The sequence below is a fragment of the Tamandua tetradactyla genome, chromosome 8, assembly GCF_023851605.1.
Source record: "Tamandua tetradactyla isolate mTamTet1 chromosome 8, mTamTet1.pri, whole genome shotgun sequence".
Taxonomy (NCBI): Eukaryota; Metazoa; Chordata; class Mammalia; order Pilosa; family Myrmecophagidae; genus Tamandua; species Tamandua tetradactyla.
The window spans coordinates 1,769-73,857 of NC_135334.1; the positions used below are offsets into that span (position 1 = coordinate 1,769).

Genomic DNA, 72,089 nt, shown 5'->3' on the forward strand with positions numbered 1-72,089 from the left:
CACTGCCTGAGGCTTAGTTTTAAAAAAGCCTTTCTGAGATTTTGTCTAATTGAAACATAAACTTGAAAACAGCATTCTAAAGCTATTTTAAGTGGCTTGTTTAAATTTGCAACCCTCATTCTAGTTCATTTTCTTTCCTGTTTAACTGAAAAGGAAAACTGTTTAAAACGTTTTTAATTGGGCGGGCCATGGTGGCTCAGCAGGCAAGAACGCTTGCTTGCCATGCCAGAGGACCCAGGTTTGATTCCCGGTGCTTGCCCATATTAAAAAAAAAAAAATTAACTGTTTAACTGCTCAAAATCCTCAAACATTCTCATTCTACACTGTTACTGTAGTAACTTCTACTCTGTACATTTCATCTAATTTTCTCTTCCAATGTGCTCTTTTCCCTCTTAAGCTCAACCACAAACTATTCAAAGATGTCATCTAATACACCATACACTAATTTAATGCTATTCCATATTGAAATTCCACTAAACCCATATGTATTAAAAAGGCTGCAGAAGCATATGCATTACTCTCAATTTCTATGACTTTGAAGGATTTTAACATTTTAAAGTGCCAGTGATTTTAAGTATTTTCAGGTTGAAAAAAGCATATAAGCAAAATAAATGCTTTAGGATCTATTGGGACTGATTTGAAATGTTAGGCTCAGACATGAGAATACAGTAATACATTAGCCGTACTTAAATTAAAAGTTTATTAGCTTTTCTTTTAATATAAACATGAGAAAGAAAACCACTATAGGTTGTAGCATTCTTTTCAAAATACAATTGCAATCAATACTAAAATCTCCAGGCTCCAAACTCCATAAAGCAATGTTTTTTGAGGTGGTAGACTGTAATACTTTATATATGATTATTTATGTCTCTGTTCTTTAAAAATGATGGAACTACAGCACTCAATATGAGACGAAGTGTTACAATACTGAAAGTAGTTCTAATACAGAAGTGCTGTTTTTAGGCAAAATTCCTACATGTACATTTGATAAGGCAGGAGAAAAAAGAGATTTCACAAAGTTGACAATGATAATTAAAAAAAAATATTTCAAATGTAGGTGACACTGTTATCATCAATCTCTTAAAATTACTTATTCCCTACTCTTTAAAGCTGAAATCAGGGTTCCTATGGAGTGTATAAGTTTCCTCTTTAAACTCCAGGACTTCATATAAGATGACTACAGATAGCTTAATGTACCTGTTTCCTAATTATCCACCACTAACAGGGTCCAGTTTCTTTCTTTTTTTGGGGGGGGGTGTCCAATTTCTTTTATTACACGTGAATTTCATTGCTCTTCATAATCTCCTTTTACCAAATCTAGAGAAAAGAAACTTAGGTGATTAAAACAGATGAACAGTGCACAGCCTTGCAAAGGACTATTTTAAAAATAGGAAAGCCCTTCTATGGAGATTACAGGTGTTTCAAAGTCTTGATGCAAATTTAGCTTTGATACTAGTAGAAGTATAAGTGCTACAAAACTTACAAAACATCATTTGAAAGTTTACTTAAATTTGTTTTAAACTTACGTAGTTTTGTAAATTTTAATTTTTTGTTTCAATGTCTGCCATCTTCAAGAAGTCCTGAAACAAAAAATTAAAATTGAAAACGTACTCAGAATTCAAAAAACTGTCTTGTGAATTTTGAGTATTAAGCTTTTAATTTTAATTTTTTGTTTCAATGCCTGCCATCTTCAAGAAGTCCTGAAACAAAAAATTAAAATTGAAAACGTACTCAGAATTCACAAAACTGTCTTGTGAATTTTGAGTATTAAGCTTTCAATTTTAATTTTTTGTTTCAATGCCTGCCATCTTCAAGAAGTCCTGAAACAAAAAATTAAAATTGAAAACGTACTCAGAATTCACAAAACTAAGTGTTTTGTGAATTTTGAGTATTAAGCTTTTAATTTTAATTTTTTGTTTCAATGTCTGCCATCTTCAAGAAGTCCTGAAACAAAAAATTAAAATTGAAAACGTAGTTAGAATTCACAAAACTAAGTATAAAAGAAACGAAAACTTTCAAATGTTGTTTTTTAAAGGTTTGTTTGCATTTATACTTATGCTGCAGTGCCTGGGGCGCCCAAAACGCACTTTATAAAAGCTTACAACTGCATCAAGACTTTCAGATACTTTGTATCTCATTATGTGCTTGTTATCATTGGATCACCATGTTGGTTGGAATTATTAACTAGATTTGAACAAATAAGAGGAAATTATCTTAACTAGATTTGAACAAATAAGAGGAAATTATCTTAACTAGATTTTACCAAATAAGAAGAAATTATCTTAACTAGATTTTAACAAATAAGAGGAAATTTTCAGAAAATGAGATGCAAGCACCATTACAGTTCACAAGAAATGAAGTGTGGACATAGCAGATGTAGATAATCAATAACTGATACTTTCTCTGTTGATAACCCAACACTACTTATTAGTAATAAGTAGTGCTTCCAAGGAATTTCAGTACATGCTATCCAGCAGCTTTTTTGTTTAAGTTGACTGCCAATGACTAGCAGCTTCAGTGATACAGTAGGGAGGATGAACCTTTTAGCACCTAACAATGCTAGTCTCTGCTGCTAAGTGGTTTTATAGTTGTTAAGAGTCCCATGTTTTAATAGTAATACTGCATTAATTTTAAAGGCATATGCAACAATATCGGGGTGGGTGGTTGGGGCAGGAAAAATAGGAAAAACATAAAAATATATGGTTAGTGTCTTTAAAATTTAAGTTATTAATTAAAAAAACCACACACTGTTCACAGCTACTGCCTAGACAGTAAGCAAACATCTGTGTGTGAGTTGGGAGCTTTCACTTTGGAGTGGTTTTCATAACTCTGTTTACATTAAAAAGGACAGAAGAGTGTTACATTGACAAGGTCGCGTTCTTTCCCATAGAGTGTAATCTTCGCTGTCCACAAGTCTCTTGAATTTGAATTTGATGTCTTTTCCTTAGATGAAAATATTAACTTTGTTGGTTTTTGAGCAGGAGTGGTGACGTTTCTCCAGTCTTTGTAGATGAGGGGTTTTATGATGTTATAACCCCTCATTTCTCTCTTTAAGAGAGGATGGCATTAGAGCGCTGAATAACGATGAAATCATCAGCGCTGAAAGACCGTCTCAGAGCAGCTCTATATAAATATGTGTACTTGTCTTCACATAATCTGGAAATGACCTAGGAAAAAGTCAATCAAATAGAATATAGGTACAAGAATCAAAAAATGCATTTAAAAAAGGTTCCAATCTTAAAAGGAATCACCAATGATGAGCCACATATGGAGAGTCTGTTAGAGTTCATACATAATTACTGCTACTTTGGCTATCTGAGATCTACATGTTAGGTTCTGAGAAAGCTACTTCCTGCCAATTCACTAAGAGACAGAGTAATACAGATTGAGGGCTATGATTAGATTGGCAGAGCAAACAGAAACTTACTCTACTGGAGAGGTCTAAGACTGAAGCACCAAAAGATGTTATTTCACTTGCACTTTAATTACGGTAGAAAAATGTATCACTCTAAAGTACCTTCCAAGGTACCACAGAAAGTGTGAATTTTAAGAATGTGTTCATTTCAGTTATAATTTTGCTGTATTCACACCAAAAATCATAAGCCATAATATTGCCGTGTCCTCGGTAAATTACCATTTCCATTAAACCCATGCACTCTGTACATCTAGTATTTGAAACACTTACATGTTATACCTTCTAAATATAGGTCACTCTGCTTAGCCACTAATGCTGTCGAATAAACTCATGAGATTAAACTGCTATATGTATAGTAAACACTGACATGAATTTACAAACTGAGATAAAGGCAGTCAAGAGTAATAAGTAAATTACATATGTAAGTATAATCAGGGAAACAATCCTATGGGTTATGTAGAAGGGTAGAGGTTCAAAAGGAAAACTATTAAAAACATTAAATTTCATTAGAAATATTCTGAGTTACGGTAAGAAGAGATAATAATATCTATCATTTTTGAAATGTGGATCCTTGTATAAACCATAAAAGACACAGGAAATATGACTCCAAAGGGTTAAGAAGATCCACAATGTGTTAATTTAAAAACTTCCTATTTTCCTAATCACTTCTTAATATTATTGATTTAGTGTCAGATGTAGGCTTTGGTGGCTGAGTGAGAACCCAGCTTAGTGACTTCACCACCTTACCTCTAGATTTTGCGCTCTTTCTTTGCTAAGAGGAGCAAACAGAAAATTCCTATCGTTGTCACCGGCTAAGGAACGAAGGTCAAAGTAGTATTTGGCATAAACACTGGCAGGAACATCAATGTCAAACTGTAGTAGCTCCAAACAATGACTTCCTATCTCAATCCTAGGGGAGGAAGGATATAACAAAATAACAAGACAATTTTTAGACAATTGGACTAGCTTCAAAAATATCATTGAGCTACTAGGATAGCTCTAAATTCTGTTTTGAAACAAATGAAGGCTACCCAGCTGGAGTAACACACTCATGTTCAAACAAGGTACAGCTATTTGTGGTCCTTTCTGCATCCCAGCACTTTGAGTTTGGGACGTAGGGGAAAAGGTTACGGCCCTCTTATGCTCTCGTGCTGCTGACTCGGGGGCTCATTCTTCAGAGTTCCATTAGTGCGGCTGTACGATTCATACTCTACACTCACTCACAAGGCCCACTATAGTGATCAGATGAAAGGAATGATGTATGCTGTTCATTAACTCTGAAGAACTTGCACACATTTCCACCGGGCTGATAACAGGAAGGGGCTTATTGAAGTAGAGAAGCGCCAACAAAAGGAGTGGGCACATCACCACGGCAACAAATGAATCCATCCAGAGGTACCGATTATCTCTGAGGAGGTAAAAACTCTTGAGGCAACAAGGATTCATCTCAAATAAATACATAAATAAACAAACAAGCTGTATTCGATGGGGAAGGGGCTCCCCTCCCCTTGCCCCACTGCAAGGGGCTATGTCAAAGGGCATAATGCAAGTCTCTGCCCACCTTAATTTCACTAAGTTGAGAAACTGTCACTATGGCAGGACAGAATATTCTATTTTTAAATTCTGGAAGGCAGAAAGATCAAAGATGTTTTGACTAGACTAAACCCATTTTACAACAGGCCCTTTGGCAAAGCACTGGATGTAAAAACTTAGTATTTCTCCTGTGTTGGGAGGGAAACCCCAAGATGCTGAGCATGCACCAGCCCTCTGCAGAGCATGACACAAACACATATGCAGTCACCGTTTAGTAAGTGGGAAAGGAAAATTCGAGGAGCAGTCCTTTGCCAAGTGTTCAAGTAAATGAAATCAGAGTACATCTTACCTTCACAGTAATCACATTAGGGAGTGTCTAAAAAAGTGTCTAAAAATGATAAATACCTAAAAAAGCATGCTAGAAGCTTTATTTCTGGCTTTTAATATGTTTTAATATTTTATCCACTGGATAGGTCAACAAATGCTCGATGTTCTACGGTATGGAGAGCAGTGAGAATAAGAGCGGAGATGTTGTTTCTCATTTGAACTTAAAACCCAACTGAACCTACCACCAAGATTAATCTGTTCATACGTCCGTAAGTCTATAGAAATGTAAATCAGACTTTGCTTTGATAATCAGCTAATCAGGACTCAATTTACTACAGAAATAAATGCACTTCACTATGCCTGTTATAGTTTCTCCACTAATAAATTTTAATTGTGCAGAAATACAGTACTTCAAAGGATTAACATGTCTATTAATAGAGGCTTAGTCATTGAAGGAAAGCATTATTCCTACAGAATATGCATCTTCTGGTTTTTGTTTTGTTTTGTTTTTTAAATGGCTAGATGGCTGAACAGCAAACCATTTATAGGCACAGCCAACTTTCTGACTAGAAGCTGTTCAATTTAACTTCTTTTGAAGGGAGATATATTCTAAGAAAGCATATAGATGGAAAGTTTTAACAAAAGTCTGATAGAACTGGTTTTAAAACTTTTCAGTTTTAAAATAGACTCAATAGTAGTCAACAGCAGAGGGACAAAATAAATGTATACGAAATACCTTGTTTTAACGCTTTCCACTTTCTGAAGATCATGAACAAAAGCAGCCTGTTACAAATAGAGCTGCTTCCTGGTGTTTCTTATCATACACAAAAAGCATTGTTTAAGACTAGTCTTGTAGCTAGATTCTGCCACTACTCACTGGGACAATCTACATGTTTCCCTGCACACTCTCTGATACTGTAACAAGAGCCAGAGGCCCAGCCAGCTTAGTTTCAGGTTTTTAGAAAGTATCAGCCGCCATCATGGCAGGGTTAGTGCTCCTGTTTATAAATTTTCCTTCCTTTGAGGGACCAATTTGAAGATTGATAACAGCAGTGACCAAAGTCAAAGTAGCTCCCGCAACTTCCAAAAAGTACTTCCGCTCATTTCAAGTCCATGGTGGAGACGTCCTTTGTCACCCCACCCTTTGCTAAGATGGCCAGCAATATAACCATGACCATTTAGTTTACACTATTATCGAAGTGGTCCTTTTCACAAAACCCCATTCTAACAGCAATCAACATTTGCTGGCTCCCCTTCAGAAGTATCCTCACTTCAGTTTCAAATATGTATAGTTTGGTAATTCTGAATAACATTGAGTGAGGTCACTAAAACACACCCTTGGCCTTTTCTGCCAGGATTTTAATCTCCCTATGCTGCTCATTCTAATCAAGAGGTGCTCTCATTTCCCTAAATGCCACCCACAAGGAGCGTTTTCCCCATCAAGTAGGCATGCTGAGAGTCTGCTGGAAACACCTCTGACTCATCCTGCCTACTACCTTCCAGGTCCTTCCCAGTGGCAGGCTGGCCAGGTTGGCCAGGCTGGAAGCCCTCATTAGGTTTGGTTTCCTGTCCCATGTCAGCGTGCGTGCGGTCTTTGAGTAGCCACATTACTAACCAAGGCACCTCACGCTCTCAGGCTCAAGACCTCACAAAGTGCTGTTACGAATGGCTGAGTACCCCAAGAATCTCTTCAACATGAGCACTGGTTTCTCAGACTGCCTGAGAAAGGAGTTTCCAGTTTCCACAAGACCTACTTATTAACACATGAAACACTCCCAATAGGGAAGGAGACAGGAAAACATGAGTTCTGAAGCTTTTACATTTGGCTAATTTTGTTCCACACCAAGGAGTGCCCATCTTATATCATGGTTTCTGCAACAACAGATCCTCAGATAAAGAAAAAGGGGGGTGGGGGAAGACAGCAAAACCAAATATAAAATGTGTGACTCAGATTAAAGCTGTAACTTCAATAGTCCAGGGGCCACCTAATTCCTTGACAGTAGTCAAACACTTACTTCAAACGCCAGGGGTGTACCTCTTAAAACTGGACTGGGACTGGTAGAAAGCTTTAAAAATGCTGTAAAGATATTTACTGTGCTATGCTGTAAGCTTTATCTATCAGAAACCACCAGAAAAAAAACTTATCAAAAGCATATTATTACACTAACACATCAGTAACTACCAATTAATGATGTAAAATATGAATTTGGACCACAGCTGGAGAAAAAGAAGTACATAGTTTTATGCCTATTTCAGGTCTCTGCACGTTACCTTTAAAAATATTTCTTAAAATGTAAACTTTATGGGAGCAAATGAGGTATTGGAAAATGGTTAGAAAATTCACCCAAACCTTATGAACTCACATGTCCTCAACTGTAAGGCCCTGGAGGATCTCGCAGTCCACCTTCCATGCAGCCTGATTGTCCCAAACCTTGGAGGCAATGAGAATGGCCCCCAAAACAATTCTTCTCCAGGTAGTGGGACAAAGGTCGATCTCAGCATAAGTTAAAAGCCTTTCTAAGTAAACCTGCAAAAGTAGAGCACTGGTCTTTGATTTTAGTTCAGTTTAAGTGCCATGACAAGAACTATTATGAATGGTAGATGTTTGGACTAAGAAATGCCTTTTATTCTTCCCTTCTATAGAGACTGCTCAGTCCACCTGAGCAAGAGGCCAGATCACAATTAAGGCAGCTCCCTCTGCTGACCACTCTGCCCATGTAAATTTCCAGCCCAATTCTGGTCATGGGAATGACTGGACATTTCAGCAAATGTCATCCTGAAGCACACTGTATTATCTTCAAACTCAGAAAGGGCAGCATGTCCCAGCCCAGGGTGGGGAGCCTGCCTGTGCAATGTGCCACACCTGGCTGGTAGTTAACTGGTGATTTCACAGGTAGGTAATGTTTGAATATGTAAAGCCTAAGTGGTGATCCTGAGTATGTTTTTATCTTCTTCTGCTCACAGGAACAGTTTTGTGCACTAGCTTGCAGAAAAGAACTGGTGACCGAGAGCCTCCCAGTGGCTGCTGTGCAGCACAGCACGACAGGCAGCCGTGCGCATGTGCGCGCTTGAGGCCAGTCTGGACAGCTGGGAGAGTCCTGCACTCAGTGCCTTTACAAGAATACACAATCAATTCCCATCGATTTACAAAGCAGCACAGAGCCACCAGTCTCTTTCCTTCTGGGACTCTAAAACCTGACAGTTTGTGAGATGATTCAGACATCCTTTTACATGTAGGGAATATTCATCAAACATTGTATGTTCTTAGATTCTGCTTCCATTCTCCCAAAAACTTGAAGCTCTCTAAGAACCCTTCTCACAGAATTCAACTTTCTACCTTATAGGAGTTAAGCAGAAGCATCTCAACAAAACTGGCAATCCTTCAAGCTCCTGTCACCTTAACTGGCATGTTTGCTATGTACTGATACTCCCTTATACCATTTGCCACCACCCCCCCCTGCAGTGAGCAGTGGAAGAGATTTATTTTTTCCTACTGAAGACTCAGTCTTTTGTCAATGTACTTGATCCTATCCATGCCCACTTCTGCAGAAAAATGTTCCCCAAATGATCACATCTCCTCACAAAGAATTTCTCCTCTGCCAAAGAATTTTCTCAGGATGAACCTATTTCTCATCCCAACCCTCAGAATGCATCCTTTCATTCTGTTCACGGTGTCATGCCCCGATGCAGTTCTCCTCTCCCATCCTCACCTCAACTCACTGCAGTCCGCACCCCGCTGCTGTCTTCAAGCTTTTCTCACCATGGCCAGTGGCGCCCTCGCACGTACACACCAGAGCTTTTCACCCAACTCCGCATTCCCCACGTCTTCCCGAGTAACACCAATGACACTAACACTCACCTAGCTGCCATGACTTAACGTGACTCATCCCACTCCAATCTGACAGCAATTCCTATCAATTCTACCTTCATCAAGAAGCTGACCACTCAACGAGGGACAGAAATCCCAGAATGAGCTGAGACTCAGCATCAAGGGGTTGAGAAAACCTTCTCAACCAAAAGGGGGAAGAGTGAAATGAGACAAAGTGTCAGTGGCTGAGAGATTCCAAACAGAGTCAAGAGGTTCTCCTGGAGGTTATTCTTATGCATTAAGTAGATATCACCCTGTTATTCAAGATGTAGTGGAGAGGCTGGGGGGAGCTACCTGGAAATGTGGAGCTGTGTTCCAGTAGCCATGTCTCTTGAAGATGATTGAATAATGATATAGCTTTCACAATATGACTGTGGAATTATGAAAACCTTGTGTCTGATGCTCCTTTTATCTGCCATGTCAACAGACCAGTAGAACATATGGAATAAAAATAAATAATAGGGGGAACAAATGTTGAATTTAGTTTGAAATGCTAGTGATCAATGAAAGGGAGGGGGGTAAGGGGTATGGTATGTATAAATTTTTTTGTTTTCATTTTCTTTCTTTTTCTGAATAGATGCAAATGTTTCAAGAAACGATCATGATGATGAATATGCAACTATGTGATGATATTGTGAATTACTTACTGATTATATATGTAGAATGGAATGATCAAAATAGGAATGTCTGCATTTGCTTCGTGTTTTGGGGATTTAAAAAAATTAAATTAAAAAATTAAAATAAAAAAAGCTGACCACTTCCTAGCTCCTTCTATATGTAATGCAGGATCGCCTTTTTCAAAGTGCTACCTCTTTAGAGAGACTCTTTTCTGATCATTCTATCTAAAATTAACTTTTCTAAACACTCCTTATCCCTTAGTCCTGTTTTATCTACTTGTTCTTTATCATTATCTGAAATATCCATCTTTTAAAAAATACTCATTTAAAAAGGAAAACTTGTCTTCTTTACTGGAATATAAGCTCCATAAAGGCAAGAAACTTTGTTCAATCTGTTCCTCTAATTCTAGTGGCAGAGAACAGGTACTCAGTGAGAATTTAAGGAATGAGCAACTTCTCAGCAGCCTTTAGCATTTGACCACAACTTTCTTGAATCTCTCTTAACTCGGTTCCTCTTTTATTACGCTCTCCTGGTTCTTCTACAACTGTAGCCACTCCTCTAAGAACTTGCCCCGAAAATACTGATAGTCCCTGCACATCCACCTTCTGTCCACTTTTCATTCTACACACTTTCTCTGCATCTGAAGAGTTACTCTTAATTCCCTACCATTAACTCTGATTCATGCTCCGGGCCCATACATACAAGTTATTACTAGACATTGCTATTCTGCTACCTCACAGGTACATCAAGCTTAATGGGTTTAAAATGAACTCCCTTCCAAACCCAGATGCTCTCCTACATGAATTACTTTTTTTTTTTTGTTAGGTATGGAAGTACCATTCTTGCCTCTCTCTCTAGCATATGCTAAGCATTCCAAATGGCTTGCTGCTCCATGAAAAGACCTGTGTCTGATCCAAAATCCATAGAGGGCTTTCTATTTAAAATGCCTTGCCTCCTAAATTCTACTTGGAGAGATAAAGGAGTAGGTGAGTACTCTCTCCCTCCAAACCATGCACTTAACTTTCCTCTGTAAGTTTTCTGTAGAAAGAATAAAAAAAACCCAACCACCTCTCACTTAAATAGAATTTATTATTTAAAATGGTAAAATCTTATAACTGACTAGCAAAGCTTGCCCATGAACTACTACTACTGACGCTCCACTCTTGGGTAACTTCATGGAAATGAACAGCGATGGATTAACACCCATCAGGATATACCTACAAACTGCTGGGGGAATATAACCTGGAACTCATCTCAGACCTACACTGAATTCATCTCTGCCTCTGGAGCAGGTGGTTTTGTTACTGTCCCCCACCCTGACTCCATCAGGACACCCACATGCACCCATGTACACGTCTGTATGCACTGCGTGTGCATGTTTCTGGGCGGGGGGGGGATGGGGTGGAAGAGATCAGAAATCTCTCTTGCTGCCTTTAATAGCTATTGTTTCACAGGTTTCTCTTAATAACGTTCTGATAATTTCAGGAGCTTACTTTCATATGACAAACAGGACTGCATCATGGTGTACAAGCAGAAATTTCTAAAGGTGCTTTATGACAAAAGAATTAATTATCTTACCAAAGTCATTATTGCACATTCAGCTGTTAGCTGCACAGCACTGAAAATAGTCTGAACAAATGTGTTAACAAATCTGTATTGAGGATCATGCTTGAAACATTCCTCTGGAATCTTTACTGGCTGAAAGAAGGAAAAATGTACTATAAGTAACCACTGAAGAAAAATCCTTAAGTATTTTTATGATAGCAACCTTCAAACTTATGTCCATGTGCCCTTTAAAATAATTTTGATTGGGGGACATGTCTTTAAATCCTTTAAATATAAACAATGAACAATAAAACCAGTGAATCAATACCCTCCCACCAGTCATTAAAGGAAAATACAGGCACAACTTAGAAAAATTACAGTGTTCCTTTCCACTTTCCTCCCACAGATGAAATTTAAGAAATTTATAAGCTCAGATATCTTATTTATCATCATATCTCACACTCGTTTGCAACAAACGCTGTAAAAACTTGGAACCATAAGGCTCTAAGGCGACAATGTTCAATTCAGGAGCCACATGTGGCTACTTGAGTCCTGGAAATGTGGCTAGTGTGACTGAAGAAATGAATTCTTAATTCTTAGTAATTCTAATTAATCTAAATAGTTGTAAAACTTCTCACATAGATGTCATATATTTGTTAGGTTTACTTTTAAGCATTTTGCTCTTGCTTGATGCTGTTAAAAATAATCTTTTCTGTTGTTTGGGCTCACTGTTCATCCAAACTGCAACTAAGCTCATACCGTATCATATCTCCTATTCAACAACCCATTTATAGAATGATAGAGATACAGTGTGAGGTGGGGAAGAACTTAAAGGAAGGTGATTTTGATCTCAAGCTTCAGTGTTTTTCTTCTAGCAATTAATCGCAAAGCTAATCAGCATGAAATAACATGAGGGAAAGATACAACCTTAATAAAGTTGACACTTACCGTGAGCGGATGTGATCTTTCATCAAAAAAATTCAGGGACCTATCTGCAGTTCTATAAAATAACAATGTGCATTAAAAACATTAAGCCACGAAATGTTAATATCTTAGCTAAAAGTTGAATGAAACGCTTAACCTCCAACAGAGCAGTTTTTAAAATTCTTCTCCTGGATCTTGGCCTCAGAAGTTTCCTTTTTACTCACTACAACCATGTACTATGAAATCTTTTTGACAGTAACTAGCCAACATTTAAACACTTCCCTAAAGTAGCCCAAATTTATTTTCACTCCTTTCACCTCACGTTGGAACACATAAGAAATTTTACAAAGCAGCAGTAGTGGTCAAAATTCTTTATAAATGAGCTCAAAAATGAAATTCAGATTTCCCTGGGATTTTCTCTTTAGTTCTCTATATTGTATTCCTATCATGTATTTCTTCTTGTCCCTGCTAAGTACCTTAAATTTAAAACATCTTTTTATTTTAAAAGAGGCCTATCTTCTCATTTTAAGGTTCACCATGCTAATACATCGTGCTCATGTAAACCAGTGGTTCTCAAAGTGTGGTCGGCAGGCTCATGGGGATTCCCCAAGTACCTTCAGCAAGCCTGTGAGGTCAAAACTATTATCATAATACTAAGGCATTACTTGCTTTTTCACTGTTTGACATTTGCTATCATTATATAAAAGCAAAAATGGGTAAACCTGTCAGTTCCTTAGCATGAATCAAGGCAGTGGTATCCACTGCACCACTGGTCATTCTATTTTTTGCTACCACACACCAGCAATTAAAAAAAAAAAGGCCAGCATCATTTAAGAACGTCTCTGATGAAGCGGCAAAAATTAAACTGTTATTAAATCCTGGCACTTTTAATATTTTGAGTGAACTGATGGAAAATAGATATAAATCTCTTCAGCACACTGGAGTATAGCTGCACTGAGGAAAAGCATCGTTTGACCTGACTGACTTGCAAGTTAAACGAGTTACCTTTTTGTTAAAAACAAAAATGTACATGAGAGCATGTGACAAACTGCGTTCTCTCTAAAATGAACAGAACTAGCCTGTCATTTCAAGAAAAACAACTCAAGAATTTGCTGCCAATGATAAAATTCAAGCTTTCAAGCTAAAAGCCAGTATTTTGGAAAATATGTGTCTTCTACTGTGAGTTTAACAGCTTCTCAATACTTTTTAAATAAGACTGGTGGTGATACTAACAAAGGTGAGTTTTTGGCTGTATAATGAAATATACATCTTCCAAATAATCAATGTATATTATAAGCTCATGTATGGGTAACATATCCATTCAACATACAAGACAGACTATGTTAATGTAAGGCTCACTGATGTGGTTTAAAATTCCACTGAAACTAATTAAAGAAATTATCACTATAGAATTTTGGTGTAGTATCTAAGAATATCCACAATTATCCTAAGGCTTTTAAAATTCACCTTTTTTCAACTACTTAATCTACACAAAGCTGTGTTTTCTTCATATTGTTTCTTCAAAACAACAGAATGCAAATGACTGAAGGCAGAAGTAGATATGAGAATACAGCTGTCTTTTATTAAGGTAAACATTAAAGAGATTTACAAAAAATTTAAATCAATGATGTACTTTTCAGTCACATTTTTTGTTGGGAAAAAAAGACTTTTCAGGGAAAATATTTATGTTTACACAGTGCTTCTCAGCCAGGGGTAATTTTGTCTCCCAAAGGGGGACACTTCTTCATCATTTGGCTATGTCTGGAGACATTTTGGGTTATCATAAGGGGTGAGAGGACAGGCACTACTGGCATTTCATGGACGTTGCTAAAAATCCTAAAGTGCACAGGGCAGCCCCCCACAACAAAATCTTATAGTGCTGAGGATGAGAAATCCTGTGTTAGCATACAATGGACTTAAACTTTTAAACTCTCAATTTTAATTTTTAATGCAGTATATATTAATATAATCCACATAAATAAATGATCATTGGGGTCCCTCAATAATTCAAGAGATAAAAGCATCCCAAGGAGGAAAAAAAACCCAAATGAATCACTTCAATGCTGCAATAATGTTGAATATTTACAGCTTACTCCAATAATAGCCACAGATATTACCTAACACTAAATTTGACACTAAATCATGCAAAATAATTAGCTAAAATAACAAGGCAGGTTTTAAAAGAGCTCACCTGTACTTTATGTGGTAGTATATTTCTAAGGTCACACTGTGGAGGGAAAAAAATATATAATTGTAAAAAAAGATTTTTTTTTAGACCTAAAGACATTAAAAAGTAAGGAGGATGAGGGGTGGTTAGAGATCTTCCCAGTGGTCCTGAAATACTGAACGTATGAGTACCATATGGGTACTTTTCCCCTTATTTTAGTTCTTTGGTGTTTAACAAAAACAGAAGAACCAAAATGCTAGGCTATATTTGGTTACAAGACATGTTTCTGCTGATTATTATAATATATGAATTCTGTTTTCCCTGTCATTTTCCTTTTACCCATGGTACTTTTCATCCCGTGAAGGTGTAGTTATTTGTATGCTTGTTTACATTTAGGCCACAAAATAGTTTTCATTTGTGGCTTTTTAGATGGTAGACTGTGTTTTCAACTGATTTAGCACATTATCCACCTACCTACACCCATTTTCCATTATTTTTATAAAAGTAATTAATGAATGTGATTTATACCAAATCATTTAAACTCACCTTTGTATAATTAGAAAATTTATTAGCAAATATAAGTACTCATAAAATTGATTGGTCTAGCTATCCTGAAATAAAGCAGTGCTAGCAACACAGCATAATACTATGCAACATAATATTCATGGCAAGTGTTCTCAAATTAGTTTAAATGAAATAGTGATGAACAGACACAACTCCTCAGAGTCTTTATATTATTGCATTCCTAAGTTATCCACAACTGTTGAGTACTAGGGAAAAAAGGTGCTCTCTCCAGTAAATGTATGTTTCCATTGGCACTCAGTTTCTAAAATGAAGCTGAAAATAACTGAGGGAAGGCAAATCTGAATTTTAAAGTGCATCCATAGACTATTAGCATGCACAAAAAGCTTCCATTACTTTGAAAATGTTCTTAAGGAGGTTAGACAAATAACATTAGTATCAAAGATGGATACTTCTATAGTGCTTCAAATAGATTTGTCTCAAAGATCATCTTTAAATCACAAAATTTGAAGTTAAATGCTGAAAAGGACCACCAAACCTTACATGCCATTTAATCCAACAACCCATCTATAAAAGATAAGGGAACTAATGCTTAAAGCTAACTTGTCTGAGGTTCCCCTAACAGCCAGAAGCAGTTCTCTTTCTACTGCACTCAAACTAATTAGGCTGTGGTTCTTAAACTTCGCTGTACACTGGAATCACCTGGGAATCTTTAAAAACTGCCTGACTTCCACTTCCAGTCAATTCCGATTTCATTAACTGGCACTGGATGTGACTTGGGCATCAGGGTTTTCGTTTTATTAAAAGCTCCCCAAGTGATTCCAATGTGCAGAAAAGTTGGGGGAACCAGTGAGGTTAGTTAGATTCGAATGACCTGGGGTGTTTCTGTCCATATAATTATGCCTCACATCCTTCCCTAGCTTATCAAAAGCTGTCTGGCTATACAGGATTACTGGGGGTGGGGTGGTGGGGGGCGCAGGCTGAATCCCATGTGTTTGCAGACACATTTTGAAGATTATTGCATACGATTCTAATATGGCTCGCCTATCCCATTGAAAGCACCATGATAACATTTTCAACATCCTTCCTAAGAGCCAATTTTCCCTATTAATTTGCTCATAAAACCTTTACTCCACCAACAGTGAATGTTATGAATGATCATTTTTAAAACTTATTTAAAGCAAATGAAAACTATACTTCCCAAGTAAACTTCTAAAAATTAGACTATTTACACTGGAAAAACACCATGAAACCTATTTGCTTGAGAAAGGTTAATATTTCAGACTACTTTTGAATTGTACACTGAGATATCTGAATTCTCTGAATTCAAAAGAAACTAGAGCTTCTATTCAAAGTACATTCTGGTTTTTAGTCAAGGATTTATTGGTCTTGGCTGAACAAAAACATTCAATGATTACTGGATAATATATACCAAAGCTGAGGGCTTTAGATAGAGGAGTCAAGGTTCAGTTTTTGCTGTTGTATTATTACAAGTGAGAGAGGAAATAATCATAATTATCAACTTGATTTTTTAATTAAAGTTTAAGTCCTTGATAACTAAATTAACAAAAAAGCTGATACATTAGAAACAAAATTAAGTTTATAAGCTAAATGTGTTTTTTAAGGTTGAAAAATAAAATTAGAGGTAAAATGTAGAGGAAAATCTACATTGGTATCTTGAGGAGATAAATATTCCCTGGACAATCCCAATAGTCAGAAAATGTTGCACACATTAAAAAAAAAATAAGCTTGCAAGGTTATTGTGGGATGTTTTGAAAATGCATCTCTGATTGTGGACTCTGAGGTGATCCTAGAAATTAGGGAATAGTTTCTTATCAATATACTATTCAAGTCTCATTAAGCCCAAACCTGAGCATGACTATGTTTCCAAAAAAAAACCCTTCATTAATCTCTGCTATGATTTTCTTGAATATGGATTGATATAGTGTCTTGAACAGATATATATGCATTAAAACCTCAGCTGAACACATTTTACCATAAAGAAATTAAGCTTGAAAATTTATTTTTCTTTTTCTTCTTTTCTGGCATGGGCAGGCACTAGGACTCGAACCCGTGTCTCCAGCATGGCAGGCAAGAACTCTGCCTGCTGAGCCACCAAAAATTTATTCTTATAAGGCTGGTTTGATAATATTCACTCTTTTGGGAAACAAGAAAGGAGAACTGAATTTTCATAGAGAAACACTGCAGGGAAAAAAACGTACAAAGGAGAAATCTGACAAAATTCCATTCAGTTTAAGTGCAGATACAGCATCGTGCCAGTAGGGGACAAGCTGTCCCTTCTTCCAAGAGGAGATTCCAAAGTAGTGCATATTTAAGCCTGTAACTCATACTTATTTTTTCTAGAAACATCCAACTAAAAAGCACCTCCTTCAACAATGTATTAACATAAATGCATCAAATAAGGAGGGGCACCTTGTCTAGGATTCCTTTTTTGGTAACTGACTTCCCAATTTCACCAGGTACTCTAAAAGGAAATTGAAAATTCATTTTTTAGGTCCTTGAAATCAGTATAAAGTTGACATCAGGTTCTTAAACTGATCACTGGAATGGACAATCAATGACTGAAGTTACCAGGTATGGCTTGGAGGCTTTTAGCATACGGGGGTCTGTCACTCAGCCCTTGGCAACCTAGATGTACTCACCATTTTATTGTGGTTCTAAGATTAGGCTGGCTGACTGTGCTGTCATCTAGAAATATTGTTGAGCATGAGCTATACTTTTTAGTAAACTGCCCTGGAGATACCTGAAGGGGAAGGGAAATAGAAGAAAATGTCACAGTAAGTTAAATCTATTAAAGTGTGTTTTCCTTGGTTAAAATATCAAACGATAAAGAGTTAAGGTATTTCTTACCCTCCATAAACGGCCTGAGCGTGATATCATGTGTGGCTATATGGGAAACCCATTGGAAACTCTAGCTTCAACAGATGCTTTCTGATGGATTCTAAAATGATGCCTTTGATATGGTACTTATAATTAAGCCTGGCAAGCATCTATTACAAATTGCCTTTATAACAGCATAAAAAATTTAGAGTAAGATTTCAGTTTTTTTTCCTTAAGTAATGAAACAGAACTGCAAGTTTTCTATTTCTACCATTCATTTACGCAATAAAATGTAATGCCTTAAATAAAATTGACATGAGAACATGTCACCGCAGTGAATGAAAGCCAGAAATAAACATATTAGTTCAGGAGACTTGATGAAACATGCAATGTTTTAAGGTTCAGACGCTGGATGTACCAAGGCTGCTCTGTCACTAACAAGGTAGGGTCCATATGTCTCTGTGGGCCTCAGTTCCTTTATTTGGAGGACATGAGCATTGCTTTAAAATTTTCTCACATCCAAATACTAGGAAACAAAAAACTTGGAATTTAGTTTTAACTTCGTGTTTAAATAAGACTGTTATTACATTACTTAAGTGATAATCCCAGAGAATATTTTCCGCTCATTTGAAATTTTTCATAAATTTATTTTCCTGCCTTGCTCATGTTGCTCTCTGCAATATATTTTCCCTCGTCCTTGTCCTGGCAAGTTTGACACTATCTACCTTCCAAGACACCTTTACCAGCATTTACTTGCCATATATCTATGTTACCACTTGTTATGTAACAGTTGTTTACAGGGTTCCCCCTCGTAACACAATAAGTTTCTCCAGGGAAGAGGACTCTTACTGCCCCTATCTCCATCTGCCAAGCACAGAATCTGGATGAATTAAGGGTTCAACAAGTGTTATAATTCGGAAGGTTAATCTTACTACAGATGCCAGTTAGTGAGAACTTATCTGCAGTGGATTTATGGGAAAGGTGAGAATGAATCTGTTGGGCCATTTAGAGAATTATCTTTAAAACACTTTAGAAGGATCCATTTATTTGTGATGAGTGCAAGAATACAGCAGTAGTCAAATAGTAAAATAGTCTTAACTATGTTAAGACAATTCTCTTCCTTAACAATTATAAGTAAGGCTAATACCAAATCTCAGGAACTATAAAAAATAGAAAGTAACAGCATTCTTTAAAACCACAGAATGACAATGATTTTAATGCTTGCTTTTTACCAATTCAGATAGAGTTGTTAATAAAAAATATTTTTTGCCAGGCTTTCACACTCTCTCATCAGTTTCCCTGACAAGTACATGAAAGGCAGAGCAGGGAAAGATCTGCTTTTTAAAGCACAGAACATGAAAAAATTGCCAGTAGTCAGTATTTGGAAATATCCATATTCCAAATAACCAGTATATATAACACCATTTTCCTTGTTTCTGATGCTTTACTGAAAAGGCACTTAATCTTCATTAACAAAAAGTCTCAGTTGTAATATTTTTGAAAAGTATTACTATTTGGAGGACTAAATTTTCCTTCAAGCCAGAGGTTTCTAAACAATACCTAAACTTCAAAATGTTCCTTAAGCTATTCAGTTAATGTGTAATTTACTTTTTATAACCTCAGAAACTAATATAGCATGAAAAACAAGTATCAATTCTTCAAATACTTTTTACTAAGTGGAAAATATATTTCCTAAGGTCACTAGTATTAGGAGGTAACGTGACCTAACAAAAGTCAATTCTGACCAAAAACCTACATGTAGAAGGATTAAAAAGAATAAGGAGGATATAACACCAAAATATAGACTAGCTAGTAGAGCTTTGGGTGATATCTTCTCCCATTTCCCTCTTATTTTATTTTTTCTATTATGAATGTTTATTGACTTATCTGGAAAATATTAGAGCTAAAACATTTACAGATTTTAATAAGGCATGGTTTCACCACCCTATAGGGCTCATTTAGTTAGTCAGCTTTTTAGGGTCTACTGGCTAGGCCCAGCCAAAGAAATGCTGAACACTTCCCTGTCAGTCCAGGCCTACTTTAAATTTATGCTTAAAGACAAGATTGAAAAATTATCCACTCCAGAGAAATGGCTGTTGATGCCTTTTCTGTTTTTAACCAGACTATTTCGAAATTTCAAGTTGACCAAAAAAGATGGAATGCAGAGACTTTGCTGTTCTCTACACAGCAGGGGATGTACCACTCACTTCTAACTGTTCAAACTTTTCTATGTCAACAGCCTCTGTGAACCAAGGATAAGGCATCTGGATGGCAGAATTCAGGCTGGCAGAATTAAACCTCTGAGCAGAGTCTGGACGTGACTGCCAGTAGGTTACTTCAAAACTTCCCTTCATGGTGTTTGAGAATTTAATAATTATCCTTTAAAGTCTTATTACCACTTATTACCATTGCTGACACAATCTCAATAAACTATACCAGCAAACATAAGGATATAAAAGGTAAATACCTTTGAAAACAAACGTACAAACAGCAAAACACTACTGACAGTTTAGTGTTCACAGGCATTTTGGTTGATCTCATTAGAATAGATGAGGAAAACACAGAATTTATTGTATTTCATTCACTCAATAAAAATGGATGGAATTTTACAATCTTTACAAGAAAGGAAAGGGGGTACCTAGTAGACTTATGGTTACATGGTAAAGACTAAAAAATATCATACCTAGTTGTCTGGCACATCACAACCCAAACTTTACCATCAAAATTTTAAGTATCAGCTGAAATCCTGCCCCCTTCTCACTGTGCTTGCTGTCTCATTTTAACCCATGAAAAAAAAAAAACTGAAGTTCCCATTCCACGCACCCCCCCCTGCCTTTTCTACAAGAAAAGTTTTGGAGAAGTTATTTAAGAATTAATTTTTAATTAACTTAAAATTTCTAACACTTTATCACTTTATACATTAATGAAATGAATCACTGCATCTATACTGCCCATTAATTGGGACAATATGGCAAGGTGTCGGGTTTGAAGAATCTTAGCAGCAAAGTATAATACCAATTATTATTATAACAAAAAAATGATCTGAACATCCTTAAACATATTGAATTAAACTTATATCTACATTTTATATATAGGTCCTAAGTTTGGGTTAAACATGGTAGACTAACAACAAAATTATTTCCTCTCCCTCCTGAAATCTCATTAGAATTAAAGGAATTTTTTTAAGTTACATATTCATAAGACTAAAGATGAGGAGACAGGATAAATGGCAGATCATTCTTTATTATGTTTGAAAAATGAAACGTATATAAAGGAGTGATAACTGACTTGGCAGAGAAGAGGAAGCAGAGCCATGCTGCCTACAGAGTGACTCTTATGGGAAGAAACCAGGCAGTGTCATGCAGGACCCCAGGCAGGCTCAGGGCACTGAGGCACAAGCTCCTTCAGAAGGCAGGGTGAAGCAGGAAACAAAAGACAAGAAAGAGCAGTTGTGCCATCTCATTAGAATCTAGATGCTTATTCTCTAGAGATTAAATGTGAGGTTTTCTGGGCAGAGACACCTATGATAAAACTAAATGCTACAACAAAGGAATGACAGAATATAACAGAACTCTTCAAAATAGGATAAACTAAAGTATTTAATAGAAGGATTAGAGTATAAAGTCAAGGAAAGTTTCAGAATGTAGAGGGAAAAGGCAAAACGAAAAACAGAAGGGAAAAATATTAAGAGGTCTAATACCTGAATAATAGAATGACCGGGGGAGGGGGACGGACATAGAAAATGTCAAATGCCAAAGAAGAGACTGGGATGGGGGAAGGGGTCACAAAACACATTTTTTTTATTAATTAACGGAAAAAAAAAGAAATCAACCCAACATTTAGAAATCATACCATTCTACATATGCAATCAGTAATTCTTAACATCATCACATAGATGCATGATCATCGTTTCTTAGTACATTTGCATCGGTTTAGAAGAACTAGCAACACAACAGAAAAAGATATAAAATGTTAATATAGAGAAAAGAAATAAAAGTAATAATAATAATAAAAACAAACAAACAAACAAACAAAAAACCTATAGCTCAGATGCAGCTTCATTCAGTGTTTTAACATGATTACTTAAAAATTAGGTATTATTGTGCTGTCCATTTTTGAGTTTTTGTATCTAGTCCTGTTGCACAGTCTGTATCCCTTCAGCTCCAATTACCCATTATCTTACCCTGTTTCTACCTCCTGCTGGACTCTGCTACCAATGACATATTCCAAGTTTATTCTCGAATGTCCGTTCACATCAGTGAGACCATACAGTAGTTATCCTTTAGTTTTTTGGCTGGACTCACTCAGCATAATGTTCTCTAGGTCCATCCATGTTATTACATGCTTCATAAATTTATCCTGTCTTAAAGCTGCATAATATTCCATCGTATGTATATACCACAGTTTGTTTAGCCATTCTTCTGTTGATGGACATTTTGGCTGTTTCCATCTCTTTGCAATTGTAAATAATGCTGCTATAAACATTGGTGTGCAAATGTCCGTTTGTGTCTTTGCCCTTAAGTCCTTTGAGTAGATACCCAACAATGGTATTGCTGGGTCGTATGGCAATTCTATATTCAGGTTTTTGAGGAACCGCCAAGCTGCCTTCCACAGTGGTTGCACCATTTGACATTCCCACCAACAGTGGATAAGTGTGCCTCTTTCTCCGCATCCTCTCCAGCACTTGTCATTTTCTGTTTTGTTGATAATGGCCATTCTGGTGGGTGTGAGATGATATCTCATTGTGGTTTTGATTTGCATTTCTCTAATGGCCAGGGACATTGAGCATCTCTTCATGAGCCTTTTGGCCATTTGTATTTCCTCTTCTGGTAGGTGTCTGTTCAAGTCTTTTTCCCATTTTGTAATTGGGTTGGCTGTCTTTTTGTTGTTGAGTTGAACAATCTCTTTATAAATTCTGGGTACTAGACCTTTATCTGATATGTCCTTTCCAAATATTGTCTCCCATTGTGTAGGCTGTCTTTCTACTTTCTTGATGAAGTTCTTTGATGCACAAAAGTGTTTAATTTTGAGGAGCTCCCATTTATTTATTTCCTTCTTCAGTGCTCTTGCTTTAGGTTTAAGGTCCATAAAACCACCTCCAATTGTAAGTTTCAAAGATATCTCCCTACATTTTCCTCTAACTGTTTTATGGTCTTAGACCTAACATTTAGATCTTTGATCCATTTTGAGTTAACTTTTGTCCGGCGCCGTCTCGCTCAGCTTCTGATCCCCGGCCGGCGGAGGGAACAGGAGGGAGAGAGAGACAGACGCAGACAAACCGACTCAAGTGACAGACACGGGTTCGAGACACGCTGCAGTTGTGAGCACAGACCTTTACTGGAGCTAAGCTTGCAAGCTCTGTTACAAATTCCGCGCGGGACAGAATACCCCGCGGGGGAACAACCTCTATGCGGCCGTCAGGTACGGCTCCCTGTGGGTCGTCTCCACCCACCCTGTCCGGGTAACCTCTTATATACTGTGCCCAAACCCAATAGGTTAGTGCCACGTATACAGAGGTGATTGGAAGATAGGGTTGGTGGGCGCGTGCGTCATACGCGGAAACAGGATGCGGGCGCCATCTTTGCTCACTCGATGGGCGGGGGGAACTCTAGAGCAGGCCGCAGCGCGTCCACTAGGCCTGACCCGGGAGGCGGCTCTCCACATCTCCCCCTTTTTTATTTATTTTGACCCAGTGTCTCCATTGATGAGTGTGCTCCCGTGGGCCTGAGTGGCCCACTACATGTTTTGGTGCTTTGGGGAGTCTGGACTAGGCTTGCTAGGCACCAACCAGAATGCCACCTCATATAGAGACCGGAGAGCCCGTGAACCGGAAACCACGTGACTCTCCCTGCAGTGCTTCGCCTCGCAACTGGGTTACGGGAGGAGCAGGAGAGCGGCAACCAGAGTCGGGGGTGCCACTGGTGTCTCTGTGCAATGGCTTAAGTCTAGTCTGGCCAGGACCGCGACTTTGCCTAGAGACCAACTCATGGCTAAAATTATAACTTCTGGTGCCGCCTTTTATACCCGGGACACAGCCATGGGCTTTGCAGCAGACCTTGTTTTCGAGCGCCCCGCCCTGAGTGGCCGGGACGGGTCATACAGTGAGGGGGGAGCTGGTTCGTTGCCAGGAGCATCAGGGGCGAGTGACATAGCCAACATGGTAGTGACACGTAATTGCTGCTGTGTCTGGAGCAAGCGTTCTAACAAACATTTAACAGTGACTAAACCCACTAATAGTCCCACTGCCACGAGGATCCAAGTAGTCAAATTGGGCCAAGAGAACCATGAGGTGACTCAGTTCCACAGACTTTATACAGTCTCGCCCAGTTTGGAAAGGTCGAAGGCAACGGGGGTTAACTTGATCTTCCCAAGCACTTTAAGGTCTGATTCCACCTGTTGGGAGAGCGGGGGGTATTAAAACTGGTCCCCCCTTCTAAACAGTCGAAGGGTGACCGGCGTTTTCGTTGCCATCTCGTCAGTCGCCGCCGTCATCAGCAGAGTTGGAGGCCTGATCTGATGGTTCAGGTTGAAGGCTTGTTGGTTTTTTGGGCAACAGCTCCTTGGCCTCCTCGGGCGATGTCACGGTTCTCACCAGTCTTTCCGGAACCCACACTGGTTGACGTCCTGGCTCCTGGGGAAAAACACAAACAGAGCCTCTGGCCCAGCTGAGCACGGGGTCAGGGCCTTGCCACTGTCCCGACAGGACATCCTTCCATCGGACTAGACCTCTATGTGGAGGACTCGGAGTGGTGTGTTGAAGGGCAGGTGTCATTCCCTGTGAATTTTCATTTAAAAAATTGTACGTAAACAAGGCTATAGACAGTTGAGCCTTTGGGGACAGGCCGTGACCTATTCCCCCTTTCTGTTTCTTTAGTAAGTCTTTGAGAGACCTGTGAGCTCTCTCAATGACTCCTTGTCCTTGAGGGTTGTAAGGGATGCCATGTTTTAATTGTACTTCCATATTATCACAAAATTTTTGGAAGGTTCTACTGGTGTAAGCAGGTCCATTATCTGTCTTTAATATTTTTGGCTTACCCCACGCTGCCCAAGCGGCAAGGCAGTGTGCAATGACTTGGTGGACTTTTTCTCCTGTCTCAGCAGAGGCAAATAATATCTGAGAACATGTGTCTACTGACACATGCAGGTATTTAATTTTACCATACTCTGAATGATGAGTGACATCCATTTGCCAAATGTCTCCTGGGATGAGGCCCTTAGGGTTAACTCCAACCGAAGGGACTGCTCTTTGTTCTGCACAATCCCTGCAGGCTCGGACTATATCTCTAGCCGCTGCACGCGGAATACTAAACTGCTTAGCTAGGGTACCTGCATTGATATGAAATTTGGCATGGAACTCTCGGGCTTGCTGATATGGTGTCAGCGCGGGGAAGACGTGTGGCTGTCGAGTGGCCACATCTACTATGTGATTTCCTTGTGTCATGGGACCAGGCAGGCCTGTATGGGCCCTAATATGAGTTGTGTAAAAGGGATGTTGTCTAGCACGTATTGTCTCTTGAAGCTCGAGAAAGAATGTGCTCACTGTGGAGGAACATTTTATAATGCCCACAGTTTCTAAAATTTGTAGAGAATTTACGACATAAATGGAATCAGAGATAATATTCAGGGGGCCAGGAAACTCTTTCAGGACTGTAATAATGACTTGCAATTCAACCCACTGAGGTTTTTGTGGTTGAAAAAATACTGTTTTGGGAGTGTCCCCTTCCACACAATACGCCCCTGTACCGGAGCTGGAGCCATCCGTGTACACGGTGAGGGCGCTCACTAGTGGCTTAGGCGAAGTTACTTTAGGAAAAATTACTGGGTGTCGAGTAACAAACTGCAAAAGGGGGGCTTTTGGGAATTGATTGTTAATGCATCCCAAAAAGGTGCACCGGAGAACGGCCCATTGATCTATGCACCCGGTAAGTACTTTAATTTGCTGGAGAGAGTAAGGCACCCTGAGGTTTTTGGGTGGTTGGCCAAAATGTTGTATGGCCTTGATCTCGCAATGGAGGGCAGACGGAATTACCTGATGCTGCCACTCGAGGGAGCCCTTGCCTACCATCCACCGGAAGGCGCCGCGTCTCTAGGGGCGCAGCAGTAGGCGCGGGCGGGGCGGAGGGCAGCGGGGGCGAGACCGGGAGCCCCCCCAGATCGATCAGCAGAGGTGCGCCTGCACTCTCGGCCTCGTCACTATCTGACTCTGAGTCAGAGTCGTCTGAACTAGCGCCAGACTCTGGCGGCTTACAAGTGGGCGGCTCACTTTCACAGGAGCCGTCCGCTAAAAGGGTCTTTAAGGGAGCTAACAAAGGTAAACTTCCGGACTGCCCCATGTTTGCAGTCGGCACTGTACTTTAATCACTCGGAGAGCTCTTCCGAGTCCCCGGGGCTACCTGAAAGCCCGCGGGCCTTAACTCTCACGTAATAAGAAGTACTCACCTTCTCGCGGTGATCAGGCGCGGGAAGTCCGCTGCGAGCTCAGGATGCACGTCCTTCTCAGTTCAAGAAGAGACAGTACGGCTCTCCTTGCAGAAGAGGTGTCGAGAGAGGAGGTTCCCCGTACGGGCCACCACTTGTCCGGCGCCGTCTCGCTCAGCTTCTGATCCCCGGCCGGCGGAGGGAACAGGAGGGAGAGAGAGACAGACGCAGACAAACCGACTCAAGTGACAGACACGGGTTCGAGACACGCTGCAGTTGTGAGCACAGACCTTTACTGGAGCTAAGCTTGCAAGCTCTGTTACAAATTCCGCGCGGGACAGAATACCCCGCGGGGGAACAACCTCTATGCGGCCGTCAGGTACGGCTCCCTGTGGGTCGTCTCCACCCACCCTGTCCGGGTAACCTCTTATATACTGTGCCCAAACCCAATAGGTTAGTGCCACGTATACAGAGGTGATTGGAAGATAGGGTTGGTGGGCGCGTGCGTCATACGCGGAAACAGGATGCGGGCGCCATCTTTGCTCACTCGATGGGCGGGGGGAACTCTAGAGCAGGCCGCAGCGCGTCCACTAGGCCTGACCCGGGAGGCGGCTCTCCACAAACTTTTGTATAGGGTGTGAGATATGGGTCTTCTTTCATTCTTTTGCATATGGATATCCAGTTCTCTAGGCACCATTTATTGAAGAGACTGCTCTGTCCCAGGTGAGTTGGCTTGACTGCCTTATCAAAGATCAAATGTCCATAGATGAGAGGGTCTATATCTGAGCACTCTATTCGATTCCATTGGTCGATATATCTATCTTTATGCCAATACCATGCTGTTTTGACCACTGTGGCTTCATAATATGCCTTAAAGTCCGGCAGCACGAGACCTCCAGTTTCGTTTTTTTTCCTCAAGATGTTTTTAGCAATTCGGGGCACCCTGCCCCTCCAGATAAATTTGCTTATTGGTTTTTCTATTTCTGAAAAATAAGTTGTTGGGATTTGATTGGTATTGCATTGAATCTTTTTTTTTTATGGAAATGTTATTGTTCAAATTGTGAATCAGCATAACTTATTCACCATAGGCTTTTCTTCCATGCTTTGATTTCTTTTTTTTTTTTGATTCTTTTAAAAAGTAATTTTATTGGGATAAATTCACATACCATACAATCCATCCAAAGTATGCAATCATTGGTTTACAATAGCATCAGATAGTTGTGCATTCATCACCATGATCATTTTTAGAACATTTGCATTACTCCAGAAAAAGAAGAAAAAGAAAACCCTAACATCCCACACCACTTAACCTACCCCCTTATTGACACTTTTATTGCACTCTACCCAATTTTAACACTTACGATAGAGGTAAGTTAGCTAAGACAGTGTAGTATTGTCCAAGATGAATATATAGATCTGTGGAGCAGAACAAACCATCCAGAAATAAATCCAAAGAAACATGGGCAACTCACTCTTTTTTTGTGTGCTATATACAATCATTATCAAAGATCAGGGCTAAGGATTACTTTAAATAAATTCAGGTATTTCCTTCTGGCTATCCTAAAACACCAGACACTAAAAAAAGTATCTATGTAGTCTGCACCAGTTTTGTATCAAAGTAAATTGGACTCTTCTACAGAATACTCTGTCATTCTCAGAATATTCTGTTCACCTTTTGGCAGGTATTGATTGTTACCTACAGATAGCTACCAGTTACTGAACGTTTACTATGTCCCAGGCTCTGTGCATAGCACTTCACATGTGTCATCTCATTTATATGACCTAATAACTCTGTGAGATAAGTACAGTTACCATCCCCGTTGCAGGAAATTTGAGGCCCAGAGACGTGAGGTCACCTGCCCAATATCTCACAGCAATACATGGGGGAGCTGAGATTCCTTTTGTCCACTCTGCTCTCTTTGATGTGGTTTTTTTTTTATTAACTAAAAAAATTAACAAAACATTTAGAAATCATTCCATTCTACATGTACAATCAGTAATTCTTAATATCATCACATAGTTGCATATTCATCATTTCTTAGTACATTTGCATCGATTTAGAAAAAGAAATAAAAAGACAACAGAATAAGAATTAAAACAATAATAGAGAGAAAAAAAAACCTATACCTCACACGCAGCTTCATTCAATGTTTTAACATAATTGCATTACAATTGGGTAGTATTGTGCTGTCCATTTCTGAGTTTTTATATCCAGTCCTGTTGCACAGTCTGTATCCCTTCAGCTCCAATTACCCCTTCTCTCGCTTTTTTTTTTAATTAATGGAAAAAAAGAAATTAACCCAACATTTAGAAATCATACCATTCTACATATGCAATCAGTAATTCTTAACATCATCACATAGATGCATGATCATTGTTTCTTAGTACATTTGCATCGGTTTAGAAGAATTAGCAACACAACCGAAAAAGATATAGAATGTTAATATAGAGAAAAAAGATAAAAGTAATAATAGTAAGAACAAAACAAAACAAAACAAAAACCTATAGCTCGAATGCAGCTTCATTCAGTGTTTTAACATGATTACTTTACAATTAGGTATTATTGTGCTGTCCATTTTTGAGTTTTTGTATCTAGTCCTGCTGCACAGTCTGTATCCCTTCAGCTCCAATTACCCATTATCTTACCCGGTTTCTACCTCCTGCTGGACTCTGTTACCAATGACATATTCCAAGTTTATTCTCGAGTGTCGATTCACATCATTGGGACCATACAGTATTTGTCTTTTAGTTTTTGGCTAGACTCACTCAGCATAATGTTCTCTAGGCCCATCCATGTTATTACATGCTTCATAAGTTTATCCTGTCTTAAAGCTGCATAATATTACATCGCATGTATATACCACAGTTTGTTTAGCCACTCGTCTGTTGATGGACATTTTGGCTGTTTCCATCTCTTGGCAATTGTAAATAACACGGCTATAAACATCGGTGTGCAAATGTCCGTTTGAGTTTTTGCCCTTAATTCCTTTGAGTAGATTCCGAGCAATGGTATTGCTGGGTCATATGGCAATTCTATATTCAGCTTTTTGAAGAACCGCCAAACTGCCTTCCACAGTGGTTGCACCATTTGACATTCCCACCAACAGTGGATAAGTGTGCCTCTTTCTCCGCATCCTCTCCAGCACTTGTCATTTTCTGTTTTGTTGATAATGGCCATTCTGGTGGGTGTGAGATGATATCTCATTGTGGTTTTGATTTGCATTTCTCTAATGGCCAGGGACATTGAGCATCTCTTCATGTGCCTTTTGGCCATTTGTATTTCCTCTTCTGGTAGGTGTCTGTTCAAGTCTTTTTCCCATTTTGTAATTGGGTTGGCTGTCTTTTTGTTGTTGAGTTGAACAATCTCTTTATAAATTCTGGGTACTAGACCTTTATCTGATATGTCCTTTCCAAATATTGTCTCCCATTGTGTAGGCTGTCTTTCTACTTTCTTGATGAAGTTCTTTGATGCACAAAAGTGTTTAATTTTGAGGAGCTCCCATTTATTTATTTCCTTCTTCAGTGCTCTTGCTTTAGGTTTAAGGTCCATAAAACCACCTCCAATTGTAAGTTTCAAAGATATCTCCCTACATTTTCCTCTAACTGTTTTATGGTCTTAGACCTAATGTTTAGATCTTTGATCCATTTTGAGTTAACTTTTGTATAGGGTGTGAGATATGGGTCTTCTTTCATTCTTTTGCATATGGATATCCAGTTCTCTAGGCACCATTTATTGAAGAGACTGTTCTGTCCCAGGTGAGTTGGCTTGACTGCCTTATCAAAGATCAAATGTCCATAGATGAGAGTGTCTATATCTGAGCACTCTATTTGATTCCATTGGTCGATATATCTATCTTTATGCCAATACCATGCTGTTTTGACCACTGTGGCTTCATAATATGCCTTAAAGTCAGGCAGCGCGAGACCTCCAGCTTCGTTTTTTTTCCTCAAGATGTTTTTAGCAATTCGGGGCACACTGCCCTTCCAGATAAATTTGCTTATTGGTTTTTCTATTTCTGAAAAATAAGTTGTTGGGATTTTGATTGGTATTGCATTGAATCTGTAAATCAATTTAGGTAGGATTGACATCTTAACTATATTTAGTCTTCTAATCCATGAGCACGGTATGCCCTTCCATCTATTTAGGTCTTCTGTGATTTCTTTTAACAGTTTTTTGTAGTTTTCTTTATATATGTTTTTTTGTCTCTTTAGTTAAATTTATTCCTAGGTATTTCATTCTTTTACTTGCAATTGTAAATGGGATTCGTTTCTTGATTTCGCCCTCAGCTTGTTCATTACTAATGTATAGAAATGCTACAGATTTTTGAATGTTGATCTTGTAACCTGCTACTTTGCTGTACTCATTTATTAGCTCTAGTAGTTTTGTTTTGGATTTTTCCAGGTTTTTGACGTATAGTATCATATCGTCTGCAAACAGTGATAGTTTTACTTCTTCCTTTCCAATTTTGATGCCTTGTATTTCTTTTTCTTGTCTAATTGCTCTGGCTAGAACCTCCAACACAATGTTGAATAATAGTGGTGATAGTGGACATCCTTGTCTTGTTCCTGATCTTAGGGGAAAGTTTTCAATTTTTCCCCATTGAGGATGATATTAGCTGTGGGTTTTTCATATATTCCCTCTATCATTTTAAGGAAGTTCCCTTGTATTCCTATCGTTTGAAGTGTTTTCAACAGGAAAGGATGTTGAATCTTGTCAAATGCCTTCTCTGCATCAATTGAGATGATCATGTGATTTTTCTGCTTTGATTTGTTGATGTGGTGTATTACATTAATTGATTTTCTTATGTTGAACCATCCTTGCATACCTGGGATGAATCCTACTTGGTCATGATGTATAATTCTTTTAATGTGTTGCTGGATTCGATTTGCTAGAATTTTGTTGAGGATTTTTGCATCTATATTCATTAGAGAGATTGGTCTGTAGTTTTCTTTTTTTGTAATATCTTTGCCTGGTTTTGGTATGAGGGTGATGTTGGCTTCATAGAATGAATTAGGTAGTTTTCCCTCCACTTCGATTTTTTTTTTTTAAGAGTTTGAGGAGAGTTGGTACTAATTCTTTCTGGAATGTTTGATAGAATTCACATGTGAAGCCATCTGGTCCTGGACTTTTCTTTTTAGGAAGCTTTTGAATGACTAATTCAATTTCTTTACTTGTGATTGGTTTGATGAGGTCATCTATTTCTTCTTGAGTGAAAGTTGGATGTTCATGTCTTTCCAGGAACCCGTCCATTTCATCTAAATTGTTGTATTTATTAGCGTAAAGTTGTTCATATTATCCTGTTATTGCCTCCTTTATTTCTGTGAGGTCAGTAGTTATGTCTCCTCTTCTATTTCTGATCTTATTTATTTGCATCCTCTCTCTTCTTCTTTTTGTCAATCTTGCTAAGGGTCCATCAATCTTATTGATTTTCTCATAGAACCAACTTCTGGCCTTATTGATTTTCTCTATTGTTTTCATGTTTTCAATTTCATTTTTGTCTGCTCTAATCTTTGTTATTTCTTTCCTTTTGCTTGCTTTGGGGTTAGCTTGCTGTTCTTTCTCCAGTTCTTCCAAGTGGACAGTTAATTCCTGCATTTTTGCCTTTTCTTCTTTTCTGATATAGGCATTTAGGGCAATAAAATTCCCTCTTAGCACTGCCTTTGCTGCGTCCCATAAGTTTTGATATCTTGTGTTTTCATTTTCATTTGCCTCGAGGTATTTACTAATTTCTCTTGCAATTTCTTCTTTGACCCAGTCGTTGTTTAGGAGTGTGTTGTTGAGTCTCCACGTATTTGTGAATTTTCTGGCACTCCACCTATTATTGATTTCCAACTTCATTCCTTTATGATCCGAGAAAGTGTTGTGTATGATTTCAATCTTTTTAAATTTGTTAAGACTTGCTTTGTGACCCAGCATATGGTCTATCTTTGAGAATGATCCATGAGCACTTGAGAAAAAGGTGTATCCTGCTGTTGTGGGATGTAATGTCCTATAAATGTCTGTTAAGTCTAGCTCCTTTATAGTAATATTCAGATTCTCTATTTCTTTATTGATCCTCTGTCTAGATGTTCTGTCCATTGATGAGAGTGGTGAATTGAAGTCTCCAACTATTATGGTATATGTGTCTATTTCCCTTTTCAGTGTTTGCAATGTATTCCTCACGTATTTTGGGGCATTCTGGTTCGGTGCATAAATATTTATGATTGTTATGTCTTCTTGTTTAATTGTTCCTTTTATTAGTATATAGTGTCCTTCTTTGTCTCTTTTAACTGTTTTACATTTGAAGTCTAATTTGTTGGATATTAGTATAGCCACTTCTGCTCTTTTCTGGTTGTTATTTGCGTGAAATATCTTTTCCCAACCTTTCACTTTCAACCTATGTTTATCTTTGGGTCTAAGATGTGTTTCCTGTAGACAGCATATAGAAGGATCCTGTTTTTTAATCCATTCTGCCAGTCTATGTCTTTTGATTGGGGAATTCAGTCTATTAACATTTAGTGTTATTACTGTTTGGATAATATTTTCCTCTACCATTTTGCCTTTTGTATTATATATATCATATCTGACTTTCCTTCTTTCTACACTCTTCTCCATACCTCTCTCTTCTGTCTTTTCGTATCTGACTCTAGTGCTCCCTTTAGTATTTCTTGCAGAGCTGGTCTCTTGGTCACAAATTCTCTCAGTGACTTTTTGTCTGAGAATGTTTTAATTTCTCCCTCATTTTTGAAGGACAATTTTGCTTGATATAGGAGTCTTGGTTGGCAGTTTTTCTCTTTTAGTAATTTAAATATATCATCCCACTCTCTTCTAGCTTCCATGGTTTCTGCTGAGAAATCTACACATAGTCTTATTGGGTTTCCCTTGTATGTGATGGATTGTTTTTCTCTTGCTGCTTTCAAGATCCTGTGTTTCTCTTTGACCTCTGACATTCTAACTAGTAAGTGTCTTGGAGAACGCCTATTTGGGTCTAATCTCTTTGGGGTGTGCTGCACTTCTTGGATCTGTAATTTTAGGTCTTTCATAAGAGTTGGGAGACCTACGCGCCCAGAGCTCGTGGAGCACTTGGGTCACATGCATATGATCACACTTTCAACTGCATTAAAGGAGAGTCCTCCATGAAAATGTTACCTCTTCCAAACTGATAAAGAACCTCTGAGTGTGGAATTTGATGAAAGCATCATCATTTTGTTTACCTAGTGCTTATCTTGATGTGAGTGTAAACCCAGAGGAAGACAATTCTCAGCTGAGCTGTTGACTATCCAGCCACTGGTCAATTGTGCCATATTATCTGCCATTTAAAAACAAGGATTACGGACTTCCTGGAAGATGGCGGCTTAGTAAGACGCGCGGATCTTAGTTTCTTCTCCAGGACACCTACTAGGGGAGTAGAAACGATACAGAAAGCGCCCAAAGCCACAACAGAGATAAAAAAGACAGCGTACCCCATCCTGGAACGGCTGGCTGGCTGAGAGAAGCAGCTCGGGTGAGATCGCCGAGGCGCACGGGCCTTACCGGGCGGGGTGGCAAGCGGCCGGAGTTACTCCCTTCCCCCTTCCCGGGCCAGCTGGGAGAATTGGAGAGGCGGTCCCCTGAAACAAAGACGGCTGGCGCCCACACCACGCGCAGCCCCCGGACCAACTGAGAGAATTGGATCGGAAATCCCCAGGCCGCGGAGAACGGTGACGGGTGGGGGAGGCCCCTTCCAAACCTGTGACTCCCGGGGAACGTGCACTCTCTCGGGTGGGCCGCTGCCGCTGGCGCCCTCCCGCCACGCTTGTTGCCCAGGGCCGACTAGGAAATTCGGACGGGCTCTTTCCCTGGCTGCGGCGACCAGCAACCCTCCCTGCGTTCGGACCGAGGGCCGGCTCAAGCCGCTTCGGCTAGCGAACCCCCAGGACAGCGAGAGTTTTCCAAAGTTTAAGGTCCCACAGCACCTTTTACTGGTGGGACCCGCAGACAAACGTGTGCCACGAGCGCCACCTACTGGGCAGGATAAGAAAAACAGAACCCAGAGATTTCACAGAAAAATATTACAACATTGCTGGGTCCAACACCATGAGAAATCTGAATAAATGCCCAGACGCCAGCAGCAGAAGATAACTGTCCACGCGCAAAAGATTGAGAATATGGCTCAGTCAAAGGAACAAACCAATAGCTCAAATGAGACACAAGAGCTGAGACAACTAATGCTGAATATACGAACAGAAATGGAAAACCTCTTCAAAAATGAAATCGATAAATTGAGGGAGGAAATGAAGAGGACATGGGCTGAACATAAAGAAGAAATAGAAAAACTGAAAAAACAAATCGCAGAACTTATGGAAGTGAAGGATAAAGTAGCAAACATAGAAAAAATAATGGATAGCTACAATGATAGATTTAAAGAGACAGAAGATAGAATTAGTGATTTGGAGGATGGAACATCTGAATTCCAAAAAGAAACAGAAACTATAGGGAAAAGAATGGAAAAATTTGAACAGGGTATCAGGGAACTCAAGGACAATATGAACCGCACAAATATACGTGTTGTGGGTATCCCAGAAGGAGAAGAGAAGGGAAAAGGAGGAGAAAAACTAATGGAAGAAATTATCACTGAAAATTTCCCAACTCTTATGAAAGACCTAAAATTACAGATCCAAGAAGTGCAGCGCACCTCTAAAGAGATTAGACCCAAATAGGCGTTCTCCAAGACACTTACTAGTTAGAATGTCAGAGGTCAAAGAGAAAGAGAAGATCTTGAAAGCAGCAAGAGAAAAACAATCCATTACATACAAGGGAAATCCAATAAGACTTTGTGTAGATTTCTCAGCAGAAACCATGGAAGCTAGAAGACAGTGGGATGATATATTTAAAATACTAAAAGAGAAAAACTGCCAACCAAGACTCCTATATCCAGCAAAATTATCCTTCAAAAATGAGGGAGAAATTAAAACATTCTCAGACAAAAAGTCACTGAAAGAATTTGTGACCAAGAGACCAGCTCTGCAAGAAATACTAAAGGGAGCACTAGAGTCAGATACAAAAAGACAGAAGAGAGAGATATGGAAAAGAGTGTAGAAAGAAGGAAAATCAGATATGATGTATATAATACAAAAGGCAAAATGTTAGAGGAAAATATTATCCAAACAGTAATAACACTGAATGTCAATGGACTGAATTCCCCAATCAAAAGACATAGATTGGCAGAATGGATTAAAAAACAGGATCCTTCTATATGCTGTCTACAGGAAACACATCTTAGACCCAAAGATAAACATAGGTTGAAAGTGAAAGGTTGGGAAAAGATATTTCATGCAAATAACAACCAGAAAAGAGCAGAAGTGGCTATACTAATATCCAACAAATTAGACTTCAAATGTAAAACAGTTAAAAGAGACAAAGAAGGACACTATATACTAATAAAAGGAACAATTAAACAAGAAGACATAACAATCATAAATATTTACTCACCGAATCAGAATGCCCCAAAATACGTGAGGAATATACTGCAAACACTGAAAAGGGAAATAGACTCATATACCATAATAGTTGGAGACTTCAACTCACCACTCTCATCAAGGGACAGAACATCTAGACAGAGGATCAACAAAGAAATAGAGAATCTGAATATTACTATAAATGAACTAGACTTAATAGACATTTATAGGACATTACATCCCACAACAGCAGGATACACCTTTTTCTCAAGTGCTCATGGATCATTCTCAAAGATAGACCATATGCTGGGTCACAAAGCAAGTCTTAACAAATTTAAAAAGATTGAAATCTTACACAACACTTTCTCGGACCATAAAGGAATGATGTTGGAAATCAATAATAGGCAGAGTGCCAGAAAATTCACAAATACGTGGAGGCTCAACAACACACTCCTAAACAACGACTGGGTCAAAGAAGAATTGCAAGAGAAATTAGCAAATACCTCGAGGCGAATGAAAATGAAAACACAACATATCAAAACTTATGGGACGCAGCAAAGGCAGTGCTAAGAGGGAAATTTATTGCTCTAAATGCCTATATCAGAAAAGAAGAAAAGGCAAAAATTCAGGAATTAACTATCCATTTGGAAGAACTGGAGAAAGAACAGCAAGCTAACCCCAAAGCAAGCAAAAGGAAAGAAATAACAAAGATTAGAGCACAAATAAATGAAATTGAAAACATGAAAACAATAGAGAAAATCAATAAGGCCAGAAGTTGGTTCTATGAGAAAATCAATAAGATTGATGGACCCTTAGCAAGATTGACAAAAAGAAGAAGAGAGAGGATGCAAATAAATAAGATCAGAAATGGAAGAGGAGACATAACTACTGACCTCACAGAAATAAAGGAGGTAATAACAGGATACTATGAACAGCTTTATGCTAATAAATACAACAATTTAGAGGAAATGGACGGGTTCCTGGAAAGACATGAACAACCAACTTTGACTCAAGAAGACATAGATGACCTCAACAAACCAATCACAAGTAAAGAAATTGAATTAGTCATTCAAAAGCTTCCTAAAAAGAAAAGTCCAGGACCAGATGGCTTCACATGTGAATTCTACCAAACGTTCCAGAAAGAATTAGTACCAATTCTCTTCAAACTCTTCAAAAAAATCGAAGTGGAGGGAAAACTACCTAATTCATTCTATGAAGCCAACATCACCCTCATACCAAAACCAGGCAAAGATATTACAAAAAAAGAAAACTACAGACCAATCTCTCTAATGAATACAGATGCAAAAATCCTCAATAAAATTCTAGCAAATCGTATCCAACAACACATTAAAAGAATTATATATCATGACCAAGTAGGATTCATCCCAGGTATGCAAGAATGGTTCAACATAAGAAAATCAATTAATGTAATACACCATATCAACAAATCAAAGCAGAAAAATCACATGATCATCTCAATTGATGCAGAGAAGGCATTTGACAAGATTCAACATCCTTTCCTGTTGAAAACACTTCAAACGATAGGAATACAAGGGAACTTCCTTAAAATGATAGAGGGAATATATGAAAAACCCACAGCTAATATCATCCTCAATGGGGAAAAATTGAAAACTTTCCCCCTAAGATCAGGAACAAGACAAGGATGTCCACTATCACCACTATTATTCAACATTGTGTTGGAGGTTCTAGCCAGAGCAATTAGACAAGAAAAAGAAATACAAGGCATCAAAATTGGAAAGGAAGAAGTAAAACTATCACTGTTTGCAGACGATATGATACTATACGTCGAAAACCCATAAAAATCCACAACAAAACTACTAGAGCTAATAAATGAGTACAGCAAAGTAGCAGGTTACAAGATCAACATTCAAAAATCTGTAGCATTTCTATACACTAGTAATGAACAAGCTGAGGGGGAAATCAAGAAACGAATCCCATTTACAATTGCAACTAAAAGAATAAAATACCTAGGAATAAATTTAACTAAAGAGACAAAAAACCTATATAAAGAAAACTACAAAAAACTGCTAAAAGAAATCACAGAAGACCTAAATAGATGGAAGGGCATACCGTGTTCATGGATTGGAAGACTAAATATAGTTAAGATGTCAATCCTACCTAAATTGATTTACAGATTCAATGCAATACCAATCAAAATCCCAACAACTTATTTTTCAGAAATAGAAAAACCAATAAGCAAATTTATCTGGAAGGGCAGGGTGCCCCGAATTGCTAAAAACATCTTGAGGAAAAAAAACGAAGCTGGAGGTCTCGCGCTGCCTGACTTTAAGGCATATTATGAAGCCACAGTGGTCAAAACAGCATGGTATTGGCATAAAGATAGATATATCGACCAATGGAATCGAATAGAGTGCTCAGATATAGACCCTCTCATCTATGGACATTTGATCTTTGATAAGGCAGTCAAGCCAACTCACCTGGGACAGAGCAGTCTCTTCAATAAATGGTGCCTAGAGAACTGGATATCCATATGCAAAAGAATGAAAGAAGACCCATCTCTCACACCCTATACAAAAGTTAACTCAAAATGGATCAAAGATCTAAACATTAGGTCTAAGACCATAAAACAGTTAGAGGAAAATGTTGGGAGATATCTTATGGATCTTACAACTGGAGGCGGTTTTATGGACCTTAAACCTAAAGCAAGAGCACTGAAGAAGGAAATAAATAAATGGGAACTCCTCAAAATTAAACACTTTTGTGCATCAAAGAACTTCATCAAGAAAGTAGAAAGACAGTCTTCACAATGGGAGACAATATTTGGAAATGATATATCAGATAAAGGTCTAGTATCCAGAATTTATAAAGAGATTGTTCATCTCAACAACAAAAAGACAGCCAACCCAATTACAAAATGGGAAAAAGACTTGAACAGACACCTCTCAGAAGAGGAAATACGGATGGCCAAGAGGCACATGAAGAGATGCTCAATGTCCCTGGCCATTAGAGAAATGCAAATTAAAACCACAATGAGATATCATCTCACACCCACCAGAATGGCCATTATCAACAAAACAGAAAATGACAAGTGCTGGAGAGGATGCGGAGAAAGAGGCACACTTATCCACTGTTGGTGGGAATGTCAAAGGGTGCAACCACTGTGGAAGGCAGTTTGGCGTTTCCTCAAAAAGCTGAATATAGAATTGCCATACGACCCAGCAATACCATTGCTAGGTATCTACTCAAAGGACTTAAGGGCAAAGACACAAACGGACATTTGCATACCAATGTTTATAGCAGCATTATTTACAATTGCAAAGAGATGGAAACAGCCAAAATCTCCATCAACAGAAGAGTGGCTAAACAAACTGTGGTATATACATACGATGGAATATTATGCAGCTTTAAGACAAGATAAACTTATGAACCATGTAATAACATGGATGGACCTAGAGAATATTATGCTGAGTGAATCCAGCCAAAAACTAAAGGACAAATACTGTATGGTCCCACTGATGTGAACGGACATTCGAGAATCAACTTGAAATATGTCATTGGTAACAGAGTTCAGCAGGAGTTAGAAACAGGGTAAGACAATGGGTAATTGAAGCTGAAGGGATACAGACTGTGCAACAGGACTAGATACAAAAACTCAAAAATGGACAGCACAATAATACCTAATTGTAAAGTAATCATGTTAAAACACTGAATGAAGCTGCATCTGAGCTATAGGTTTTTGTTTTGTTTTGTTTTGTTTTGTTTTGATTTTACTATTATTACTTTTATTTTTTTCTCTATATTAACATTCTATATCTTTTTCGGTTATGTTGCTAGTTCTTCTAAACCAATGCAAATGTACTAAGAAATGATGATCATGCATCTATGTGATGATGTTAAGAATTAATGATTGCATGTGTAGAATGGTATGATCTCTAAATGTTGGGTTAATTTCTTTTTTCCGTTAATTAAAAAAAAAAAAGGAGAGAAGGGATCATTGGAGATGAAGGGATACAGACTGTACAACGGGACTGGATATAAAAACTCAGAAATGGACAGCACAATACTACCCAATTGTAATGCAATTATGTTAAAACACTGAATGAAGCTGCATGTGAGGTATAGGTTTTTTGTTTTTGTTTTTTTGTTTTTTTTTCTTTCTATTATTGTTTTAATTCTTATTCTGTTGTCTTTTTATTTCTTTTTCTAAATCGATGCAAATGAACTAAGAAATGATGAATATGCAACTATGTGATGTTATTAAGAATTACTGATTGTACATGTAGATTGGAATGATTTCTAATTGTTTTGTTAATTCTTTTTTTAAATAAAAAAAAAAAAAAAGAGTTGGGAAATTTTCAGTGAAAATTTCTTCCATTAGTTTTTCTCCTCCTTTTCCCTTCTCTTCTCCTTCTGGGACACCCACAACACGTATATTTGTGCGGTTCATATTGTCCTTGAGTTCCCTGATACCCTGTTCAAAATTTTCCATTCTTTTCCTGATAGTTTCTGTTTCTTTTTGGAATTCAGATGTTCCATCCTCCAAATCACTAATTCTATCTTCTGTCTCTTTAAATCTATCATTGTAGGTATCCATTGTTTTTTCCATCTTTTCTACTTTATCCTTCACTTCCATAAGCTCTGTGATTTGTTTTTTCAGATTTTCTATTTCTTCTGTTTGTTCAGCCCATGTCTTCTTCATGTCCTCCTCAATTTATCGATTTTGTTTTTGTAGAGGTTTTCCATTTCTGTTCATATATTCAGCATTAGTTGTTTCAGCTCCTGTATGTCATTTGAACTATTGGTTTGTTCCTTTGACTGGGCCATATTTTCAATTTTCTGAGCATGATCCATTATCTTCTGCTGGCATCTGGGCATTTAGTCACATTTCCCTGGATGTTGGACCCAACAGGTTGAAAGATTTTTCTGTGAAAGCTCTGGGTTCTGTTTTTCTTATCCTTCCCAGTGGGTGGTGCTCCTGGCACACGTTTGTCTGCGGGTTCCACCAGTAAAAGGGGCTGTGGGTCCTTTAACTTTGGAAAACTCTCGCCATGGGGGAGGTTCACCAGCCGAAGCGACTTAGAAGAGTGCCAGCCAGTCCAGGGGTCTGAACGCAGGGAGGGTCGCCGGCCGCCACTGCCCAGGAGTGCACCCGTTCGAATTTCCTAGTCGGACTGGGGTGCCAAGCGTGGTGGGAGTGTGCCAGCAGCCGCAGCCTGGGAGAGTGCACCATTCCTAGCTGGACCAGGGAGTCACGTGTTTGGAAGGGACCCCCCCAGTCACCATTCTCCATGATCTGGGGATTTCTGACCCAACTCTCTCAGTTGGTCCGCGGGGCCTCGCCTTGTGGGGCCGCCAGCCACCACAGCCTGAGGGGACCGCCTGCCCAATTCTGCCAGCTGGCCTGGGAAGGAGCAAGGGAGGGACTCCGGCCGCTTGCCGTCCCACCCGGGAAAGCCCACGCCCCTCAGTGATCTCACCGGAGTTCGTTCTCCCAAACAGTCAGCCGTTCCAGGATGGGGTATGCCGTCCCTTTGATCTCCCTCGTGGCTCCGGGAGTTGCTCTGTATCATCTCCACTCCCCCAGTAGTTGTTCTGGAGGAGGAAAGGTGAGGGTGGCAAGGCTTTCGAGGCCGGTGGCGGAGGAGCCGGTGAAGGCAGAAGAGGGCACAGTGGTGGTTGGAGAGCTGCCAGAGCAGCAGGAGAAAGGGAAGTACAAGATGGCGGATGGAGCGCTGCCAGAGCAGAAGGGGAAAGAGGAGGGCAAGATGGCGGCGGGAGTGCCGCCAGCGGAGAAGGGGGAAGAGGAGGGCTGGCTGGCTGGTGGCAGGAGCACCACTGGCGGAGAAAGAGGGAGAGGAGGGCTGGCTGGCTGGCGGTGGGAGTGCCGCCGGCGGAGAAAGAGACAAAACACATTTTTATTTGAGGTATCATACAATGACAACTTATTTTAAATCAACACTGTAAGAAGACAAGAGAAAACATCTTCATAATTGTAAAAATAGATTCAACCTAGAATTCTATACTGTTACCAAATAGGAGGGCTTTCAGGCTTGATTGCTAAAAACTTCCACTTTTGTGCACTGTCCCAGAAAAATGTGCTCCAATAAGCATTACAAGACAGGGAATCATGGGACCTAGGACACAGGATCCAACACATAAGAGCAGTTAAATGAAATCCCAGATGACTTCAAAGGGACATCCCAGGAAAAGAGGCATAGAGCAGGTCTAGGGAAAACCAACCAGTACTGAAGCAGGACAACAGAAGGCTGGGGAAGGCTGTCTCCAAGAAAAAAAAATGGAATAGATGCGCTATAATAAAAAATATTTTTGACAAACATGTGACAAAAGTTACATCTGGGGTAAATAGCTGTTAAAAAACAGGTAAGTGAATATAGTCAAGAAATTAATTCCACCAAAAAATGGAGTATCTATGAAAGCAGGGAGATGAGGTTAAGGAGCAACTATACTGGATGAGTGAAAGACAATGCTGGCTAGGAAAAAGGGATTATCATAGAGGAGAAGTGCTCAGATTTGAGAAATATTTGAGATACAATCAGCAAGACTTCAGGAGAAAAAAAGAACAGTTGTACAAGGAGGAGACACAGAGTACTGTGTGATTCAGCAGTGATCAATATTTGCATAGTCATAATAATGCAAACACTGATAACAGAGTTAATTAAAATGTGATGTATGTTGACAGAATGGTGAGAGGGAAATAAGGTCACGGGAGATGGAGGTAAGTTTCTCACTTAACGTGAAAATAAGTCAACAGAAAATGCAAAAGACTGACTTAGCTATTAAACTTTTGTTACTCTGATTTAAAAATAAGATTAAAAATTAAGGCAGTTTAAACCACAGACTATAGTTAATAGTACAATTATTAAAATGCATTATCTTCAGTTGTGATAAACATTCCACATCAATGAAAGGCATTAACAATAGGGTGATTATGGGAATCCTGTATTTTATGCACGATTTTTCTATAAACCCAGAACTTCTCTAATATAAAAAATTAAGACAGCTCTTTATACCACAATCATGTGATTAAAAACTAACTTTAAAGCCTTCTAGAAACCTCTTTAAAATGGGCAGTTCTTAAATCAAGAACTCTCCTAAATAAATCTGATACTTAGCAAAACAGAAGCAATTTAAAAAATCCACAAAGTGCTCCCTGCTAACAATATCGTGTATACTGTATTTATTAGGAATCACAGCAGACACAATTTTAATTCAAACTAATAATTGCTTACTTAACTTTGCAATTGTTTACTTACATGGTTTAAATGGTTGCTTTTCCTCTTTTCTTCCACTAAGAATAAAAAAGTTAACTGATGAATTCTGATATAAATGCCATAGAAAAATAAAGTAGCAGCTAATAATATGATGAATTACCAATATGCAAAAAAGATAAAAGTTCTATTTAAAAAAATAATTTCCAACAAAGTTTTAAATTTAAATCATCCAGCAAGATGAGCCCCCTCACAGTAAAAATCTAAAAAACAAGCTTTACTTTGTGACCTAACAGATATATTAGTTAAAACGAAAGAATTTCAAAAACAAATTGGGCCAGGTGGAAATTTTAGCTAATAAAAAGTTTACCTGTTGCATAGCTGAACCACTACTCAATAGAATTTTCTGATTCTACATTTAAACACAGCTTACTTTAATTATCAGAACCAGTTTCTGGCCAGACAACAATCTCTAGATCCACCAAAATTCCTGAAAGCATTTACTGGTAACCTACTAAAATATTATGCTACAAAATAAATAAATGGATCTTACAGAACTAGAAAGTAACCCAACCTAATCTGAATAAGAATAAAACACCAAAAAGTCTTGGCCTCTGCCTTGTTTCCCACACTGCCACCACCTCTAAGCTGGGCAGGCATCATAGGCATGTCCTCTTTACACACAGAGACAGAGGGGAACGGGATAGTTTTTACTTAAAAGCTTCCACTCTCTATGCCAGTAACCCGTGGCTCCATAAGAAACTGAGAATTACAGGCATCTATACCAGAAATGATTGGAAAGACAGGCAAAGTACAAAAAACTTTACACCCCTAGCTAGAAATCTCCCCCCCACCTATTCTTTACTGGGCTGCACGACTGCAATTACTAGAAAATCATCACTTCCTATATTCCTGCTGTTGTAATCCACTGAAAAACTTGGACACAATAGCTCTTTAGCAAAGAAAGTAGATACAACATTAAGGAACAACAAGCAGGAGTGCAGAAAAACCTGTAGTTCTGATTTTTCCTAAAGAAGCAGGACATAGCAAATTTACACTCATCCACATACTGATGCTAGCGTTTAGGATAATACCATTGGGCGTGTTTGCTCTGACGCACCCTGAAATCCACTAACCTGTGCTGTGCACAGCATTGCATGAAGATGAGAAAATCTAGCTAGTTTAAAAGTTCTAAGCACTATAAATACAAATGTGAGATAGAATCCTGTTTAAGATATGGTCAAAATCACAGATTCAATCCCCATAGTTAAAATATTTTTTGATTTGTTCAAATGAAAACCTAACTGTAATATAAATCCTAGTCATTCTAAAATATGTGCTCTTCAGGGCAAAGGCAAAAGGGCAAAAGGGCAAAGTAGTATGGAATAGTAAGTATAAATTCATGACCACTTCTAAATCATGCATCCAATTAATTGTGTACATAAAAAAGAGGTAAATATATGTGACCAGACTCTGTGTTCTCCTCGCTGATTACTAAAGGGAAGTACATATTCATTTATTGAGACAAGTGGATATATGAAAAAGTGAAGATTTTAAAGAGTGTATGAGTTCTTCAAAGTAAACATTTTCTACAATACCTACCACAAAACAAAAACTGAGTTCTCAACCTTTTCCTCAAAAAAATATTGTTGTCTTACCATTCATCTGAGATTTGCTTGCCCTTGGATGGCCAGAAGGGTTTGATTCCACAGCTAAATCTGTAAAGGAACAACAGAAAAAGGTGTGGTAATTTAGTTGAGTAGAAAATAACACTTAAAAAAAGGTACACATCAATTTTAATCACTCAATAGTTTTGGGAAGAGTTTTTAATAATGACATATAAAGGAAACAAAGGCAATAATAAAAGAAAAATTTGAGAAACTGCAAAAGTGTAGGATCTCTCCATATATGTGGAATAAAATCAGACTACATGAGATAATGTGATACAGCTTTCAGATGAAATACGTGCATATCCCCTCCTCTTCTTGTCAAACAGAAAACAATCACCCTCCTCTACTGCTGATATTATTAGCATACTCGAGAAATAGTGCCAAGAACCACATGATGTCGTTAGCCAATTACTGGCAGATTTCAACTCAGTAATGTCCAATATACCACCAACCAAAAGCATTGTTTTGGCAAACATTCACAGATATTCAAATGGTTAATTCTAACACCATTCACAAACTAACTCAGTTAACTGGTTTGTTTGGTGGGGCTACTCATCATGGCAGGTTTAACAGGATTCCATAGAAGAGTTCGATGTTCTAATCTATAGGAACACTACCATGAGAGAAAATTATTTGTGATTTTAGCCTTCAACTTTTTTATTGTGATATTTTCACGCACCATTACAGTCCATCCAAAGTATAAAATCAGTGGCTTACAATATCACCCCATAGCTGATCATCCCAAGAGTTCTGTCCCATATTGCCAGGGAGATTTACATCCCTGGGAGTCATGTCCCACATGTTGGGGTGGGGTGGGGGTGGGGGTGGGATAGAGCAGTGAGTTCACCTGCTGAGTTGGCTTAGAGGGAGAGAGGCCACATCTGAGCGACAAAAGAGGTTCTCTGGGGGTAACTCTTAGGCACAGTTAAGTAGGTTTAGCTTCCCCTTTGCAGGAATAAGTTTCACAGGGGCAAGCCCCAAGATCAAGGTCTCAGACTATTAAATTGGTTGTCCCCACTGCTTACAAGACTATCAGGAATTTCCCAGGTGGGGAAGTTTAATATTTCCTCCTTTCTCCCAGTCCCTTCAGGGGGCTTTGCAAATATTGTCTTATTCTCTGCCAAATTACTCTGGAATGTATCAAGTCCTGAATTTCTGAGGCTAACTACCCCTTAACCTCCTCCTTCCATGGTACATGATTAATTTGAGGCTTCAGTGAGAGTACTTTTTTGAGCAGATCACAAGGCTGCTAAAAAATTTTGGTCCTATCTACATGAGGGTAGATATACCAGCAGTCCACACTATGCACCAAGGTGTGAGCCTTTTATTTAAGCAAAAATACAAAACAGGTCCTTAAACTGTCATAAAACAAACTTTGCAATCAGTGAATATATTTTGCCCATAAATTTTGCTAAATGGGATAAAAAGTTGTTGTATATTAAAATAAAAAAAGACACCAAAATGATGACACTTCTCAGCAAATCATCTTAAGCCCCTTCTCTTAACCATCTTTCAGGAAAATGGGTCAAGAGTCAGCAGAAGTAATGGTTAAGGCAATATTTTCCAAATCACATGCTAACAATTGTTCTATTTTTTTAAAAAGGGAGTTTAAAGTGGTCAAATCACAATAAATATATTATATATCCTGACTCTTTGGGAGTCACAATGCACAATAACATACTAAACGCTAAGCAGTCTAGAAGAGACTACTACGCAATATTGCAGGTTTATCTACCTAGAATGCAACTCCCCTCCCCACCAAGCTGGTTAAAATCTTGCATGGAACATAATTTGGGACTTCCAGGTGTAACAAGCAATCTGAACCATCCAATTTATTGGTATTGCAAGATCCCTAGATGCTTACATATCCTGGATCAACTGTTCTGTTCTCTATGAAAATTAGCTCATTGAATTTGAAGTTTATTAAACTCTTTTGGAAGAATTGTTCCATTGTTCAATATTTTTATATAAAAGACCCATACAACAAAAATTATTTTAAAAACTTTTCCCACATCTTTGAAAAGATGATGTTGACACAATGTCAGCTATTTGGAAAAATTCAGTTGTACACAAAGTGCACAGCTCTGTCTCTAACCTAGGGCTTCTAAAAGGATCCACAATTACTTCCCTCCAAAAATAAAGTGATATGCTATATTTTAATCTGAAAATAAGCAATGTTTGCAGAAGTATCTGTATTAGGCTATCAGTGCCTTTGATATGATAAAGTTTAATTAAAATATTTAAGTGGATGTACAGGAAAAATAAGTACTAGAATCAAAGAGGGACAGGCTTAAAAAAAGAAATTCAAACCAAGATATGCTACTGTGTGGGGTGATGGAAGTTCTGGTACTGGGTAGTGGTGATGGGATCACAGGATTGTAAATGTGACCAACACCTCCCAATTGCATATTTTAAGTCGTTAAAAATGGGAAATCTTAGGTTGTATATATGCTATCAAAATAAAAAATTTAAAACAAACATTAAGATAGGCTACTGTGGATCTGAATTCAAAAATCAAAAAGGCTGAGATAAAGGAAATGACAACATTAAAGAAAAAAACTGAAATTAGTCCAAGTGACAAGAAATAAGCCATCTACCTCACCAAGGTGGGCACATGACCCAGGGCTGGCCAACCAATCATAGGTTCCTTAAAATTTCCTAGGGGAAAAGCCTGAGTACAGAAGGAATAATATTAGTCTGAGTTATGGTAGTGACCTTTTCCAACTATAGGGGAAGCCTGATTTCAGGAGAGGCCAATAGAGAGCAGAGCTGAAAGAGTCTAAGATCATTTGATTTTTGGGTCAGTGTCTATTTTTCTCTGTGAACTCTGTATTACAGAAATCAATGCTGTTGTTGTTTTTGATGTAAGCTATTTTTGAGATAAATTTCCTTTAACTTGAATGGAAAGCTACATGAGAAACACAGTAGTGCTGCAGATCACACTAAAGGTGGGAATAGTTCTATAAAAGCCACTTGCTCATCCTTTTCAGAGATATCCCAACAGAAACGTGCAAGAGCCACAATATTTTGTTAAAATGTTAGCACATTTAACTTGTAAGGTCAGTTTAATTGAACACCGTTAAGTCCGTGGAATTCTGAATAGGGCATGAGATCTTGTTGATTTGTCCAGATTAGTGTGATGCCCCAAAATATCCCAGAGTAATATGGGTAATAGATAAAATAGTATTTGCAAAATCCCCTTGGGGGACTGGGGAGAAGGGGGAAATATTCAACTTCCCCATTTGGGGAACTCCTAATATTCTTGGAAGCAGTGGGAACAAACGTATGAATACACTGAGCCCTCGATCGCAGGGTTTGCCCCTATGAAGCTTATTCCTACAAAGAAGAAGCTAAACCTACTTATAACTGTGCCTGAGAGTCACTCTCAGGGAACCTCTTTCATTGCTCAGATGTGGCCTCTCTCTAAGCCAACTCGACAGGTGAACTCACTGCCCTCCCCGTTACGTGGGGCATAACTCCCAAGGGTATAAATCTCCCTGGGAACATAGGACAGAACACCTGGGATGAGCCAGGACCCAGCATCATGGGACTGAGAAAGGTTTGACCAAAAAGGGGAAGAGGGAAATGAGACAAAATAAAGCTCATGGCTGAGAGATTTCAGAGTCGAGAAGTTATACTGAAGGCTAATTCTTGTGCATTATACAGATATCCCTTTTTAGTTTATGGTTGGTGCTTTGGAGTGGCTGGAGTGAAGTACCTAAAACTCTATTGAACTGTATTCCAGTAATCTTGATTCTTGAAGACGATTGTATAACAACATAGGTTTCAGAGTGTGACTATGTGATTGTAAAAACCTTGAGTCTGATGCTCCTTTTATCCAGGATATGGACAGATGCGTGAAAAAAAATAAGGGTAATAAATAAGTAATAGGTGGAAGATAAAGTGTAAAAAAATGGGTAGACTGAAATACTGGTGATCAATGAGAGGGAGAGGTAACGGGTATAGGATGTTTAAGTTTTTCCTTTTTTCTTTTTATTTCTTTTTCTGTAGTAATACAAATGTTCTAAAAACAATCATGTGATGAATACACAACTATGTGATGATACAGTGAGCCATTGATTGTACACCATGTATAGACTATGTGTGAAGCATTCTCAATAAAAATATTTTTAAATATTTAAAATAAAACCCACAACCCTTACACTTGTATTGCTTTTCTTAGGCATTTTCAAAACTAGCTACACTCAGTATAGGTTATGATCTATTTTATAGTATATCTACTGCTTAATGGATACATAATAGCCCATGAAATGCAATTCCTACATTTTTCTTCTCTTATTATATGTGTTTATATATATATACACACACAGATATATATGTGTATGTATATATATATATACAAGAGTGTATATAATGTTTTCATATGTGTCTTAAATCAAGATTTTCAAAAGTGAGATGACTAAATCAAAAGGTTAGATGTTTTCATGGCTCAACACAAGTGGCAAGGGGCAAGTTGCTTTATAAACAAGGTAGAGGTATTTTAGGGTACAGTGTCACTAATTGTAGGTATACGGGTTTTAGTTCCTACTCCAGCATTGGAATGAGGAACCAAACTCACTATGGCTTTCATTTCCTATTTGATTACAGAGTCTGCCCATTTTTCCATAGTAAACAATGGTATTCCACTTTGGTGAATTGCATATCATTTGTATATTTACCCATTAGGCCCTTAATAGTCTCAATTTGCATGAGGCTTTCAGAAAATACTAATTTTCCTTCTATAGCCAATTATAATTTTCTATGTAACACGTTAACTTTACAAAACAAAGCTTCCATAAATAACTCCTCATTGGAAAAATGTATGAAATACAGACTCAGGACCCATATCCAAATAACACCTAGTGCGAATATGTTTGGGTTAGTCACTAAAGTAAAGAGGATAATAGTCACACACCATTATTAAAAATTCCTCCCCAGCTTTTTTTTTTTACATAGGCAGGCACCAGAAATTGAACCTGGGTCTCCGGCATAGCAGGTGAGAATTCTGCTAATGAGCAACCATCACACCACCCCTCAGTTTGTTTTTAAACAAGCAAATACATAACATTTCACCTGTTTTCTTCCGTAAATACTTTGTTTAGCCCCTTGCTTTTTTCATATAGCATATCCTAGAGATGACTCCATACCAGCAGACAGAGAGAGCTCATTTTTTACAACTCCACAGTTCTTCATGGTGTGGATGTACCAGTTTATTATTTTACTGTCCCTTACTGATGGACATTTGATGTATTTCTGGTACTTTGCTATTGAAAATAAGGCAAAACAGCAACAAAAGCCCCAGCCTTTGAGTATATGGTTCCATATTCATGGGGTGCATCTTAAAAGAATAAATTTCTACAAGTGGGATATCTGGATTAAATGTTTTTTTGAGATTGTGACAAATTCCCTTTCAAGGGGCTGAACCACTTCACACTTCCACCAGTAATGTATGAATGTAACTGTTCTTTCACAGCCTCACCAAAGAATTACTGACAAGTTATTGGATTTTCTCCCAATAGGAGAGAAACTGCAGTATAATTTTAATTTGCAGCTCTCTCATGTGTGAAGATACGTTTAAGGGCCATCTGCATTTCTTTTTCTGTAACTTGTCTATTCATATCTTTGTTACCTACTTTTAGAGTCACATATTTTCTTCAAGTCAGCTTATTTTAGGCCCTTATTAATACTGTTTTTTATTCAAGACACTGTTGGCTCTCCCCTAAACCACTGCACAGCCTCCTAGCTGGTCCCCCTGCTTTGATTCTGGACTGCACTACAGTCTATTCTCACACAGCAGCTAGTCTGATCTTTTTTACAGCATTAATATCATTCCCCAGTTTATAATCCTCCATGGTCTTCTGTAACAACTAGAATAAAATCCATCTCTTTACCAAGGCCCACTGGTAAAGATCTACCATCTACTGATGCAGCATCCTCCCATCTTTCTGCCCTTTGTCCATACCAGGCTTGTTCCCACCAGCGGGACTCCAAAAGAGCCATCCTTCTGTTAGAAGACTTTTCCCCACAGGCTCACATGGCTTCTGCTTACTTTTAGAATTACACATGTTACTTAAGGAGAGAAGCTGTCTTTAACCATTCCATGAAAATCTGCCCTCCATTTCTATCCATTACCCTGTTTTACTTTCTTCCTAGCTCTTCACTATGTTAAATTCTTGATTATTCATTGTTGGTTCACGACCTCACCCCCGCCCAGAATGTAACGAACAAGTTAAGGCGAGGGCTTTGTCCTATACACCACCCTTTGCCCTGCACGTGAAACACTTGGTCACCAGAAGATGCTCAAAACACATGTTTCAGTGTACCCCAAACTAGTTCTGCTTCTTCCAGTTTTCCCACATCTCAGATTTCTTCTAATGCTATCTTTTGGTTTGGTCATCTAAGACCAGTATGACTTTTAGATTTCTTATTGTGGTAATTATTCAGAGTTAAAGATAGAGACAGGCTACCAAGAACCACAAAAACCAAGAAGATGAATTCTAATGTACAGCAAAGAGTCAATGATAATTTTAATTTGACTTACTAACATTTAAAACCATGATACTTTAACCACAAAATGACTCATCCCTATGATTTAATTAAGCCATAAGACAAAATATACCATCTGAATTCTGTAGGAAAGTAGAATGTATCAGTAATAAAAATATGTTTTTATCTGTGTCCCCAGAATCAAGCATTATAATGGGATTGTGTACTATTTTATTAAAAGAGGCCCAGCCATAAAGGGTTGATTAAAATGAATAGTCTAAACATCTGATGGCCCACCAAGCAGTTCTTAAAAGAGATGAGTTAGAGCTATCTGCACTGGCATGGAAACAAAATCCTTCAGCATTCCAGCACTGTTCTAGGAATTTTCAAGTTTTAGGTCCTTACTTCACTGCTTTAAGCAAAAAATTAAAAAAATTTAAAAACAAAAAAATTACAAAGTAGCATATATAGAGTGATCTTATTAATTTAAAAAATTACTGTTATATTTATATGTATTCAAAAGGTTCAGGAAAAATCAACACCAGAGCACTAATAAAAGTTAGTTCTGAGGGCGGGCCGCGGTGGCTCAGCGGGCAAGAGTGCTTGCCTGCCATGCCGGAGGACCTCGGTTCGATTCCCGGCCCCAGCCCATGTAAAAAAACAAACAAACAAACAAACAAAATATAATAAAACAAGAAAATGTTTAAAGATGTTTCCCTTTCTTCCTTCCATCCTTCCTTCCTTCTCTCTGTCTTTCCTTCCCTTAAAAAAAAAAAAAAAAAAAAAAAAAAAGTTAGTTCTGAGTATTAGAAGTATAAATGAGTAACTCTTCTATATTTTCTAAATCTTTTACAAACACATCATCATTAAAAAAGGCAAACAAACAAACAAAAAATGCATGCCATGCAGGAAACCCAGGTTCGATTACCAGCCCATGTACTTCTCAAAAACAACAACAACAAAGCAAAATTCAAAAAATGGTGCTGCAATAATGGGAGAGTCACATGGAAAAGGACTGAAATGTGACCCCCACCACACAGGATACAAAAAAAATGAGGGGGGAGGGTTAAAACAGCCACTGGAAAGAGCTGGGAGGTTTTTTTTTCTTCATTTTGCCAACACTTCCCTACCCTCACTCCTCAGTGGGAAGCAGGAGGAAGGGGTCACTTGAGAGAGCCCTATAGCCAGCAAATCAGCAAAGCTTCTAGGGTCAGGACATTAATGCTGTAGGATAAGCTGATGAGTAATAAGATTGGATAATGTGACTTTAGTATCTTATTTTGTGTTACTGATACTATAGCAGATATACTGTAAAAGAAAAACAGCTCCTGCTAATGCTCCTCTGTTCAGCTTATCCTGGGATTCAATTTAGCCACCGGAACAAAGCCTTTAAAATGATCAACCCACCTACCTGACTAGTACCAATGTGTAAATTTAGGCCATCTTCATCACCTTTGCTCTTACTGTAATGAATGTATAAGGAAAGGATGGAACAGTAAATGTAGGTTCTGAGTTTAATAAAATAAATTTTGAATGGAACTAATCAAGAGTACAGTCTTGGCTCTTCAATCAGTAGCAGTGTAAGTCATTTCAGATCACCAAGTTTCAATTTCATCATCCAGCAACACAGGGAGACTATACATGGACCTTATTTGAAATTTGAGGCCAAATGAGAGATATATGAATGTGTGCTATAAATCCTAGAAAATTATATAAAGGTACTTTTTGATCTCTTATCCAATACTGCCAATCTATTTACTGGCTGTAACATCACTCAGAGGCTTACCTTAGAGCACCAAGCCGAGCAGAAATTTTCACAAGTACTCACATGCTTGTGCTTAAAGATGTAATTAATGAATTCACAAATCAATCTGTTCATTCATCGGCAACTTTTTGATATTCTGAAAACAGAGCCATGCCTATCAATACGGATGAATCGAGACTAAAATATTCCAACTTTTACAGAAACCCAACTGAAATTTAAATACTATAAAGGAGAATAATCTCTGGCATTTAAATGAAACAAATGGGCCAAACAGGTTTTAATATATTTATGATACAACATTTTTACTTCAAAACCACCATCAAAGGACAGTCAAGAGCCACCTCTGTCACCTAGATTAAGCCTTTCTAAAATTCTAGACGCCAAAGAAAATAAAAATAAAAATAAAAACTTCCTCTCTTTCTCCCAGCCCGGAGGACGAACTAAAACGCGCACATTGCTTGGCCCCTCCCTCAGCCAATCCACTGCTGCCCGGAGCTTTCCGGTGGTGCAGGAAGAGACCCCAGCATTTATTTAATCATGGCCGCTCTGGATCCGTGGGCGCCATAGAAATCCCTTGATAGTAAAGTAAAGAGCAGCTCTGTTAGCAACTCCGTTTCTCCTGGCCTGACAGCTAACTTTCATTTAGCGTATTGCTTACCCAACTTAGTTACACCCAAATTGTTGACCGTTTTTGTAATTAAATGCTCTTCCTTTCTCGCCTTCCAACCCGTGTTAGTTTTTGCCTGCAACCTGACCACAGCAACCCCCAGGGCCTTGCTCCTATTCACAAGAAAGGGTTGGGCTGTGGTCCTGAATGAGACTTTGAGGACACGTCACCTCTCCACTTCCTCATGCGTAAAATAGAGACTGAACATGACACCCGTCTCAGCTGCCAAACCCTGGAATTCACCAACCCACTTTTCTTGCCTGTTTCTCCCATCCACGGCAGGAGTTTCCAGATTTCCCTTTTTTGCCAACTTCAACACTTGAAGCACGGTTTGCTCATACAAAAGCGGGGCAACTGATTTGAGGATGACAATAAATAGTTAGCTTTTGCCAAGCGCTTACTATATACCTGATTCTGTTTCAAGAGCTATACTCATTTAACCGCCAACAATCCCCGTTTACGGTCCACAGATACCCATGTTACAGAACAAATTGAGGCGCAGAAGTGAAGTAACTTTCCAAAGGTCACATGACTGCTCAGGGGCGAGGCCAGGATTTGATCGTCGGTGGTCTGGATCTCCACAAGCAGTTTCTAGTGATGAACGGAAAATAATGGTAGAAGTCAAACTTGAGGGAAAGCAACTTTAAGGATCAGGGTTTTTGTTTGCTTGCATTCATTTCATTTCTTTGATGTGAATTTTAAAATGTCTTCCCTTGATTCAGCATTAATCCGCTCTGTGTGCCAGACACTGTAGGTAGAAACCAGTTCTCCCCTCCATGAGCGCCCACGGATGGGAAAATAAAGGCTGAGAGTCCAAATGGCCGTGGCCACACTGCTGAACCTCGGATTCAGCCCCGATCGAGCTGACCCCAGAATCAGTGCTGGGGTAAAGAGTTTGAATTTCATCCTTGGAAACATGGGAGCCATGGGGAATGTGAAATGGGAGAGTGAATCCCACATGTGTTTGTAGTGAGGTCACTGGGGACAATGAGGAGGGATTGAAGGAACAAACAAGAGCAATTTAAAGACTATATTCACCTAGGAGAAAAGTGAAGTTTCCAACTAAAGGCAGTGGCAGTGGCTGAAGTGGAGGGAATGCATTTGAGGTCATCTGGGAGGGAGAATAATGACAAGTGCTTAGTGGCTGGAGGAAGAAGGAAAAGAGGAGAGGCCAAAATGGCTGCTAGGATTCTGGTTTGGGGGGCTGGGTGGGAAGCACCTTCTCCTAGACAGGGAGTACAGGAAAAGAATAGAATTGAGGAAGACAATACTTTTTGGCTCTGTTAAGTAGAACATCAAATAGACCTCCCTATTGAAATTGGATATAAATCTGCTGTAGGCTGAGACCACTTTGTGATTCCAACTTATGTTTTCAAAAATAATATGTATATTAAATCAAACCAAAGAGTAGTGGGGAAAATTTTCTAAAGCTTACACACTGAGAGCATAACATTTTTTAGTGATTGCTTTCATGGGACAAATCAGAAACTATGGACTTAACAAGTGAATCCTATGTAAAATAAAACTGTTAAACAAAAAAAAAATTAATTCTATTATCATCAGAGTATATAGAAAGGAGTTGAAGCCATGGGTATACAAGTGATTACCTTGGGAAGATGTCTATAATAGAAAAAAAAAACGAAAGAGACTTGGAGAATAGGGATATTCAAGTAGCATTTAAGTGAAGCCAGCAAAGGTGACTGGAAGAGGTTAGGAAAACAATGTGTAGTAAAGTCCTGGGATATGAATATTAATCAGGAATGGCTGATCAGTGGGTCACACATGGGTAGGGATTATCCCAGCAGCTAGATATCCCAGTTATCTTTAACAGCAGCAGCTAGCATAATGTCTGACCAGTAGGCATTCAATGCATCATTCCTTAATGAACAGAGTCAAATGCAGGAAGGCATGAAAGCAACAAAGGTCATTGTCTATGGCAGTTCAGTGATTGGGTGTGTGTGTGAGCCCAATGGCAGAGAGTGGGTCAAGGGATGAATAAAAGGTGAGAAGGGGGGGGCTTTTCTTCCCAAAGAAACATCTAGCTAAGAAAAGAGATGAGGTAGTAGTCCGAGGAATATGCACAATTAAGGAGATCCTTTTTTTAAGATAGAAAAAAAAAGGGAGCATATTTATTTGTGGAAGGGTGTGCTGGTTTGAAATTGTCATGTACCCCAGAGAAGCCTGTTCTTCTAATCCTGATTCAATATGATAGGGTAGGACCCTTTGATTAGATTGTTTCTATGGAGATAGAATCCACTCAGTTGTGGGTGTGACATTTTGAATAGATGGAGACATGATTCTACCCATTCAAGATAGGTCTTGATTCATTGACTGGAGTTCTTTAAAAGGGGAAACATTTCACTGTTGCTAGATAAATGAAAGAGACACAGATATTTGGAGGTGCTTGGAGTGCTGACAGTGAGAACAGAAGCCTAGACATGGGTATTTGGAGATGCAGAGCCCAGCAGATGTTGCCATGTACCTTCCCATGTAATGTTAAACAAGCCAGAATCCAGAGTTGTGTCCCAGAGTAGCTAAGTGAAGGCCCACAGATGCTTAGAGAGGAAACCACTGGCATCAGAAGCTGGAAGCAATGGAACTGGGAATAAGGACCAATAGAGGCCAGCCACATGACTTCTCATGTGACAGACATTGACATTCCTTGAGTCAGGTATCTTTCTCTGGAAGTCTCTGTTTGGATCTTTTTGGCCTTAGAACTGTAAACTTGTAACTTAATAAATCCCCTTGAAAAAAAGCCAACCCATTTCTGGTATATTGCATTCTGGGAGCATTAGCAAACTAATACAAAGGGTAAGAGCCAATAAAGAAAAGAAGTTTGAAGTTAGAAGATTAACAGAGCAAAGTCCTGAAGAAGGCTGAATTTTCCAGAGCAGGGGTAATTTAACTCTTACAGAGATGTTTCTGGGGAGCAGAAGTTTAGGAAGAGCTCACCTGATGTTAACTGTTTTTCTCTATTCTAATATACTTGTATTTGCAAAACGATTCTGGGAAAGCAGGTCTAATGTGTTGAAAAATCTGGAAAAGCTGGATAAACCTAACAAAAGCCAAATAATATCTACCCTCAAAGATGGGTAAAAAGAAATTTGAACAAAAAAACAAGAAGTTTAAGTGCAAATAGATGCATCACAAAAATGGAATATAGAGCTAATTATTTCCCTTCAGTAGTTAAAAGAAATAGGGGGTGCGCAGGTGGTTTAGTGGTAGAATTCTTACTTTCCATGCAGGAGACCCAGGTTTGATTCTCTGACCATGCACTCCCCACCAAAAAAAGAAATAGCAACAACTTTGGGTGAAGAGTGAAAAAATTAAGAAGAAAATGACATAATTGCAAAAATCCTTTAACCACATAAAAGAACAAGAAAAGGATGAAAGGGAGGATTAGCCTTTAAATTCAACAGGAGGAAAAGGTCACTTCGAAAAGCAGGGAATTAATGGTTAATATTTTTTTCAGTTCTGTTTAAAATAGCTAAGTAAGATTTGGGAACAAAAATAACCAATAAATTGAAATGTGGGAAACTGCACTGGAATGGGAAAGGATTTGATGAAGTTCAATTTCAGTAAACAACATCTAGTAACTCCTCAGGTCCAAATGACTGCATCCCATGATAATAATAATATTGTCTGAGGCCCTAGGAATGTCATTACAGACCATTTTGGATGACTCTTATAGACCTGAGATGTCATTTAAGATTAAAGTACAAAAGATTATTTGTATTTAACAAGACACACCCAAAATAGGTATTTCTGACCTTGAAAATTAAAGAATTGTAAAATTTTCTAAGCAGAAAGATATTGGGGAGCATTATTATGAAAATAAATTTGGAACATTTTGCTCAAAAAGCACATTGGAGAGCAGTAAGGAAAACCCCTATCCTTCTATTACAACTCTCAGCAAAAGGAAGCAAGTAAGAGTAATGTGATTTGAATTGGGCAAAGGTTTGATTCTGTAAAAGAAGCTGAGATCTTTCAGGAATCCACTGATTGTTCAGAATCCCCTGAGAGGACTCTATGATTAATGTTTTATATGGATTTGGAGTAAATACATCCACCCATTCATTCAATACTGTGCTGGTTTGAAATGATGTATGTACCCTAGAAAAACCATGTTTTAATCCTAATCCCATTTTGTAAAGGCAGCCATTTCTTCTAATCCCTATTTAGTATTGTATGTTTGAAACTATAATTAGATTATCTCCCTAGAGATGTGATTTGATCAAGAGTGGCTGTTAAACTAGATTAGGTAGTGGCATATCTCCACTCATTTGGGTGGGTCTTGATTAGTTTCTGAAGTCCTATAAAAGAGGAAACATTTTGGAGAATGTAGGAGATTCAGAGAGAGCAGAGCAGAACTACATAGCCAGGAGAAGCAGAGTCCACTAGCCAGAGACCTTTGGAGATAAAGAAGGAAAATGTCTACTGCGGAGCTTCATGAAACAGGAAGCCAGGAGAAGAAGCTAGCAGATGATGCTTTGTCTCCCATGTGCCCTTCCAGATGAGAGAGGAACCCTCACAGTGTTCACCATGTGCCTTTCCAGATGAGAGAGAAACTCTGGCTGTGTTCACTATGTGCCCTTCTACTTGAGAGAGAAACCCTGAACTTCATCAGCCTTCTTGAACCAAGGTATCTTTCCCTGGATGCCTTAGATTGGACATTTCTATAGACTTGTTTCAATTGGGACATTTTCTCAGCCTTAAAACTGTAAACTAGCAACTTACTAAATTCCCCTTTTTAAAAGCCATCCTGTTTCTGGTATATTGCATTCGAGCAGCTAGCAAACTAGAACAAATACCCATATAATGCTTGAGTCCTTATCACATGCCAAACACTTCTTAAGTACTAGGGATGATATTTTGAACAAGACAAACAAGATCCCAGCTCTCATGAAACTTATCTTCTAGTTAAGGGGTCAACAGATAGTATTGTCCAACTCCCCTCACTCTCATGGCCCAGGATGGCTGTTGATCTCCAGATACTGTTATCTTTATTCCAGACATCAGGGTAAGGATAGGCGAAAGAAGGGAGATTTTTCAGAAGATCTACATTGCACAGCACTTGCATATCTTCGGCTAAAATTTAGTTTGATAGCTACACCAACTGCAAGGGAGGTTCAAAAATGTAAACATTTAGCTTGGTGATGAAAACAGAAGGGGCAACTGGATATTGGAAGGCACCTAGCACTTTAGGTCACAATCTGTAAGGAAAGATTCTGGAAGTTTCCTCTTAAAGCAAGAAGGATCATGAATAAATTTCATAGCACTTTGCAAGTACACATGAAAATCTTGTAGAAGTTTTATAATTATCTTTCCTTAAGCTAAGAGGAGAGAAAAGTCTTAAGCCATAGAATAAAATTTTAGATTAGTTTCAATAAAGAATTTTATGACAGTCATTTATCAGGGCTATGTATCATGTTGTGACTTATTGGGTTCCATCCTGAGTATCATGACCAGCTATTCTTATAGAATAGGGTTTTATGTGTAAACCATATGAACATTTTTTTCTGGGCAGCCTATAGTTATCATTCTCAAAGGCATCTGTGAACAAAAAATGTTAAGAATTACTATCTTACCTGTTTTGATATGGAAAATCTTGAAAGTAAGTAGACTTGATAACTTCTCTCATTCCTTACTTCAGAAAATTATCATCTGGCTTTTTCAGAAAGAGGGGAATTCGATGATACTGGTACTCTATCTCCATAAAGTATACAATGCATCTTCCACCTGTCTCTTTCTCACCTGCTCTCTTTGCACTGCATGTGGGTTTATTTCTGCCAAGTGAGTCAGTTGAGATGAGAATGCTAATTTATTTGAAAAGTTGCTCTGAAAACAAACAAACAAAAAGGGTGTTAGGAGGGCGCACTGGTAATTCAGTGGTAGAATTCTCACCCACCATGTGGGAGACCTGGGTGTGATTTCTGGCCCATGCACTCCAAAGGAAAAAAAAATTAATTCAATAAATGGTGCTGCAATAATGAGATATTCATATGGGAAAAGAAAGAAATGTGACTTCCACCACACAGTATGCCAAAAAAAAAAAAAGTGTTAGTTTTCCATATCACCAGGGCAGATAATAGATGATGCTCATTGGAAAAACCAGTACTGGCCCCAAAAGTCCTCCGTGATTTACAAGTTCCATACACCAAGGTAAGCTGTGGGGACAAGTTCTAGGAAGGGCTTATGATTTTAAGAGAGACCAGGAGTTTCCTTTGCATTCCTGGGCCATTTACTCTGCTCTGCTTTAAAATAGTTCATTTGCTTCCAGTTCCATTCTTCTAAGTGCTCTAGGAAACCTAAAGTCTTTCCCAGCCATCTGCTAGTACTTCCTCAGAGCACCTCTGAGTGGGAATGGAAGACCCTTGCTCCTCATGAAGTGCCCTTTTCTGGCTCCCAGGTTTATAAAGGAGATGCCAGCTCTTCTCCCAACTCCAGTGACTACAACAGCATGTGGTCTGCACTTAACCAGTAGCATAAAAGAACAAGTTTATATACTTGTCCAGTATATAAACTCACTGTCAAATTAATTTTGGAATAAGGTAGACTATAAATAAATCCAATGCTTGCAGTCATCTTTTCTCAGTCATGCCAATACTCCTCCCCTCCCAGGTATGTCACTGTCTCTATTTCACTTGTGCAATTCTCAACTTAAAAGTTGAGAATAAGAAGTATCAATTTTTATTCTCTTAAAATCAAGACCTTGCTAAAGCTTATTTACTGACAGTAGAACCATTTTCTCCTAGTAGTTATTTAACATGTTCTCCCAGTTTCTCGTAGTAGCCTTTTTGACAGCAACGTCCTTAAATCAAGTTAATGTTAGAAAGGCAAGGCTGTAGGAGGAAGAGGATCTCATTAAACTTGACAGCAGGGAAAAGTTAGAAAAATCCATTTTTTAAACAATTTCTTCTCTAGAAATAAAATTCTTATAAGTTTTATACTCTATTGCTGAGACAAATCAATTTTTATCCCTACAGGATAGAGTCCACCCTAAAGTACCTCCAGAATTTTTCTATTAGAAGGGTTTGGGACAGCAATCTGGATGGTTGCAGGGGCCAGAAACTTGTCTTAAAAGATATATCTGTATAGAACACTTAAAAAAAATTAGATTGCATTTGGCTCCTCTGGTGAGCAGGTCTGGCTTCTATTGGGTGCTCATTTGATAGGCCTAGTTTGAATAATGTCACACTCTCCTTGAGCTGTTCCTTCTTAGTCCCACTTACCACACATATGAAATAGACTATCCCTTTGAAAAAATATTCTGGTTATGCAATCAATGCTTTGTTATGGAGGGGGAAAGATATCAAAAAGAAAGACTCTGGGACCAAAGGAGCAGTTGAAGCCAGGGTCTTCAAACCTAGTCTGCTCTGTTCTTTGTAGCTGACTTATTACCTCCAAAATCCAAACAGTGTCTGCCCCAGCTTGATCATCTGGTAAACCTCTACTCATTCTTTGAGGCTTATCTTAAACAGAGCTTCCTCTGCAATGCTTCTCTAGTTTCATCAAGATAGTGAGGTCCTGCATCTTCAGGAAAACTGTGCCTTCTGCAAACCTCTGTATAGAGCAACATGTATCACTCTGCATAATAATTATTTATATATGTCTGACATCCTTATTATACTAGGCACTTTTTGGGGGTGGAGCTATTCTATTCATTTTGGGTGTATCCCCAACAGTAAGTATAGTGTCTGGTGTTTTGTAGTCTCAACACATTTTTCCTGAATGAATGGATAAGTGGATGAGAAAGTTGAATTGAGAATAACAAAATAACAATTTGAGTACTGTCATCCTATTTTTCAGTTTGCTCTTTTCTCTTTTGTGCCTCTGCTTCCAGCTTCTCTTCTCCTATAGCAACGACCATTTTATAATGCTCATGATTGTGTGCAGCAGAAAATCAGGCAGGACACAGAGGGGACTGCTTGTCCCCACTCCGTGAAGGCTGGCTTCAGGTGGAATGGGCCTGACAAGTGGATGTGGATGTGGCTGAGAGCTCACCTAGGGCCCTCTGCCTGGAGTCTCAGTTCTGGCCATCAGCTGGGCTCCTCAGTTCTTTCCCGTGCCACGTCTCCTGAGGCTGGAATGTCAGCTCTGGCTTCTTCACTCACATTTCAGGTCCTGACGTGTGAAGGCTGGCACATCTGGGGCTGGCTGCATGCCCCTCCCCACACGGGGCTCTCAGAGCAGTCAGACTTCTTACAGCACACAGTTGCACCATCCCAGTGTATTTCATTCCTCTGGTTAAACGCCTTAATCTAAAAAAAAAATGGAGATGTGGGGGTTAACAACGTTCTTTCAATTAAAGAAAAAATAAATCTAAGCCAAATCCTTCACTGGCCTGAAGTTCATCCAGACCATCAGTTTATAGTGGATTATGCTAAAATTACTGTAACCAAATCTGAGTCTAACGCACTACCTGGCATCCAAATAATCCCTTTCCTCTTTGGCCTCCGGAATGTTTAATGACCAAACAGAATACAGATTTTTGCAGGTGCCTCCAGAGGCAAGTTTCCCATAGGTAAATCCTATTTTATAATGTCCTACTTATATTTTCAAAAGTATCATACACATTACATCAGAGAGCAATAGAGGAAAATTCCTAAAATGTATATGAAAAGAACATCACACTTTTCTAGTAATTACTTTGATAGGGCAACTTAGAATTTATACGTTCAGCAAGTGAAGAGCCTTATATAAACAGAAACCATTATATAAAATCAAGACTTTAAATGCTACTATTTTTACTACTTTAAACTAGCAATTACCAGTGAATGGACACTGTTCAGTGCTTTACATACATAAAATAATAAACACAAAAATCCCATGAGATGATAATATGAAAGCCCCTCTGATACCAAAGACCCAACTAACTCCATCACACAAGGATTTTCCCTTCTCTCGGGAAGTAGATGGATTGAACATCAGCTTGCTATTGCCTGTTTTTGAAGTAAGGCATGCCAAGGTCTGTGTGCCCTTCCTCAGAAGTACCAGGGGAGAAGAGCCACAGAATCTGCAAACTCTGCTTAAGGTTCTTTTGGGGGGAAAAATCATGCTTTGCTGTTGTTTTGTGTTTCTATAAAAGAATAAGGAGAAACCATCCCTCAGAGTCCCCAGGGAGGTAAGGTAGTTCTGATTAGGCAACAGTTGTGACTGGATGTCTGTACAGAAGAGAGGAATAAACAGGATCAGAAAAATACACATGTCCTACTGGTGTCCTTACAGGGCCTCCAGTGAAGCCCGGAGTCAGCCAGTCCTGAGGCTCAGGATAATTTAGACAGTTAATTATAATTAAGTAGGAATTAGTAACTATTGGATAACTGAAGGATCCACGGGCTGGAAGTAAGGGCTATGCCACGCCATATCGGAGGTTGAGGCATAGGTTACAATAACACTGATCTTGTCCTTATTTAAATGTTTGGCATACAACTCATCATCAATTATTTTGTGTAAATTTTATTCTCTAGAATATCGTGCTGAGATATTATTTACCTGGAATACTGAGTTTTTTTGGTGCCCTCTTTGCATCCAAGGCTGGTGCCTCACTTGCCTCCTTTTACTCTAGGTGTTGGCCTGGAGGCCCAGAAGCAGCCGGAGGGGCAGCTGGACAGGGCTCGGCCTGCCGTTGATGAGCACCAGAGAGTCAATCCTTTTGACTGGTCTGAAATGGGTGTCCAGAAATTTTCAATTCATTGAGAACAAAAGAATAAATTCAGTCTGCTGCAGAGATGGGAGGCAGTCCTGAGTCTTGTGGGTATCATCGTTACCACTTTCTACGGAAAGAGCAACAGATGTGCCTAAAATGACAAATCTAGAAACTGGCAAATCAGGACTTGAATTTAGACTGGACTAGTCATAGGCCATGCGTTCAGCCTCTGCCCTCCAAGAGAGCACCTCCTCACTTGTTTCCCTTCATTCTCCCTTAAAAAAGAAAAATAATATACCTATTTCTCATTTAACATAACAGCCAAATGGAATTTATGAGAAAAATATCCTCTATTTTAACAAATTTTATTGTCTTTTTCCTCCTACAGAAATAACATATTCACTGTAAAGAAATTAGGAAATACACATAAAGAGAAGCAAATCAAAGTAAATGAAAATCCCACTCTAAGAACCGCCCACCATTAGCATCTTATTGCATATCCCTCCAAGCTTTATTGTAATAAAAGTAAATTATGCCCACACAATTAAAAAATGAAATCATGTACAAGCAGATTTTGTAATTTGCTTTCTTCACTTAACAATATACCTCTCTCATTGTTTTTCTGCAGAGTAATTGGTAATTACATAACTAACACCCATCTATTTATGAGTAGTTATTGATGGCCTGTTACTCTTTAGTTAGTGAGTGAGGCACTGAAGACACATCAGTAAACAAAGTAAAGAATTTAACCAATTGGGGTTGATATTTAAGAGGAGGGAGACATTAAAAAAATAATAATTATACATCAGCTAATGGGGGTACTATTTTGTAAGGTATGTTCAGAGAGTCTTCTCTGGTAAGTGGGACAGAAAGACAGCTGAATAAATCAGGGAGGGGGGTGCAAGCCTTATGGCTATCTGGAGGAACAGGAAGTGCCAAGACCCAAAGGCAGAGCTTGGTAGTTTGATTAGAGGAAATTAAAGGGGCCAGGTGCCTGGAGGGGTGACTGGGTGGAGGGTGGAAGGAGAGGAGGTCAGAAGAGGCAGCAAATGACCATTAGATCCTTGGAAAGGAGTCCAGATTATATTCTGGGAGAAATGGAAAGCCACTGGAGAGTTTTGAGGATTTGACATTTTTTAACATGACTTTTGGTTCCTGAGTGGAGCCCAGATTGGATGTTTCAAAACTTTTGCAACCCTCCTACTGTACAATTACATTACTTAGGACTACATCTTAAAGTGAGAGGCAGGGGGAGGCACTTCTGGGACACTGGGCTCCATGACCTACAGCCCTTTTAGTACCCGCATCATCCCACTTGGCCATCCCATTTCCCAATCTGATAAACAATCCTGGGTAAGACTCAGGCTTTTTTCATGAGTCCTTCTCCACCAGGTCATTCATTGAGACCAATCTTCTCCCCTTTAAGATCAGCTCATTGCCCTCCCTTCCCCTTCCTTATGTTTGCCTCCTCTCACTTTGTCTTGCACTCAAGCCCCAAACTGTTAGGACTCTCCACCCCAAGTCAAACCTCCAGCTACTGGCACCAACTGCCATCTGCCAGCATTCCAACATTCTCACTTTCCCACTCTGACTCCCTTTCCCCTCTCCCCCACCCCCTTTTCCTGGCTTTCCAGCTTTTATTAGTTTCAATCCCACTTGTGCTACTGTTGGATGCTGTTTTATGGAAGGAGCCCTCCTCAGTAACTCCCTTTAAGTGTGGCTATATTTATTTTTCTGCCCTTCTGCTCTAGAAAGTAAGTAATAAGTGAAAGTTCAGCTCAGACTCCTGGGCTGATCTGCTCACTTCTACCACAGATGAAAATTAAACTTAAGAAAGACAGGAAGTGGTACCTATAAATTGACCTGAGGGGAAAGCCAGGAGAGCTACTGGCTGGGCCTCACTCTTTCATAGGGCCCCAAATTTAGCACTAGGACAACAATGTCACAAGGTTATACCTGGTTACAGAGATACATTGGCAGGTTCAAAGAAAGAAGACATCACTCATCTCTAACTCTGTGTCTCATTACTGGGCCACATCTGTTGTGAACTCTGAATTCATGTTTCCAATAATCCTCCTGATAACTCCTAAACATCTTGGAAATGGCATAATTACATTGAAGAGAATTTGTATGCATGTGTTTGAAATTGTTAACCTGTTAAATATTGACATTTTAAAACATCATTATTGGAATCCTAGTTTTGACATTTCTCCTGCCGCTGCTGCTGCTTTGCTTAATACAGAAGTGGCCTGTGCCTCTCATGACCTCTGAAAGGCCCCGGGAAAATTTGAAACCAAAGCATGATGACAAAGTTTGATCATTCAGCACTAAGGGCCTCCTCATGTTACTTCTTTACTTAGAAAAAGAAAATGTTGTTGTGGAAGATGCAGAGCCACAAATTTTCTTTCCAAGTCAGTCAGTTCCCAAATTCTTAAACTTTTCAGTGAATGAATTGAACCATTAGGGACTTTCCTAGATTGAAACTATCTAGACCCAACCAAAACCAAATCTTCAATGTGAACCCAAATCTACCAGGCTGGTGAGAATCAGATATGCCCTGGGACCCAGCGAGTTGGGGGACTGATTCCGAGTCTCTGCCCGCCCCTGTCATCTACCCACCCCACACGGTCATCTGAAAAGCAGATAGAAGGTGAGTAAAAATTACATGTCTTGCTGCATATCTTACCAAATACTCATGCCTATTTTCTTGTGCAATTCCAGTGCACTTCATCAAGAAGGCTTGCAGATCTCTGTAAGCTTAATCCCTGTAACTGCAATTTCTAACCAGAATATGCTCGTATGTTCAGTATGAAGATAACAGCATAAAAATTTTTATCAACACTTGTACTCTGCAATAGCACTAATCAGCTTGAGTTTGAGGGATCATGACACTGTATGTAGTTTAAAATTCCCCAGTGATGCCAAATATATTTGTGCCAGCAGACATTGTTCCAAAATGCTGGAGTTTGATTTAGCTGAATACCGAGGGGACTGACTCAAATTACTGTGAAGGAAATGAATATGTCTTTAACTAACTCTTATACCAAAACATTGAAAACTCTGAAAATCTGTATCACGGAGACTCAGAAAATAGTAAAGTAAAGCAAATCCAGAAACTCTAATATAGCTTGTTTTCTTTAATTATATTTTTGTAACTCCTTACAATTCACTTCTTTCCTCAGTCATATATGAAAATGCTGTTTTTATAAACTCATGACAGTATCCAGTTAATTACCAATCATTGTTAGAAATGTTAAAATCTTTCATACACTACAAAATTATTATAATAATAATCCCAAAGTGATATCTAACTTTGAGGCCTTAGTATAAGTTAGAAGCTTTGCTAGGGATTTTTATGGGTTGTCTTATAAAAACCCCTCAACAACCTTATGAGATAGGGAAAAAAAATTGCTAACTCATATCCTAGTGATCATACTGACAAAGATTTTTACTGAGAACTTACTATGTTCCAGCCACTTTTCTTTGTGCTTTACGTGAATGAACTCATTCACTTGTCACAATTCTGCACAAAAGAGGTGCTATCATTCTTATTTTAGGATTGAGAAAACTGAGGCACAGAGCTGAAGTACATGCCCAAGTTCACACAGCTATAAATGACCTAGCCAATATTCAAACTTGGATAGTGAGCTGGTTTGAATCTGTGATAGACCCCAGAAAAGCCATATCCTTTAATCCTCATTCAATATTGCTGGCTGGGAGCATTTTGATTGTTCCCATGGAGATGTGAGTCCCTTCTTAGAGCCATGAGCCTGAGAGAACCACAGAGTCTCCCAGCCAGTGACTTTTGGAGATCAAGAAGGAGGATGCCCCCGTGGGAGCTTCATGAAACAGGAAGCCAGGAGAGAAAGCTAGCAGATGATGTCTTGTTTGCCATGTGCCTTTCCAACTGAAAGAGGAACCCGACTGTGTTTGCCATGTGCCTTCTCACTCGAGAGAGAAACCCTGAACTTCATCGGCCTTTTTGGACCAAGGTATCTTTCCCTGGATGCCTTTGATTGGACATTTCTATAGACTTGCTTTAATTGGGACACCTTCTCAGCCTTAGAACTATAAACTAGCAACTTATTAAATTCCCCTTTCAAAAAACTATTCATTTCCTGATATATTGCATTCCAGCAGCTAGCAAACTAGAATAGATGGTATGGCTTCAGACTCAGTCTCTGCCTTGCTAAACTGTCAACACTACATTTACTTTGACCCTTTTATGCGCTAGGCATTGTGTAAAATGATCTTCATATATTATCTCATTAAATTATTCCTTCATGGGAGCTCATTTTTTTCCCTGTTTTTTTTTTTTTCAAATGAGGAAAGTAAGGTATAGGCCATTTGTTTAAGGGTCAGAGCTAGAATTCAAAACCTGGTCTTGCCTAACTTGCAAGCTCATATGTTTTTCATTTTATTGTACAGAAAAAATTGGTGTGGCCTCTGGTAGGCTAAATTATATACCTGCTTAAAAGACATGTTCTTGATCTTAATCCTGTGTGTGGGAATTTATTTGTAAATAGGACTTTTTGAAATTGTTATTTTCAGTTATAGTGTGGCCATCAGTGTGGACCTTAATCTGCAGCGAGAAGCCAGAGAGAGCCGCAGGGAGGAGCCCAAAGCCGGAAGTCAGTGGAAACCGGAAGAGCAGACAGAAGAGGGGGGCACTGCCCGGTGACCAGAGGCAGAGCTGCAAGCCAAGGAATGCTGGGCATGGCGGGCAGCCAGCCCCAGAACGCACAGACTCCTGGAGAAAGCAAACCTTGCCGATATCTTCATTTGGATTTCTTCTGGCTTCAACACTGTGAGCCAATGACTTGTTAAGTCAACCATTGTGTGGTATTTGTCATAGCCATCTGGCACACTAAGACAGCCTCCACACGTGCATACTGACTCTGAGGGAAGAGTATCCCGACTGTGAGAATTAAACTAACCTGGCCCTGCAATAGGAGAAATGCCCCACTAACACAGTGTGCCGCACGTTAAGACACAGAGGGAGGGATGGAGAGTTAAGTGGTTTGATCCTGTTTACCTTTCTCACTTTCCAAGGTAAAGAGAGGTTAAAGAAGTAGAGATCAGGATGCTCATGAGTCTGGATTCTGGCAAGTTTACTTTTTGTGGGCTCGCTCAGGCTGGAAGACCGAGTGTCAGAGCCCTAACCTCATGAGCCCTGATTTCACCACTTTTCTTTTCTTCTTCTTTTTTTTTTACCAGGCAAGCTGTGGAAATGCAAGAGATACTATTCTTACAAGCAAGAAAACCGGCTTGTAGTTTTTCCTGTTATTCATTTTTTTTTGAAGTTTCCTCTTCCTTACTATTGAACATTGTCTAAAGAATTATCTTTCAGGGCTTTATTTAGGTATTTTTTTTTTACCAAGTTGCAGTAATTTCTATTTTCTGAAATCAGTTTCTGGTTTTCATTCATAACCGCAGATTTCAACCTCCACCTTTCAAAAGTTTGGTGCACTGTGCAAAGGACATTTCTCTTGAAAAAAGGTATTTCATTTTCCTGAGCTTTTAGAAATGGATATTTTCAACTAACAAACTCTTGTCATTTCTTCTTTCTGTGGTCATCTCAGTCATTTGTATGCCATATATATATGTGTGTGTGTGTGTGTGTGTGTGACAAATTGACTTACAAGACTAGGTGTTTCTTCTGGAGCAGGACACACTGTGAATAGCGCCCCCCTCTGATTATTTGGTGCACAGGCACACAACCAGATGCAGTGCCCTGCTTAGGAAATCGTGAGGGGACACCACCTGACAGTAGAAATTCTGTGGGAATCTGCTGAAGCCAGATAGAGCTCTGTGCTACAGAAATAGAGCACTTAATCAGAGAATTTTATAACAGGAGTTTATTGTGCTTTGCTTTTTTTCCCTCCTGCTTTATTTACAATCCTTTACCTTATTTCCAGATTTTAGTTCTATGGCTTTTAAATTCTTTTCTCTGCTATTGCAGAATATGAATATGCAACATCATATATCTACCTATGTGCACAAGACATAAAAAAAACAGTTGTCTACCTATTTGAAATGGGCTCAATTTATTTTAATTGTTAAAAATTGAGGGGCGGTGCAATGGTGGCTCAGTGGCAGAGTTCTCACCTACCATGCCGGAGACCTGGGTTTGATTCCTGGAGCCTGCCCATGCCAAAAAAAAATTGAGGTTTTCAGGGAAATTGTTGCTGTGGGGTAAATATAGTTTATTTGATCATAGTATTAGTTTAGTATTGCTTCTCCCAGTTGAAATATGTAATGAAGAATCAGATCTGGTACAAAGGGCTGTGAATTTTGGTTAAATAGACATTTTGATAAGCTAACATAGTTTTCAAATGTAGCCATAAAAGTTATCATGAAATCCTGGAACTGTAGTAATAAGAGAGATTGGGAAGGAGGTAATCTGATTCACTTTATTGGTTTAGTGCAGACATATTCTAAACAGAAATACAATGAACCAACACTCCATCACCTTTTGCTTCTAACTAGTAAACTTGCTTTGCAAATTTTCAGTGCTCAGCAAAAGTTCTTCTAAATAGGTTTTCTCTTCATTGGCTTAGATCCCACAAGCTGAAGACAAAAGATAGCTGAATTATCTGATGCTCCTTCTTTTCTACTTTTAACTTGCTGGTGGGATTGCAGGAGTTTTTAACTTTCTATATAGAAAAATAAATATACATATATATTTAATTTCATATATAAATATGATGACTTTAACAATCAGGAAAAAAAGACACAATAGTAAGTTTATAGGAAGAAGCTACCTGGCACATAGTAGATAGGCAATAAATTTTGTTGAATTAAAATAAAATGTATTTTAGGGCAGGCCATGGTGGCTCAGTAGGCAGAGTTCTTGCCTGCTATGCCAGAGACCCCGGTTCAATTCCAGGTGCCTGCCCATGTAAAAATAAATAAATAAATAATAAGATAAAAAAATAAATAAAATGTATTTTAATAACTGAATTGTAAAAAAAGTCATGACTTGTTCCTTGTTTTTAAAAAAATCCTAGATGTAGCCTGGGGCTACCTTTTTTAAAATTAATTTTTAAATTTTTTTAAAAAATATAACACCAAACAAATGCAGACATTCTTAACTTTTGATCATTCCATTCTACATATATAATCAGTAATTCACAATATCATCACATAGTTGTATATTCATCATCATGATCATTTCTTGGAACATTTGCATCTATTCAGAAAAAGAAATAAAAAGAAAACAAAAAAATTAATACATAACATACCCCTTACCCCTCTCTTTCATTGATCACTAATTTATTTTAACATTTGCTCCCCCTATTATTTATTTCTTTTTAATCCATATGTTTTACTTGTCTGTTGATAAGGTAGATAAAAGGAGCATCAGACACAAGGTTTTCACAATCACACAGTCACATTGTGAAAGCTATATCATTATACAATCATCTTCAAGAAACATGGCTACTGGAACACAGCTCTACATTTTCAGGCAGTTCCCTCCAGCCTCTCCATTATATCTTGACTAACAGGGAGATATCTATTTAATGCGTAAGAATAACCTCCAGGACAATCTCTTGACTCTGTTTGGAATCTCTCAGCCATTGACACTTTATTTTACCTTATTTTGCTCTTCTCCCTTTTGGTCGAGAAGGTTTTCTCAATCCCTTGATGCTGAGTCCCAGCTCATTCTAGGATTTCTGTCCCATGTTGCCAGGAAGGTCCACACCCCTGGGAGTCATATCCCATGTAGAGAGGGTGAGGGCAGTGAGTTTGCTTGTCATGTTGGCTGAGAGAGAGAGAGTTCAATCTGAGTAAAAAAAGAGGTTCTCTTGGGGGTGACTCTTAGGCCTAATTTTAAGTAGGCTTAGCCTATTCTTTGCGGGGTTAAGTTTCATATGAACAAATCCCAAGATTGGGGGCTCAATCTATAGCTTTTGTTTTCTGCACTGCTTGTGAGAATATCAAGAATTCAACTTGGGGAAGTTGAATTTTCCCCCTTTCTCATCATTCCTGGGGCTATCTTTATGCACAAATATTTATTGTAGAGGTATGACAACAAAATAAATGAAATCAATCTATAAATGCATTAATAAGAGAATTGTGAAATAAATTCATAAAGAATATTGTGCAACATTTAAAACATATTTATAACAAGTTTTTAAGGACATGGGGAAATGCTTATGATATAATGTTAAATTTATAAAATGAAGAGGTATACTAAATTGTATTTCAGTGTAAATTCAACTCTTTAAGGAAACAATTGCACAGAAAAAGGAACTGGAAGGGAATATACTAAAATATCAATAGTGTTTTTGCGTGGCAGACTACTGATTTTTCTGCTTCTTTTTCATATTTCAGAATTTGTCTCAATTAATAAACGTGTATACTTTTGATAATTCTCTAGCTTCTCTAGTTAAAAATGAGAGAAACATTTCTATGGAGAAAATTTATTCATATAGTAGCTCAAAATAAAAAATTTAGGCATTTATGATTTAAGCTAAACCTACCAGATGGTTTTGAGTATAGTCCCTGAGAGTCAAGTAATTGAGATCCAATAACCCCTGCAGGTAATTTGTTCTAAAGTAAAGCCAATAAAAAATTTTCACACTTACCTTCAATTTCTTAACATTTCAATTTGAATCTGTTATGAATAATTGACTTCCTAGGAATATGTGCACTTGTACCATATTGTAACATATTTTTCTTTGGTTAAACAGCCTAGGCCTTTCATCTTTCCTCCTCCATATGTTTTCTTATTTTATTGTTTCTCTATTGCTTTATTTTATAATTACTTATTTTATATTTTTTATCTCAAGTTTTTGAAGTGCTAATCACTCCATTTATTATGTATGTAGACTGTCCTATGTTATGGATTATATCTTTATGTGATGTGTAATTTTTAATTGTGGGCATGTCTTTAGCAAAGTGTATCTTTTCTTTAGATGGTCCACGTGTCTTGAGGTATAAAGTTGTCTCCAAAGAGAGATTTTGTGTTACTTTCTGTCAGGGCTCTTGGAGATTTCATCTGTTTCAGGATCCAGATGAATTTTTGGACTTGGAATTCTTA

General features: G+C 38.5%; 1 protein-coding gene across 5 annotated transcripts; it reads right to left on the bottom strand.

Annotated features, from left to right (window-relative positions):
• Positions 1–686: 686 nt before the first annotated feature.
• Positions 687–59,304, bottom strand: LOC143643989 (cyclin-Y-like protein 1). Of its 5 annotated transcripts, none has more exons than XM_077112361.1 (10): positions 59,149–59,304; positions 44,465–44,524; positions 42,852–42,886; positions 17,583–17,683; positions 14,422–14,457; positions 12,255–12,306; positions 11,340–11,459; positions 7,639–7,802; positions 4,163–4,325; positions 687–3,167 (listed from the first exon to the last, which is right to left on the bottom strand). In XM_077112361.1, exons 2-10 carry the CDS (start codon positions 44,469–44,471, stop codon positions 3,051–3,053), a joined length of 795 nt encoding a protein of 264 aa, XP_076968476.1. In that variant the 5' UTR covers positions 44,472–44,524; positions 59,149–59,304; the 3' UTR covers positions 687–3,050. The 5 variants fall into 5 exon arrangements, with proteins under 5 accessions (XP_076968476.1, XP_076968475.1, XP_076968479.1 ...); XM_077112360.1 differs by lacking the exon at positions 59,149–59,304 and adding an exon at positions 58,983–59,127; XM_077112364.1 differs by lacking the exons at positions 11,340–11,459; positions 59,149–59,304 and adding an exon at positions 58,983–59,135.
• Between the last annotated feature and the right edge of the window lie 12,785 nt (positions 59,305–72,089).

Bases quoted from the DNA above. Each gene is read 5' to 3' on its own strand.
- LOC143643989 (XM_077112361.1), bottom strand. The intron at 12,307-14,421 runs GTGAGCTCTTTT...GTTATTTTATAG, and splicing joins TACTACCACATAAAGTACAG to AACTGCAGATAGGTCCCTGA. The intron at 4,326-7,638 runs GTGAGTTCATAA...TTCCTCCCCTAG, and splicing joins GGCCTTACAGTTGAGGACAT to GATTGAGATAGGAAGTCATT.